The 71,180-nt window shown below is 44.4% G+C and overlaps 3 protein-coding genes, 1 long non-coding RNA gene and 1 pseudogene across 9 annotated transcripts in view; 2 read left to right on the top strand and 3 right to left on the bottom strand.

Moving 5' to 3' along the window:
- The window catches only part of LOC121567137, a 20,075-nt gene extending 12,968 nt beyond the window's left edge, over positions 1–7,107 (top strand). Inside the window, exons 9-14 of one of the 2 annotated variants that reach the window (XM_041877077.2) lie at positions 785–1,069; positions 3,584–3,746; positions 4,541–4,701; positions 4,903–4,978; positions 6,449–6,482; positions 6,683–7,107. In XM_041877077.2, the coding sequence (XP_041733011.1) occupies positions 785–1,069; positions 3,584–3,746; positions 4,541–4,701; positions 4,903–4,978; positions 6,449–6,482; positions 6,683–6,844 (881 nt within the window). In that variant the 3' untranslated portion in view covers positions 6,845–7,107. Of the gene's footprint in view, positions 1–784; positions 1,070–3,583; positions 3,747–4,540; positions 4,747–4,902; positions 4,979–6,448; positions 6,483–6,682 lie in introns of both variants that reach the window. The other variant, XM_041877076.2, reaches the window with a different exon arrangement.
- A 4,380-nt stretch (positions 7,108–11,487) lies between these two features.
- On the top strand, positions 11,488–43,685 carry LOC121565939 (dynein heavy chain domain-containing protein 1). The gene is made up of 43 exons (XM_041876262.2): positions 11,488–11,989; positions 12,125–12,313; positions 12,456–12,659; positions 12,760–12,870; positions 13,152–13,308; positions 13,589–13,840; positions 14,055–14,198; positions 14,380–14,512; positions 15,152–15,387; positions 15,539–15,782; positions 16,035–16,192; positions 16,304–16,429; positions 18,278–18,554; positions 18,642–18,769; positions 19,705–19,903; positions 20,426–20,517; positions 20,839–21,067; positions 21,263–21,388; positions 21,617–21,714; positions 21,825–25,140; positions 25,258–25,387; positions 25,473–25,665; positions 26,475–26,757; positions 27,025–28,858; positions 32,544–32,782; positions 33,022–33,211; positions 33,512–33,614; positions 33,886–34,035; positions 34,288–34,479; positions 34,679–34,929; positions 36,523–36,703; positions 37,016–37,445; positions 37,658–37,768; positions 38,153–38,329; positions 38,535–38,713; positions 38,926–39,963; positions 40,194–40,365; positions 40,453–40,575; positions 41,172–41,397; positions 41,816–41,907; positions 42,198–42,347; positions 42,561–43,183; positions 43,295–43,685. Exons 1-43 carry the CDS (start codon positions 11,604–11,606, stop codon positions 43,673–43,675), a joined length of 14,253 nt encoding a protein of 4,750 aa, XP_041732196.2. The 5' UTR covers positions 11,488–11,603; the 3' UTR covers positions 43,676–43,685.
- Positions 43,686–43,728: 43 nt separating this feature from the next.
- On the bottom strand, positions 43,729–45,899 carry LOC121557549 (ribosomal RNA-processing protein 8). The gene is made up of 6 exons (XM_041871143.2): positions 45,630–45,899; positions 45,113–45,477; positions 44,835–44,964; positions 44,607–44,713; positions 44,402–44,498; positions 43,729–44,297 (listed from the first exon to the last, which is right to left on the bottom strand). Exons 1-6 carry the CDS (start codon positions 45,897–45,899, stop codon positions 44,181–44,183), a joined length of 1,086 nt encoding a protein of 361 aa, XP_041727077.2. The 3' UTR covers positions 43,729–44,180.
- Positions 45,900–47,187: 1,288 nt separating this feature from the next.
- On the bottom strand, positions 47,188–52,333 carry LOC121557558 (annotated as a pseudogene).
- A 44-nt stretch (positions 52,334–52,377) lies between these two features.
- On the bottom strand, positions 52,378–56,438 carry LOC121565967. 5 transcript variants are annotated; one of them, XR_006000753.2, is made up of 12 exons: positions 56,365–56,438; positions 56,023–56,250; positions 55,841–55,888; positions 55,636–55,749; positions 55,512–55,541; positions 54,977–55,044; positions 54,546–54,667; positions 54,254–54,365; positions 53,913–54,132; positions 52,812–53,666; positions 52,633–52,702; positions 52,378–52,530 (listed from the first exon to the last, which is right to left on the bottom strand). It is a non-coding gene; the product is annotated as an uncharacterized LOC121565967 (long non-coding RNA). The 5 variants fall into 5 exon arrangements; XR_006000757.2 differs by having other exon boundaries at positions 52,378–52,702; positions 54,977–55,047; XR_006000761.2 differs by having other exon boundaries at positions 52,378–52,702; positions 54,993–55,047.
- Positions 56,439–71,180: the final 14,742 nt, after the last annotated feature.

Genomic DNA, 71,180 nt, shown 5'->3' with positions numbered 1-71,180 from the left:
CTTGAGCAGGGGGACCTTGCGGGCGCTGCAGGAGTTCAGTCCTTCACGGCGTAGTGTGTTACCAATTGTTTTCTTGGTGACTATGGTCCCAGCCTCCTTGAGATCATTGACAAGATCCTCCCGTGTAGTTCTGGGCTGATTCCTCACCGTTCTCATGATAATTGCAACTCCACAAGGTGAGATCTTGCATGGAGCCCCAGGCCGAGGGAGATTGACAGTTCTTTTGTGTTTCTTCCATTTGCGAATAATCGCACCAACTGTTGTCACCTTCTCACCAAGCTGCTTTGGCGATGGTCTTGTAGCCCATTCCAGCCTTGTGTAGGTCTACAAACTTGCCCCTGACATCCTTGGAGAGCTCTTTGGTCTTGGCCATGGTGGAGAGTTTGGAATCTGATTAATTGATTGCTTCTGTGGACAGGTGTCTTCTATACAGGTAACAAGCTGAGATTAGGAGCACTCCCTTTAAGAGTGTGCTCCTAATCTCAGCTCGTTACCTGTATAAAAGACACCTGGGAGCCAGAAATCTTTCTGATTGAGAGGGGGTCAAATACTTATTTCCCTCATTAAAATGCAAATCAATTTATAACATTTTTGACATGTGTTTTTCTGGATTTTTTGTTGTTATTCTGTCTCTCACTGTTAAAATGAACCTACCATTAAAATTCTAGACTGATCATTTCTTTGTCAGTGGGCAAACGTACAAAATCAGCAGGGGATCAAATACTTTTTTCCCTCACTGTATCCAACCCCCACACACTGTCACTCTCTCCCTCCCTCCCCTCAGAGTCCCCTGTGATGCGTGTTTTTGTTGCGAGGCAGAGGGGATCTCCTCTGTGGCTGGCTGTGTGTGAGTACAGAGGGGACAGGCTCGGAGCACACCTCTCTTGGGTTCTACCTGACAACACCACAGGCCACATCTCCTTCCGGTCTGGGTATGAAGGAGTGAGAGTGCTAATCAACCTCACCTATGAGTTCCCACTGGCCCGCCACGAGGGACAAAACCTGATCTGCCTCATTCAAAATCACCATGGACTAAAGGAGAGGAGGACAGTCCATGTCCCCAGATACTGTAAGTGTAATAGGGAATAGATAGAGACAGAGATTATCCCCTTTTTTATATATATAAAGCACCTAGCACCACAAAATATTGTACTTGCTTGTTATACTACATATACATTCTGTACACTCTTAGAAAAAAGGGTTCCAAAAGGGTTCTTCAGCTGTCCCCATAGGAGATGCCTTTTTGGTTCCAGGTAGAACTCTTTTTGGTTTCTCTGGAAAGGGTTGTTCATGGAGCCCAAAAGGGTTTTGTGGTATCGAGAACTATGCTGAGATGCTGTGAGAACAAGAATTCCGCTGACACTGTACTTTGATTACAAAGGTTTATTTATATCAAAGGGTTCCAGCGTCAATTTACAGATATCTGCCGATATCTGGAGAATAACCGGACCCCAATCTGTAATATGTTATTCTGTCCTCCTTTGTTTTAACCGTGGTATTTATATCCTATGCCCTATGTAACATAATATGGGTGTTTTCCCCTACAGACCAATCCCAGGAGGCCACCTAACAGACTTCCTCAGCTTTAGGGTGCCCCTATAGAACTACTTCCCAGATGCTCCCTTTAAGCTGAGTCAACATCCTCTAAAACCACTTGAAACCATTAGCAAAGTCATAAATTCCTCAGAGACCACAGTTTCTACCTGGAACTAAAAGGGTTCTACCTGGAACCAATAAGGGTTCTTCAAAGGCTTCTCCTATGGGGACAGCAAATGCATCTTTTAGGTTCTAGATAGCACCTTTTTTCTAAGAGTATACATTTCTGTCATGACATTCATAGAGGTATATTACTTGCCAGGCATGCCAAGCTCCAACCTCCCGTTCAACATTTAACTACAACTACAGTGAGGGAAAAAAGTATTTGATCCCCTGCTGTACGGTTGCCTACTGACAAAGACATGATCAGTCTATAATTTTAATGGTATGTTTATTTGAACAGTGAGAGACAGAATAGCAACAAAATAATCCAGAAAAACGCATGTAAAAAATGTTATAAATTGATTTGCATTTTAATGAGGGAAATAAGTATTTGACCCCTCTGCAAAACATTACTTAGTACTTGGTGGCAAAACCCTTGTTGGCAATCACAGAGGTCAGATGTTTCTTGTAGTTGGCCACCAGGTTTCCACACATCTCAAGAGGGATTTTGTTCCACTCCTCTTTGCAGATCTTCTCCAAGTCATTAAGGTTTCGAGGCTGACGTTTGGCAACTCGAACCTTCAGCTCACTCCACAGAGTTTCTATGGGATTAAGGTCTGGAGACTGGCTAGGCCACTCCAGGACCTTAATGTGCTTCTTATTGAGCCACTCTTTTGTTGCCTTGGCCGTGTGTTTTGGGTCATTATCATGCTGGAATACCCAACCACGACCCATTTTCAATGCCCTGGCTGAGGGAAGGAGGTTCTCACCCAAGATTTAACGGTACATGGCCCCGTCCATCATCCCTTTGATACGGTGAAGAAGTCCTGTCCCCTTAGCAGAAAAACACCCCCAAAGCATAATGTTTCCACCTCCATGTTTGACGGTGGGGATGGTGTTCTTGGGGTCATAGGCAGCATTCCTCCTCCTCCAAACACGGCGAGTTGAGTTGATACCAAAGAGCTTGATTTTGGGTTCATCTGACCACAACACTTTCACCCAGTTCTCCTCTGAATCATTCAGATGTTTATTGGCAAACTTCAGACGGGCCTGTATATGTGCTTTCTTGAGCAGGGGGACCTTGCGGGCGCTGCAGGATTTCAGTCCTTCACGGCGTAGTGTGTTACCAATTGTTTTCTTGGTGACTATGGTCCCAACTGCCTTGAGATCATTGCCAAGATCCTCCCGTGTAGTTCTGGGCTGATTCCTCACCGTTCTCAATGTCATTGCAACTCCACGAGGTGAGATCTTGCATGGAGCCCCAGGCCGAGGGAGATTGACAGTTCTTTTGTGTTTCTTCCATTTGCGAATAATCGCACCAACTGTTGTCACCTTCTCACCAAGCTGCTTGGCGATGGTCTTGTAGCCCATTCCAGCCTTGTGTAGGTCTACAATCTTGTCCCTGACATCCTTGGAGAGCTCTTTGGTCTTGGCCATGGTGGAGAGTTTGGAATCTGATTGATTGATTGCTTCTGTGGACAGGTGTCTTTTATACAGGTAACAAACTGAGATTATGACCACTCCCTTTAAGAGTGTGCTCCTAATCTCAGCTCGTTACCTGTATAAAAGACACCTGGGTGCCAGAAATCTTTCTGATTGAGAGGGGGTCAAATACTTATTTCCCTCATTAAAATGCAAATCAATTTGTAAAATTTTTGACATGTGCTTTTCTGGATTTTGTTGTTGTTATTCTGTCTCTCACTGTTCAAATAAACCTACCATTAAAATTATAGACTGATCATTTCTTTGTCAGTGGGCAAACGAACAAAATCAGCAGGGGATCAAATACTTTTTTTCCCTCACCGTACCTGTCTGTTGACTGTATGTATCTAGGGAGTGGTTTGTTTTTTGCCCCCTGTTGACCACTTCTCCTTCCCCTTCTTAGACATCTCATCTGTCAGAGTACTGAACCAAACCACTCCCCTGTACAAACCTTATGGAGATGAGTTTGTTATCCACCGAATGTCCCTAAAGGAGAATTTCCACAACCAGAGGATCCTGCTCAAAGTCTATGGCAGTGTGCCAACATACAGCCTTACCTGTCACAGGTAATAGCCTCTTTGCTAGACTCTCTTTTTTACTGTATTCCTTCCCTTCAGCTTCTGAACTGTAGAGGCTGAGTGAGAGAGCTAAAGTAGGATGGAAGACAGAGTAGGGCAGGGCCCTGTCTGTGGTAATATTATCACTACACGGGCGGTAATTTCTACGAACATTGTTCTCGTCCAGATGGAAGTTCTCATTTGTATTGTTTTATGAGAGCTTTTAACTAGACAATCAAATAAGTGCAGTGTCTTAAAGCTGCCATCATGCCTTATTAAGATACTATCAGGACTTCTGTGCTGTGGGGCCTGGGGAAGGTTGTCCTGACTGGCAGGCCATGCGGTCGGTGGCACTAAAGAACCCTTTTATCAGGGACAATGAGTGACTCATAAAGCAGTATATCCTCAGAGGTCCTGACACTCTCCTGCCCTCCCACACACAGGCTCACATAAATTGTGTTAGGAGTTATTCTGTCAAGCTATTCTGGGTAAAGCTGTGTTCATATCTGCTAAGCTGGATGATACAGTTACTTAGTTATACACCTAAGTAGATATATGAAATACAATGTCTCATTAGATTTTTACCACTCAATGTCAACTATAGCAGTGGTTTTGTATGACTTTTTTGTCTGTTTTCCACATCTTTTGGAATGCACCAAAAAGTGTTATGATAGCAGTTTCCCCCCTCACTTGCTTATCTTATTCTCTCTTCATGACTGTCTTCTTTGCCACTTAGCTGAAAAACAAATCAGACAAACGTGTGTACTATGTAATGACCTTCTGTGTCCTGCTGTGTGTTCAAGAAATGACGGTACATTGGTCCAGATGGATGGCCGGGCTCTGTTGTTCCAATCAGAGGTCACAAAGCGGGAGGCGGGCCTCTACACCTGCCACGCCTCTTTCTACCACCATCAGGCCTCGGTCCTCATTCAAGTGGAGGTCACCAGTGAAGATCAACAGCTCAGTGAGTGTACACTCACCTTATCATGCATCAGTGAAACAACAATATGTAAGATATTTCAGTGCTTTCTAGTGAACATCCAAAAATGATTGGCATATTAAAATGTACATATTATTTGCATTTACTTCCATTTACAACAGGTGCTCCATTCCATTTACTTCCATTTTGTGTTACCTGATGTCTTTCTCCTGTGTGTTTGTGCAGTGATAGTCTTCATCGTCTGCTTCTCCTCGGCTGCAGCCATCACGATCCTCCTCATCGTCACTCTGTGTGTTTTCTGGTGAGTCGATCAGAGCGAAGGCGTCCTCCTGTAGTTGACAGACAGACAGACAAACAGCAACTCAGCAGGTGACATGGTTACAGGTAGCACGCCGGCAACCAGCAGGTTGGCAGGTGACAAACAGGAAACCAGGTCTGTGCATCTGATGGTTACTACAGCTTAGCATGACCAAAGTATCACAGAGCTATTCACAAACAGGATGCTCTGTGGCTGGAGCAGACAGGTACATCTGCCACCACAGCTCTGCCACACCACTCACACAGTCTGATTCTCTCTGTCTCTGTGGTAAAGACAACACATTTAACGTTATCATAGGGCAACTATAGAGCTTTACTCTGAGTGACTACTCTGGAAGTAAGAAAAGCTATTCAAAAGCTTCACAGCTGGAGAATTCAGATTGTAAATCAATCCCAGTTGCAATGCTTGGAATGAGAAAAATGCATAAAGCAGTCATCTCTTGTTGCTGTCATTGGATCTGATCAGATAATCAGACAGGTGTCTCACTACCATAGTGTTTGGATACACTTTGTGATCCCAAAATTCTCTAAAAGCATCTGATCCACAAATCCATGAAAACTCTCACACAGGGCTCTGGTCAAAAGTAGTGCACTGTGTAGGGATTAGGGTGCCATTTGGGACGCAGACTAAGTTCCTCTTTGTCAGGACTCGTGTGAGAAGGGATGGTAAATATATAGACACAGACACACTCACTGCACTTCAGTGTTAGTTCAGAGGCTGATTCATTGTGTCTTTGGTCAGTACATTTGATCAAGGTGCCATTGGTTCGATGAGCATCACTGTCCCATTATCCCTGGTTCCTGTGGGAAGGTCCCGTCAGGCTAATTTGGGAAGGTCAGTCAGTTGGACAGCATACACAGAGAAAACATGACGCCCCAGGAGAATAGCTATTCCGGGATTTACGTCACCCCCGGTCGCCAGCACTAGGAACACTTTTTGAAAGGAGCAGGTCTTCATTGGCCTGGTTGGTGTCATGGGGATCATGAAGGATAAGGGGAGCTACTGCTTCTGACATCAGAGAGATCAATGATGATGTCTGGGGTCACCATCATTCTGCTTATATATTCCTGTCGCATAATGCATTCACAGTTCACACACTCAGTGGCTCTGTGGAAGTCTGTTCACTCATACAACAGCGCCTCCAAGGGGTACAGTTTGGCAATGCAGGTAATAATAATAATAATAATATGCCATTTAGCAGACGCTTTTATCCAAAGCGACTTACAGTCATGCGTGCATAAATTTTTTTGTGTATGGGTGGTCCCGGGGATCGAACCCACTACCTTGGCGTTACAAGCGCCGTGCTCTACCAGCTGAGCTACAGAGGCCATACAACTTTCTTAGTGAGGATGATACCCAACTCTATAAAAAAATCAAAAGAATTAGACAATATTTGAAATGCTGTCTGCCACTGTAACACAAATGACAATTAACTGTTCATTTGTTTTGCAGCAAAATAAATGGAGGAGACCGCCCAGCATCTAAGGTTGGTATCAGTCTTTCTTACAATTTTTCTCTAGCTGTTGACCTCTCAAAAAAACATTATGCATGCTTTGAATTATTGAGAATGGTCCTCTTGCCTTCATTAATCTATTCTTATAGCTTCTATCCATAGGTCTTTATTCAACATTCAATGTGCTTTATACCCCTTTCTCCTATCTTCTCTGGTCACTGAACTCCTGTAAGAAGCGGGAGTCACTGGCACCCTTGACCTCTCTGACCCAGGAACTGTGCTCTCCAGAGCTGAGGAAGGGGAAGGCAGCAGTGACAGTACCAGGAGGAGGAGGCCAGGAGTACAACCAGCTGCTCAGCTACTCTATTGTCATTGATGCCAGATCCACTGTGTAAACAACAGGGTGTGTCCCCTACTGGCACCCTATTCCCAATACAGAGCACTACTTAGAGCACTACTTGTGCACTGTATAGGGAATAGGGTGCCATTTGTGACTGATTTATTTTATTTGCCAGTTTAAAAAACACATACTCACAGTACATGCATTTAAAAAACTTGACAGGGATATCAGAGACTTATTTCCATTGTGGTCCCTAAATTCCATGGTGCAAAAACATTACAACATTACATAGATGCAGATACATTACATAGATACAGATACATTACATAGATACAGACTCATTACATACAGTTGAAGTTGGAAGTTTACATACACTTAGGTTGGAGTCATTAAAACTCGTTTTTCAACCACTCCACACATTTTTTGTTAACAAACTATAGTTTTGGCAAGTCGGTTAGGACATCTACTTTGTGCATGACACAAGTCAGTTTTCCAACAATTGTTTACAGACAGATTATTTCACTTATAATTCACTGTATCACAATTCCAGTGGGTCAGAGGTTTACATACACTAAATTGACTGTGCCTTTAAACAGCTTGGAAAATTCCAGAAAATGATGTCATGGCTTTAGAAGCTTCTGATAGGCTAATTGACATAATTTGAGTCATTTGTCTCCCGAGTGGCGCAGTGGTCTAAGGCAGTGCTAGCTGTGCCACTAGAGATCCTGGTTCGAATCCAGGGTCTGTCGTAGCCGGCCGCGACCGGGAGACCCATGGGGCGGCGCACAATTGGTGTAGGGGAGGGAATGGCCAGCGGGGATGTAGAGCATGGTGTTTGCAACGCCAGGGTTGTGGGTTCGATTCCCACGGGGGGCCAGTATAAAAAATATTTGTAAAAAATAATGTATGCACTCACTAACTTTAAGTCGCTCTGGATAAGAGCATCTGCTAAATGACTAAAATGTAAATGTAATTGGAGGTGTACCTGTGGATGTATTTCAAGGCCTACCTTCAAACTCAGTGCCTCTTTGCTTGACATCATGGGAAAATCAAAAGAAGTCAGCCAAGACCTCAGAAAGAAAATTGTAGACCTCCACAAGTCTGGTTCATCCTTGGGAGCAATTTCCAAACGCCTGAAGGTACCACGTTCATGTGTACAAACAATAGTACGCAAGTATAAACACCATGGGACCACGCAGCCGTCATATCGCTCAGAGATGAATGTACTTTGGTGTGAAAAGTGCAAATCAATCCCGGAACAACATCAAAGAACCTTGTGAAGATGCTGGAGGAAACAGGTACAAAAGTATCTATATCCACAGTAAAACGAGTCCTATATCGACATAACCTGAATGGCCGCTCAGCAAGGAAGAAGCCACTGCTCCAAAACCGCCATAAAAAAGCCAGACTACGGTTTGCAACTGCACATGGGGACAAAGATCGTACTTTTTGGAGAAATGTCCTCTGGTCTGATGAAACAAAAATAGAACTGTTTGGCCATAATGACCATTGTTATGTTTGGAGGAAAAATGGGGTGCCTTGCAAGCCCAAGAACACCATCTCAACTGTAAAGCACGGGGGTGGCAGCGTCATGCTGTGGGGGTGCTTTGCTGCAGGAGGGACTGGTGCACTTCACAAATAGATGGCATCATGAGGAAGGAAAATGAAGTGGATATATTGAAGCAACATCTCAAGACATCAGTCAGGAAGTTAAAACTTGGTCGCAAATGGGTCTTCTGAATGGACAATGACCCCAAGCATACTTCCAAAGTTGTGGCAAAATGGCTTAAGGACAACAAAGTCAAGGTATTGGAGTGGCCATCACAAAGCCTTGACCTCAATCCTATAGAAAATGTGTGGGCAGAACTGAATAAGCGTGTGCGAGCAAGGAGGCCTACAAACCTGTTTCAGTTACCCCAGCTCTGTCAGGAGGAATGGGCCAAAATTCACCCAACCTATTGTGGGAAGCTTGTGAAAGGCTACCCAAAACGTTTGACCCAAGTTAAACAATTTAAAGGCAATGCTACCAAATACTAATTGAGTGTATGTAAACTTCTGACCCACTGGGAATGTGATGAAAGAAATAAAAGCTGAAATAAATAATTCTCTCTACTATTATTCTGACATTTCACATTCTTAAAATAAAGTGATGATCCTAACTGACCTAAGACAGGGAATTTTTACTAGGATTAAATGTCAGGAATTGTGAAAAACTGAGTTTAAATGTATTTGGCTAAGGTGTATGTAAACATCCGACTTCAACTGTAGATACAGATTATTTTTTTCAATTGCTCAATCATTAGCCAGCTTTTGACTTTAGACGCAACCACAAGCTTATATCCTGTGTATCACTGTTACGTGGTTCATGATGCAGCTTCTCCTAATGCCAGGTCATTCGAATGCATTATTTTGTGCATTTTTCAGGATTTATGTTTTGTTTATTGGTGTATTATTATGTATTTCATGCATTGGTGTTTTCAATAATTGTAATTTGTTGTAAAGAAATGTATTGTGAAACTGCTAGTAATTATGTTGAGCGTAGCTTCTGTTTGTTTTACTGTTTTGTCTTATGCTAAACGTTGAAAGGTTATTCATTTTGGTTATCTAATGTTGTAAAATCCAGAGCATTATCATTAAAGTTACTGTAAATGTGTATCTTGTTGTTAAACCTGCCTTGTTTTACAGGTTTAAGACTAAATTAATTGACACACACACACAAGTGTGTGCACATACAGACACACACAGTCTTGTATAACTAAACTTGTGGGGTCACACAATTCAGTCCCACTCAAAGTCCTATTTTCCCTAACCCCTAACCCTAAACCTAACCCTAACCTTAACCCCAAAACCTATCCTAGCTCCTAAACCTAAACCTAATTCTAACCCTAACACTAATTCTAACCTTAACCCTAAAACCCCTAGAAATAGCGTTTGACCATGTGGGGACTAACAAAATGTCCCCAGTTGGTCAAATGTTTGTTTGTTTACTATTCTTGTGGGGACTTCTGGTCTGCACAAGTATAGTTAAACACGTCCACACACACACACACACACATACACATACACACACACACACACACACACACACACACACACACACACACACACACACACACACACACACACACACACACACACACACACACACACACACACACACACACACACACACACACACACACACACACACACACACACACACACCATTAGAATGAGGTTCTTCGCACTAACCCTGATGGTGTCTGGCAAATAAGACACTCCTAATAGAGCTCACCTCATCACTTGCAGAAGAGCAGTAATATTCTCACCCGAGAGAATAAAGTAAATCAGGTTGGATCTGCATAATTTCAACACAGACTGCACCTTGCTGTAATGAGTTTCATCTAGTAAGAAATTAGTGTATTTTTTTCTTAACCAATACTGGGGCAATTAACTCAATTCCCCCATGGTTACACTACTCTGGTTCTGAATAATGCATTTTAAATTCTGGTATAGGGTTAGTCCATGTTAAATTGTGTAGATTAAAATGTGTACGTCCTTATTATAGTGACTGCCAGGTTATGTATGTTAACATCAGTTATCACTTGCACAATTACCAAATCCAGTGCAAAGTCTGCACAAACTTGGATTATGAAAATATCTCTCTCTCTCTCTCTCTCTCTCTCTCTCTCTCTCTCTCTCTCTCTCTCTCTCTCTCTCTCTCTCTCTCTCTCTCAATTTCAATTCAATCTATCTTGTGCGCTCTCTCTCTCTCAATTTCAATTCAATTTAAGGGCTTTATTGGCATGGAAACATATGTTAACATTGCCAAAGCAAGTGAAGTAGATAGTAAACAAAAGTGAAATAAACAATAAAAATTAACAGTAAACATTACACTCAGAAGTTCCGAAAGAATAAAGACATTTCAAATGTCATATTATGTATATTTACAGTGTTGTAAGAATGTGCAAATAGTTAAAGTACAAATGGGAAAATAAATAAACATAACTATGGTTTGTATTTACAATGGTGTTTGTTCTTCACTGGTCTGTCTCTCTCTCAACCCCAAAGTAAGACGTGGACCTTGACATCTTATTATGAGCATTTATTCATGCATGGACAAAAACAACATTTCACACTCCTGGCAGTTTCTCCAATGATTTAGTATCCTCTAGCGCACCCTTGTGGAACATACGAGATCCCACAATATGGGCCATAAAAATGGACAAAGCGTCCCATGTAACTATAGGAACGAGACCTGCTGATATTTTGCAGTGGACCAATTTCACGATACAGGTGAGAAAATTTGAAAAGTTAGATAGCTAATAAAGCTAGTTAGCCCTTTTCCCATCTAAATGTACACTTCTATATTCCTGCAAGCTATATTAGCTAGCTAGCTACCGAGCTAGCTCCCTTCCAACTTTTTTCCATATAAGATCAACTTTTACACGCAGTGATTTTTTGCATTTGAGTCATTGCTAACGGTAACGCTAGCTAACTGACAGGTAGCAAAGCTGTCAGAGGTATTTCCTGTTTTTGTCTCTTCTCTAATATCTTCTCTTGTCTAAAAAAAGTTCAGCTGTCAAAGATAATGGAGGCCACGACTAAGTTTCTAGCCTTAACTATATTTTTTCTGTCAATGTCGTCTTCATCTGCTAAATCTGGCATTCCTTTAAAAGAGCGGTTGTGCTCTTTGCCCCATTTATGGCAGGAATTCTTGGGAGTTTTCTTTTCAGAGATGGGCTCAACAGAGAAATATGAAGATGATCTCAGCAAATAGTGGCTAAAGCTTGGAGTTTTGTGGCAGAACTAATTATACAAAATAACCTACAATTATGCCTGTTCCAAAAAGAGATAGTCAACACAGGACCCGTGCAAGGGGCATAGCAAGGCCAAGGGATGGTTCCCTGGATCACAAAGGGAGGAAAAAGGACCCTATCCCAGCAGCCAATGTGGCCTCTGTTCTCTCACTACCACCACTATCACCAGCCTTCATGTATGAGCCCCAGCCAGGTCGAGCCCTCAGCACTGGAAACCTCTCCCCTGCTCCCACTCCTCTGTCCATGGTGGAGCTCCCTCGCCTCGTGGCAGAGGTGGGTCCTGAGCTGGCCATGGGGGAGTCACTGTGGATGGAGGGACCTCGTCTGATTGCTTCAGCGCTGGGGACTGATATCCCTGTCAAAGTTACTCAGGTGTCATTCGAGGAATCTGCACTAGACAGGTAGGTTAAGCAGTGAGCATGTATGTTTGCTGCTTCATTTCACTCTTGTGTTCAAATGTGACATTGGTCTTTCAAAAAAATAAAAAGCACATTCAGATAGAACATTTACTATTGTGGTGTCCATTGTTGATTCAGCTTTACAGGTCATGGAGACGTGTCCCGGGTAAAGACTGCTGATCAAGACAAAGAGACAGAAGCAGGAAAAGATGACAAGCACAGAGAGCCTCTGACTGGCACAGAGGTGGTGGAAATCTTTGCAAAGAAAAGACATCTGGGAAAGCTTCAGTTTTTCCACTTGCAAGCTGTGAACAATGGCCCATTCAGGTAGTGAACACCATAGCCAGGCCCATAATGTTATCACATTTTTAAAAATGTAATAACAGTGGCTTTGCCAGTCTTCTGTAGCATTCACACAATTTTGCAGATACAATTTGTTAATTGGATGCGTTTTCTATTTTTTTTGTAGACCGTATGACCTTCGTGTGGTCCCTCCCAATAGAGCAGGCACTGAGCACTTCATCTTCTCCCCCACCTCTGTGCTGCATGTGCAGGATGGATGCAGTGCTGGGCTCCTTTCTCTGGCAGAGTGGCATCGGGAGGCCGTACTGTGGAGAGCCTTGCAGGATATCCAATTTTTCAGGAACTATTTACTTCGTAAGGCATTCATCAGGTAGGCTAAGATTGCATCCCAATTGGCACCATACACAGTGCACTATTTTTGCTGTTATTGCAGCAAATTATTATACTATTATTGCTGTTGTGTGTCGCAGATGGCATAGAAGCGTGTGTAAGATCACTCTGCAGAGGAAGTGTGAAGTACTGCAGGGTCTGCTACTCATGGCTGTACCCCAGTTCAGAGACGCTCTCTTTCAATTCTCCAGGTATTCTGCATCACATTATGGGTGCATCCCAAATGACATCCTATTCCCTATGTCGTGCACTACTTTGGACCAGGGCCCATATGGCTCTGGTCAAAATAAGTGCACTATATAGGAATAGGGTGCCATCTGAGATGCAGACATGCTTTGTACATCAACAAAGTACAAGGGGCCTTATTGTTCATTTTGGTCCATGATTAACATTGGAATTGTTTTTTATAAGTGTTTATTTATTTATGTGGAAATGCACACAATGTTAAATAATATTTTGTTACTGTTTTCAGACTGATTGAAGAACTAAAAGGGGTTCACTGGTTGCCACAGGATGAATGCAAGACCTACACCCTTCTGGACTTCCAGAGTGCCCTCATGAAAAAGAACCAGGAGTGCTGTAGGCTTCTTGAGATATTCTTGCAGTATCGTGCTCTCATCCTCAACATGGTTTGTAACTCTACTATTCTTACCCTTAGACAGAGGAACGCAAATTGACTGCTAGGCCTGACACATCCAAGAGCTTGGCCTGTTGGCCTCCATCCCTCTCTCTAATGTGTGTTTGTGTGTGGATATCAGAGGGGTTGGGTACAGCAGAAGACACATTTCCATCTCGTATGGATTAATAAAGACCTTCTTCTTCTTCTTCTTCTTCTTCTTCTTCTTCTTCTTCTTCTTCTTCTTCTTCTTCTTCTTCTTCTTCTTCTTCTTCTTCTTCTTCTTCTTCCAGGTCCAGGAGGACAGCTATGGGTCTCACCAGGAGCTGCAGTTACGTGTTGAACACTCCCAGCTCAACCAGCGCAGCCAGCCCCTGTACCTCCAGCTGGCTCATCTGAGGGACCTGAGGAAGGAGCTGGGCCGGGCAGAGTATGTCATGCAGCAGCTGGGAAATATGGCCGCGCTGGCCGATCAGATGATCGTGCAGGGTCTCGTCACAATCACCCACCGAGAGGTCACTTCTTTCCTCAACAACGTCATGAAGGTGAAGAGAAAGAAGAGAGAGCATGAAATAACACAATATCTGCATCCCAAATGGCACCATATTCCCTATATAGTGCACAATTTTTGACCAGGGCCCAAAGTCTAAGTAGTGGACTATGGAGGGAATATGGTGCCATTTGTGACTCACATCATCATGTTAATGAAAGGTTTGCTGGTAATGGTATGGATATTTTTGATTCCATGATTCTCGATAGAGAGAGCAGCCACAGCAGGGGAGTCTGTTCCAAGCAGAGCTGATATTCGGAGCAGACGGTCAGCCGACTCTGTTCCCACCCATGCACTTGTTCCAGGAGGTGCTGCGAGGGGCACTGCTGTCAGTTGCAAACTCTGCCCTTCAGGTGAGATCATGCAATTAACCACACACTGAAGGATGGACTCTGGTCAAAAGTGGTGCACTATATAGGGTGCCATTTGGGATGCAGACATTCAATTAGGTCAAGGTTGTGATTAACTCCGCACAGAATTCCCAGTTGTGTGTCCCAGCGAGTCTTACATACTAATGTGGTTTTGCTCTTGTAGGTATTTGACACTTGTAGTTACTCTCTTGATGCCAAGGACAGTGTGTCTACCAGCACCTCCCTCACCAGTGCTGCTCAGGAGCTAAGCCCTGACCTAAGCATGGCCTGTACCAGTGGAACTAATTGTATCACAGGTAATGCTGGACAGGAGATTAGCTATCTTCCCAGATGTACCATAGTCCATAATTTGATAAAATATGTTGTTCATCCCATAACAGGGCTTACCCAGGAAAAATGTCTAATTCATGGTAAACAGGAGTTGAAGCACTGAAAAATAAAACAGGCAGAGATATACCTTTTCTTACGCTCATGTATTTTTTTTTTATATATATATATTTATTTTTTTTTTTTTTTGTGTTTTTTTTTTATTTATTTTTTCGGGGGGATGGATCAGCTTAATATTGCAGATAGATTGTATCTTCTATCAATGTAATTGTCTGCATCACTTCCAATCCCCCATGTTTTTTTTATTTTTTATATATATATTCCCCTTTATTACTTTTCAACCCCACCATCCTTTCCCTACTTGGAGTAAATTAGTGAACAACAACGCCCAGGCCTCTACTTCCGGTCTATACTTACTATCTACACCTTATGGACAGAGTTAATTTTACAATAATTCTATATCTATATCTATATATATATATATATTTTTTTATTTTTTTATTTTTTTTTGCTCCTGAACTTCTTCTACTCTCAACCTCTCCGATCATTTTCATGATGTCCATCCGGTTTGCTTCTTACGCTCATGTTTGTATGTTCATTGTTCTCAGCTTTTGGGGAGAAGAACAGTGAGCCGACTGGTGTCAGCAGCTTCTCCTCCAAGCGGGAGCCTCATTGTGTTCTATCAGCTCCCAGGCTGGTGCTGCCCAAGCTGACCCCTCTGATGGTCCAGGGCCAGAGGCTGAGAGGGCAGTACTACCCCCTGTCCAGGAAACAGCTGGAATGGCAGCTCAGCCTCAATGCTGGAGCTAAGGAGGTCCAGAGAGAGCAAGCCAGGATCACACAGGTCATTCCCTTTTTTTGTAAACTATTATTTCTTCATAATACATCCATCTGAATGGATCCCTGAAAAGCTCTACAACGATGCACTCACTATCCTTTCATCATGTTTGGTTTCTGAGTAATGGAATGTTTGTTGATTCTCCCTTGACCCACAGGAGGCTGGGCTTGAGATCCAGCAGCTGTGTGAGGGACACTCCTGGTTGGTTGACATCCATCTGTTCACCAGCCAATGGAGTCCAGCTTCTCTGGAGACCATGAGGGGCATGCCTGCCTTACACTACGAGGAGCACATTCAGAAGGTGCGCTTCTGGACTGACAGGGTGCGTTCAGTGCCCCCCTCTCTCACCACCTTCAACAAGCTGCTCATCGTTAACTGCTCCCACATCCAGGAGAAGATAGGTGTGTGGCTGTGTGTGGCTGTGTGTGGGTATGTGTGGGTGTGCTTGTGTTTTTTTGATTGCATGTGCTGCGTGACTTTAGGTCAACTTAGTTACTGCATGTGTGTGATGTGTGTGATGTGTGTGACAGTGTATCACTGGGGACCTTTTGTAGTCTTGTTATCTGATTGTGTGGCCCTGCACATCGGCCCTGGTCAAAAGTAGTGCCCTATATAGAAGAATCATGAATGTGTGGTTTTGTTTCCCCATGCAGGGCCTCTGTTGAACTCCATAGAGGAGGATGTGTTGACTCTGTTGATTGAGGAGCTGAAGCTGCGCTCAGAGAACTTGATATTAGAACTGAAGAGAGCTGTGGAAGGTCTTAGGGTGGAACCCACAGACTTCAACGACTTCACCCACTATGCCAGCATGGTATTACCTACACATGCACCTTTCTGTAGTTATTGCTGTGTATAGTCATGTAATCATTTCCTTGAATCAATACTGTATATTTTATCGACCCCATTGGATTTCTTCCCTCAGGTGAAACGCTGTGCGAAAATGTCTGATGACATGCAACAACAACTGGAGTATCTACACTCGCTCCAGGAAACCGTTCGCACCAACTACAGACAGATGACACCAGATGAGCTGTTATTGGAGGAACAGGTTTTAAACACATAGCTTTTGATTTGTCTGAATCATTTCCTTGTACCTATTTTAAGTAATCATAAGAAGAGCTACAGTGGCTTGCGAAAGTATTCACCCCCTTGGCATTTTTCTTATTTTGTTGCCTTACAACCTTGAATTAAAATTGATTTTTGGGGGGTTTGTATCATTTGATTTACACAACATGCCTACCACTTTGAAGATACAAAATATTTTTTGGTGTGAAACAAACAAGAAATAAGACAAAAAAAACAGAAAACTTGAGCGTGCATAACTATTCATCCCCCCAAAGTCAATACTTTGTAGAGCCACTTTTTGCAGCAATTTCATCTGCAAGTCTCTTGGGGTATGTCTCTATAAGCTTGGCACATCTAGCCACTGGGATTTTTGCCCATTCTTCAAGGCAAAACAGCTCCAGCTCCTTCAAGTTGGATGGGTTCCGCTGGTGTACAGCAATCTTTAAGTCATACCACAGATTCTCAATTGGATTGAGGTCTGGGCTTTGACTAGGCCATTCCAAGACATTTAAATGTTTCCCCTTAAACCACTCAAGTGTTGCTTTAGCAGTATGCTTAGGGTCATTGTCCTGCCAGTATGAAAAATGTATGCACTCACTAACTGTAAGTCGCTCTGGATAAGAGTGTCTGCTAAATGACTAAACATTTTAAAATGTAAATGGAAGGTGAACCTCCGTCCCAATCTCTGGAAGACTGAAACAGGTTTCCCTCAATAATTTCCCTGTATTTAGCACCATCCATCATTCCTTCAATTCTGACCAGTTTCCCAGTCCCTGCCGATGAAAAACATCCCCACAGCATGATGCTGCCACCACCATGCTTCACTGTGGGGATGGTGTTCTCGGGGTGATGAGAGGTGTTGGGTTTGCGCTAGACATTTTCCTTGATGGCCAAAAAGCTCAATTTTAGTCTCATCTGACCAGAGTACCTTCTTCCATGTGTTTGGGGAGTCTCCCACATGCCTTTTGGCGAACACCAAACGTGTTTGCTTATTTTTGTCTTTAAGCAATGGCTTTTTTCTGGCCACTCTTACGTAAAGCCCAGCTCTGTGGAGTGTACGGCTTAAAGTGGTCCTATGGACAGATACTTCAATCTCCGCTGTGGAGCTTTGCTGCTCCTTCAGGGTTATCTTTGGTCTCTTTGTTGCCTCTCTGATTAATGTCCTCCTTGCCTGGTCCATGAGTTTTGGTGGGCGGCCCTCTCTGGGCAGGTTTGTTGTGGTGCCATATTCTTTCAATTTTTAAATAATGGATTTAATGGTGCTCCGTGGGATGTTCAAAGTTTCTGATATTGTTTTATAACCCAACCCTGAGCTGTACTTCTCCACAACTTTGTCCCTGACCTGTTTGGAGAGATCGTTGGTCTTCATGGTTGCAAACTCTGGGGCCTTTCAGAACAGGTGTGTATATATACTGAGATCATGTGAGAGATCATGTGACACTTAGATTGCACACAGGTGGACCTTATTTAACTAATTATGTGACTTATGAAGGTAATTGGTTGCACCAGATCTTATTTAGGGGCTTCATAGCAAAGGGGGTGAATACATATGCACGCACCACTTTGTTATTTATTTTTTTGAATTTTTTTAAACAAGTTATTTTTTAAATTCACTTCACCAATTTGGACTATTTTGTGTATGTCCATTACATGAAAGCCATTTAAATTACAGGTTGTAATGCAACAAAATAGGAAAAACGCCAAGGGGGATGAATACTTTTGCAAGGCACTGTACCTACAGATATTGTTTGTTTTTAATTCTTTATTCACATACATATCGCAGTGCATTTCCAAATGTTGTGTGTTTATCCCCCCCTCCCCCCGTATTTAGATGCTGGACCTGTGGGACATTTTTGTTCCTCTCCTGAAGCAGGGAGCAGAGACAGTGTGCCAGCGTCTTCCCTCTATGGCTGACACCCTGGACAACACCTTCTCCTCCCTGGCCCACGACCTGGACGAGATGGTGACCAAAGCCACCTCTGGACCATATCTGGACCCCACTCAGAATGCTGCACAAATGCTCAACAAGCTCAAGATCATGTGCAGACAGGTGAATGCTGTCTCTGCTCACCTGACAGAGCTCAGCAGGACCAGTAAAAGTCTCAGAGGTGAGATTAGAGAGAGACTGAGGAAGGGTGCCTGCCCTGTGGTTACATTGCTCCTTCCTCACTCTCTTATCTGTGTCCCCTCTGTAGGAAACCCTCTGGATTTGACTTTTGTAACAGCAGCCAGGCAGAAGATGGAAGCTCGCAAAGGACTGTGGGAGCTGATGACTGTTTCCGCTGCCCAGATCCAAGAGTGGAGGCTGCTGCTCTTCAGCAAGGTTTCTGTCTGGTTGCTCTATTCTCTATTCTAATAGCCTCTCTGTTGATTAACAACTGGAAATTCTAATCAAAAGGAAGAGAGACTGTAGATTCTTCAAACAACTTTATTATAAGATTTGCAAATTTGGAGCAGTTAACAATCCACTCAACAGTGCAGAGTTAAGGGCCCAACAAACAAGAGTTGGGTCTCAGCTTTTATAACCTTTGTCTACGTGGCAGTTTAGCAGATGTGTGAGAGCCTGGTGGGCACACAAACAAGTGATAACGCCAGTTTTGTTACTATCTAGCTGCTGCTGCTCAAGCTAGCCTCTGTTCTCTTCATATCTCCTTCATATCTCCACACGGCTGTGTGATACGAAAAGAACAGGATGGACTCAAAAACTGTGGTCACTCTCAGAGGCTCTTTGTCTTTGGTCGCATGACCAAGTTACACAGAGACAAGAGGAAAAATACTAGCTTCTTCTTACATGACAGAAACAGAAGTGTGGAAATATACAGGTTTAAGGCTTATACAGCGCATGTGCATAACCGAGTTTGTCATTTTTCCCACCATACAACATAATAATAATAATAATAATAATAATAATAATAATAATAATAATAATAATATTACGTGACAACAGGAACCTAGTATGCTTATTGAATCTGATATGGGAAGGACTCATATTTTCATCTACTGTTAATTTGATATTAATAATAATAATATGCCATTTAGCAGACGCTTTTATCCAAAGCGACTTACAGTCATGTGTGCATAAAGTTTTACGTATGGGTGGTCCCGGGGATCGAACACACTACCCTGTCTACTTGCAAGAATTGTGATACGTGTTTGTTTTTTCCTACTAAACTTAGCTGAATGCACTGAGTGTAATTCGATCTGAATAAGAGCGTCTGTAAATGACAAAAATGTAAAAATATAAATGTTTGGTGTCAGTTTGTTGTGTCGAGAGCCCAGGAGAAGGTGGATGAGTGGCTGCAGCAGGCAGTATCCCTGGCCAGGACCATCCCTTCCCAAGATGCTGTGCTACAGGAGACCCTGGGGATCCTTGAGCGTTTCAACCAGCAGCTCCCTGTGCTGGCAAAACTCAGCAGCCCCACACTCAAACACAAACACTGGAGGAACATCTTCAAAGGTTAGACCAGTGCTTCCGTAATAGTGTGGCGTAGTAACAAATCCCCACCTCGGGACCCATGCGACCTCCGCAGTTTTAAAGCTTGTACTTTGTGCATTCTACTATTACAACTTTCAAGAGTAAGTTGAAAGCCCGACTGAGTTCCTGAATTTGACAGTGAGCAGTGGGTGCTAATGAGAGAACTGGGAGGTGTCCCAAATGGCACCCTATTCCCAATATACACTGAGTGTACAAAACATTAACAACACCTTCCTAATATTGAGTTGTACCTGAATTCACCTGGTCAGTCTGTCTTTCCATGACATAGACTGACCAGGTTAATTCAGGTGCAACTCAATATTAGGAAGGTGTTGTTAATGTTTTGTGCACTCAGTGTAGCGCACTACTTTTGACCAGAGCCCTAAAAACTGGTGCCATTTGAGACACAGCCATGACTGGTTAATTGAATAGCAATCATCTTCCTAACTTGATTTACGTGAGTCCATGATTTACATAACACACTCCTGTCTCCTCTTCTTCTAGGTATGGGGTTACTTTATGCACCAGAGTGGAACCTCACTGTAGCTGACCTGATGTCCAAGAAGCTGAGAGAGCACCAGAATAAGATCAGCAAGGTGAGAACAGAACATCCCCCTTCAACACATTAGCCCTGGTCAAAAGAAGGGCACTATATAGGGCAGGGTTGCCCAACCCTGTTCCTGGAGAGCTAACCTCCTGTAGGTTTTCACTCCAACCCCAGGAGTTACTAACCTGATTCATCTTATCAACCTGCTAATTATTAGAATCAGGTGTGCTAGATTAGGGTTGGAGCAAAAACCTACAGGACGGTAGCTCTCCAGGAACAGGGTTGGGCAGTCCTGATATAGGGAATAGGGTGCCATTTGGGATGCAGTCTTACTCAGGGTAACTTAACTCTCTGTGTGGGACTTTGCCAGATTTGCCAGGAGGCGAAGGCAGAGGCGGACATGGAACAGGCCTTCAGGAAGCTTCAGAGACGATGGGAAGCGGCACTGTTCCGACTGGCCAAGTTCATTGTTACTGTGTGGCAGGAAGATAAACCACAACTTGGTGCCACACGGAGAAAGAAGCCCACTAATGGCCTGGTCTCAAACTACCAAACCCCCAAACAGCACTCTCGTGACAGTGGCACCTTCACCATCATTGGTGAGATTGAACGGGGAGAAAGGAGTGTTTTCTGTGTTAATAATCAAATAATCATCAGAAGTAACATTACTGACACCACCTTTTTATATTATATTTTCTAATGTAAATCACCTTTGGTTCAGATATGTTTAACATGTTGTCATTGTTTCTGTTAAAAGTAGTAAGTAAAATTGTAGTGATTGATTGATTTCTTAGGTCTGGAGACACTCCTGGCTCAGACAGAGGACAGTGTGATGACTCTGTCCAACATGCTGCTCTCTCCTCACGTTGCTGAGTTCAGGCCGGAGGTGGAACACTGGGTGCAGCTGTTGCAAGAACTAGGTAATGTAAACATCCCAAAATGGCACTCTATCCCCTATAAAGTGCAGTACTTTTGACCAGACCCCTAGTGATCAAAAAGCTTGGGTGGATAGATATTTCTTTACATAAATATGACTGTTTTCAAGACCATACTGTTTTTAACAATGTCCTCCTATTGTGACATCTTTATAGTACTTTTTTTACTAACTGTGATTTACTTCCATATTTTCCTCTATTTGCAATATGTAGAGGAACTGCTTGATTTCTTTGAAAGGTACCAGCAGAAGTGGGTCTTCCTTAGCAAAATGTTCTACGAGACAACTGTCAGTGTTCAGAAGGCAGAACTGGTGAGTTCAGGGTCTCTTATGCCTCTGCCACAACTGCCACATTTATAGATTGTTTTGGAGGGTGATGCAGGATAACTGAATGATAATGTTGTCTTTTTCTTTGACCACAGTTGGACAAGTTCCGTCCTGTGGATAAGACCTTCAAGGAGATTATCCAAACTACACTAAGTGACCCCCACGTGCTGAACATAGTGCGGCTCAGGAAGACAACAGAGTTGACTTGCTGCTTCCATGGACACTGCCTCCGTGTTCTCCTTGTAGAGGGTCTGTCCACCATGGAGGGTATCTCCAACCAGCTGCTGTACCTCCTGGGCTCACCCCGCGGGGAGTTCCCTCGCCTCTGCTTCCTGAGCGATGGGGAGGTGATCAAACTCCTCTCTCTCCACCCCACGCCCTCCGCTCTGCTCCCTCTGGTGCGTAAGTGTTTCCGAGGGGTGCGCTGGCTGGAGGTGGACAGCAAAACTGACATGCCCCCTGATGTGACAGATCTGAGTAGTGGCTTGGATCTCTCTGACACCCAGATGTGTGTACATGGGGTGTATGGGAGTGCCAGGGAGCATGTGCCCTTCCTCTGCCCTCTGGAGCCCAACCTCAACCCCCTGGTGTGGCTGTGTCTCCTGGAGCTGCAGCTCCAACAGGCCATGATGCAGCTCATGAAGCAGTGTGCTGTGGCACGACAACAGGTCGAGCTGTTGGAACTGGACCCGGAACGGGAGAAGAAAGTTGGGGACTCCCCGTCACCTGACCCATTTCGCTACACCAGCCCATCAAACTCCCTCAGAAAGGAGGAGGGTAAAGAAGCAAAAAGCATGAACGATTTGTCTTCTATGTGGAGTATACTCTCTGAGTACCCACTGCAATGCCTACTAGTGGCTGAAGAGGCTTTATGGTGCAGTGAAGTTCGGAGGGCTTACCAGGCCTCAGCTCCGGTCAAGTGGCCCCGCATCAAGGCACAAAATGCTTCCAAACTCCAGAGCTTGTGCCAAGCCATACAAGACGGTATCACGGGTGATATTGACAAATCAATGACCACCCATCGCATGGTGACAGTGCTGCATGCTCTGGTTTTACTCACCATGAATCACTCTCAACAGTTATCTAGGCTCATGGAGGTAAAGTGTGACCTCGAGTCGTCTTTTGAGTGGCAGAGTTTGATGAAGTACCATCTGATTACAGACACTCAGACTGAGTCAACAACACAAGAGGGCCACCATGATTTGTGCTATGTTGAAATCTTGGGCACCCAGCTGCCCTATGGTTACGAATACCTTGGCCCAGAGCACTGGATATTAGTGAACACACCCTCCACGGATAGAGCAATACTGGGGATCCTCCTGGCTCTGACCAGCTACAGGTGTGGCTTTGTGAGCGGACCTTGCATGTCTGGAAAGAGGAAGACTGTGGTTCAGTTAGGAAGAGCACTGGGACGTCAGGTCATCTCCTTACAGTGTTGTGTCAATACAAGTCCCTCTATCGTCCAGCAGATGCTGTTTGGGGCCCTTCAGACCGGGGCCTGGCTGGTGCTGGACTGTGTAGACCTGATGACTCAGGGAGTGCTTTCCCAACTAGGGCAGCATCTTTCAGACATTCACCAATCCCTGTCCTTCCTGCAGAGAAATACTCAGCAGAAAGGCTTTGAGACCCACACCAAGCCTTCATCCAGTTTCACCTACCCAAACGGAGATGGTACAGTTTCACCAAGAGACAGCCATGGCAACATTCAGAAAGAGTGCAAGAAGTCTAATGAACTTGAGTGCCAGATGTCTTTTTCTGGGAAAAACATATTTGCCAAACTGAGCTATGGCTGTGTAATCATTTCATCAAGAGGATACACAACAGAGGTCCCAGATAATCTGCGAGTGGCGACCAGGCCCATTTCGTTGGCCCACCCTGACTACAGGATCATCACAGAGGTCATGCTAGTCTCCCTGGGCTTCTCAGATGCTGTGTCTATAAGTCGACGGCTGATCTCCCTCTTTAGCCTAGCCAAAGACTCCCTCTGTCTCCCTGAATCTGTCAGTGGTGAGCAGACATCCTGGATGGTTCTTCTCAGAAACGTCATCGCTGCCTCTGGGACACACCTACGCAGCAACAGCCGGCTGGATGTGCATATGGAGAAAGTGTTGAGGGAGGAACCTGACGCTCCTAGGCTTCCTCTGGATGGGATACTCAAACCACCTGAGACAGTTGGAGGAGACAAAGGTCCCCAGTCTACCCACTACAAGCGTGCCAACCAGTCTGCTGCCCTCATTCAAGCTGTGTTGGAGGAGCAGGCTGTTGTCAACAGCGTTTTGTCAGTCCTACTATCTGCTATCTTTGAGCAGAAGAAAGCCTCACAGTTCCGCACCATATTTGAAGAGATCTTTCCAATGGCGCGTTCCCACCCTATTCTCCAACAGTACATTGAGGAGGAAGGGGAACAGAACCTACTGAAGAGCGCAGTTACAGAGGAGCTGCAACAAATAGGGTTCCATGCTGATACCAGAGTGCTGCGCAATGCACTCACCCTCTACCAGGCTATGAAGCTCTCCAGAGCAGTTCTTCTTGTTGGCCCTGCTGGGAGTGGAAAGACAACCTGCTACCGTGCCCTGGCCGGAGCACTGTGTAGACTGGCAGCCAGGGCAGAGGAGGCCGAGTTTGATGAGGATCTCACCAGTGAAGGAGATGGCACGGAAACTGATTACCAGTCCTCTACTTCAAACTGGAGCTCCGTTGACACCGTGGTCTTATTCCCCAATGCTTTGTCCCACGAGGAGCTTTTTGGGGGCTGCTATGAACAGCAGGGGTCCTGGTGGGATGGCGCTTTCACAAAAGTACTGAGAGACTCAGAGCGGCATGACTTCTCAGCCACCGCCACCTCTAAAAAGAAGAAGAAGGGGGGTCAAACGAGGAAGGGGAAGTGGCTGGTGATGGATGGAGAGCCACTGGGGCAGCCTGGTTGGTTGGACCCCTTCAGCACCCTCTGCAATCCTGAGGATCCCTTCCTGTGCCTCTCCTCAGGAGAGAAGGTTCGGCCATCCCACAAGGAGCTGAAACTATTGGCAGAGGTCACAGACCTGGGAGATGCAGCCCCTTCTGCAGTGACCCGCTGCAACCTGGTGTATCTCTCTGGGAAGGACCTGTGGAAGGCTGTGTGGAAGGTCGAAATGGATGCTCTCTACAGAGAGCACAGTCTGGATCAGGGGACCCTGAAGATGTGGAACCGTTTGGCTGAGGACCTTTTCTCCAGCACACTCACTTTCATTAGGCACAAGGCACTCACACCTGTCATGCAGGGTGAGGGAGATGGATCCAGTAAATTCAGTAAAGGCATCACTTATGGACTGCAAGAAGTGAATTCATTCATTAGGATTCTGCATGCCCTTCTGGAGCAGTTTGGGAAAGGACAGGGTTTAAAAGCTACACCAAGGACGACAGACAAAAGAGGTATTGTAAATAGCAGCATACTATGTTCATTAATAAACTGTACAGTGCATGTTCATAATATGAGCTCTTAGTTTAGTTTTGTAACATCTAGTTGCCTCTCTCTCCTAATGCTGTAAGAAATGAACCCAGTTGGAGCTCACCCGACATGCACAGATGCCCTGATCCCTTCCACTCAGCAAGAGATTCAAGCCAGGAACCTCTTTCTGGTGGCCTATATCTGGGGCTTTGGCGGACACCTGCATCCCAGGTCAGACACTGTTATTCAGTTTTATTTTCAGTCAAGTCTTATAATCTCACAACTGATAATACAAAATATGATTTATATATTTCAGACACTGGCCCCAGTTTGACCTGCTAGCTCGTGAGGCGCTATTTGAGAGCCGGTACAGAGTGGAGGTTCCCTCTGAGGGGACGGTCTTTGAACACTTTTTTAACCTGAGTGAGGGGATGATGGGAGACACTAGCAACCCCATCAACTGTTCCAGGAGCAAGAGCCCACAGATGGCCTACACAACTGTCCCCCAGGTTAGCCCCCCAATCTTCCAACTGTCAAAATGTGTGGTTTTACTGATTTTACTGTATTATATCCAGAAGTTGGAACCAAAATTATTTTCTCATCGTTTCGTTCTGAACAGAAGCATTTTTTCCCCCGTTACATTCCACTTCCTTTCTGTTCCTTTTTAAACCTCTAAAATATATATTTTTTTACATTTAGTTCGACATTAAATTACTTCACCAATCACTTTGGATAGAGCAGCTTGCTATGGAGCGGGCAAAAGCTATAGCTGTTAACATGCATTCAACAGACAAATATAGGGCGCGAGATGCGACTGAAATTTTGCGGGTGAGGAGAGAGCGAGGGAGGGTGGAGGAGGAGGCTTGCTTTGAAGCGCTGGGCATCTTGTTGTTATGACATGCATTATCTGAATTAGGCCCACAGAATTATGCTTACGGAGGACCGGCTTTCTATGAAGGAACTTTTAATGTTTTTGAACTTCAGAGAGTTGGTTTAGCGTTGGACCAAAAACTAGCTAGCTAGCTAACAAGCTTGTGTGAGCAGAGCAGCACTAGAATTAAAATAAAATAAAATGTAAAATAGTTTTCGGTTCTGTTCCCTGAACCGGTTCCAACCCCTGATTGTATTTATATCACACTGTCTATTTTGAAATACATCAATGCTGTCCTTTGTTACTTTTATTTCTTTCTTTTTTTTAGGTATTCTTTCTTAAAACTGCATTGTTGGTTAAGGGCTTGTAAGTAAGCATTTCACCTGTTGTATTTGGCGCATGTGACAAATAAAATGTTATTTGATTTGATTTGATTTATTCACACAGTATGAGAAATATGCCTACCTGCTGGACCTGATGTTGGAGGCCCACCAGCCAGCGATGCTGGTGGGAGAGGCAGGCTCAGGGAAGACCATGCTGTGTCATTCTCTGTTAAGTCAGGACAGGCCACACATCCGCCTGCCTGCCAGCCCACGCCTGAGATCCACTGACCTGCGCAACGTGCTGGAGAGCATGGGCTGCCAGAAGACCCGGCTAGGAACAATGGGTACTATGCTCAAACAGCCTGGACTGCTCCTGTTTGTGGATGACCTCCATGAAGCTCCCTGTGGTGAGTTAGTAGGAACCCTGCGTTTGTGAATTAGTATTTGTTAAATGTTTAATTTTTTATAATGAATCTAATTTAAAGATAAATCTAGTGTGCATCGCAAATGGCACCATATTCCCTATATAGTGCGCTACTTTTGCTACTTTTCAACCGGTGCCCATAATTTCTAATGATTTTTGAAGATTCATTTTTGTGAATATTTGTCATTATGAATGTAATTCAAAGATAAATCTAATGATAACCCAAACTCTGCTCGTCTCTTTACTGTAGATGCTTTTCGAAAGACGTCCATGGCTCTGGAGACACTGCGGCAGTGTATTTCTCGGGGCGGCGTTCTAACTTCAGATGGTTATCATTTCAAGCTGTTTAGTTCCGGAGCTATCAGCTACTTGGGTACCTGCCGCACATCAGGAGTGGGCAACCAATCAGATTGCAATCAGATCTCCTCCCGCCTCTCACGTCACTTCTCCATCTTGGTGCTGCCTAGTTTGTCTGTAGATGTTTTATTCTCCATCCACTCTCCACGGCTACAGAACTGGCTCAAAGAGTTCCCATGTATGCCCAGGTACACGGATATGGCACGATGTATCATCACTGCAACCTTAGACCTGTATTATGCCGTGTGTGAGGAGTTCCAACCCAACGTCCACAGGCCACACTTCCTCTTCTCCATGCATGACCTGCAGAAGGTGTTTCAGGGAATATGCTTATGGGCACCGCGTAACTCTAACAGACAACCACTCCAGAAGAAGGTTAGCCTCAGGGTTGTTCACTCTTCCTCTGCCCTTCCTAGCTTTGCGCCAGCCACACTGGGCCCTGCAGCCAACATGCTCAACATAGCTCGTCTTTGGATGCACGAGTGTCTGCGCACATTCGGTGACCGGCTGTGCTCAGAGGACGAGGGCCAAGCTCTGGTATCACTGATGGCCAAGGTGTCAGAGAGACACTACAGCAGCAGGATGAGAGTTAAACCCCAGACTGCCAGAGCAGAGGACACCCCAGGTGCTGCATCAACTAGGCCTAGCACATATACACCCCCTCCTACACCAACAGACTACCAGAAGTCAAGCCATCAGCGACCATCCACTCCAAAGCATCCTGCCAAGTCCCCTTTGCCCATGAAGGCCGAAACAATCACAGAACAGGAGGAGCAAGCAGAGTTTTCTGACAGGGTGAGCAGCTCAGACTCCAGCTCATGGGGCAGTAGTGAGGATGATTTATTTGGTGAGATCTACCCCAAGAAACAAGAAAATGTCAAGAAAAAGCATGTGAAGAAACCCCTCAAGGAAGATATGTCTTTCTTTCAACTGACACAGCTCACATCAAGCTCACATCAAGCCCTGAACCCCTCTCCTCCAAAAGGACCTAAACCAGTCAATCAGTCAGACTGGAAGAGGAGCCATAAACTGTGTGAACAGACCCCACAGACTGAGCCTAGCCCAGCCAGGTCCCTTGTGCCTTTACAACTGCTGCAGGACATGGAGACTGCTATTCAACATGTGGTCTTTAGTGTAGAGCTATTGGAGCCACTCCCCTCCATGTCTCAGCAGCACAATTTCAAACGCAACTCTGCCTACCTGGAAAGAGACCTGGGGTTACTAGTTCAGCAGCTGGCTTTCACAGTCAAAAGCAAAGAGGAGGAGGAAGAAGAGGAGTTTGATGATAACTACAGTAGCACCTCTTGTTACACTGTGCACAGGCAGAGGGTATGTCAGCTGGTGCACGTTCTCAGGGCTCTGCTCATACCTGGCGGGCATGGGGCTCTGTTTGGGGCCGTGAGAGGCACAGGCCGAAAGACCACAGTGCGTTTAGCTGCCTATCTCACTGGCTATCAGCTGATGGAGGTGCATCCTGGGAATGAGAGTCAGTTGCGCGAGATGTTGCGGGAGGCAGGTGGCCAGGCAGGCGTGCACGGTGGCAATGTGGTGATACTTGTCCACGAGGAGACCAGTCAGGCCGCCAGAGATGAACTGTTAGTGGTGATGGCTGACGGGACCTTCCCAGGGCTCTACTCTGACGAGGAGCTGAAGAATCTGGTGCTGAGAATCAACGCTGTCGTCAAGAACTCACGCAATCGCCTACGAGATGACCAGGCCCTTGAGAAGTAAGAAAATAGGTGTTTCTACAAATTACTTACTATACACTAACTGTAAATCACTCTGGATAAGAGTGTTTGCTAATTGATTAAAATGTAGGGATGTAAGGATTCACCGATACGCATCGCTCCCCGGTTCAAATATTTAAGATGCGAGTGCATCGGTCTCCGGGAGCCCAAACCAATCCAAAGGAAGCATGCGTCGGTAAGAAAAACTGATTCAAACGTTACGAATCGCAGGTTCACTAATGTTTTTGTGCTCCGATAATTTTTTTCTGCCTTATTCCGAAAATACCTCTGATCTGTTGTGACTGAATTGATGTGTCCTCTCCTTCAGCCTAACACACTTTTATGCATGAAACTGCGTATGACAGGGATCATCAACTAGATTCAGCCCCGGGCTGATTTTTTGTTGAGGGGATGGTCAGGGGGCCGGAACATAATTACAAATAATTTGTAGACTGCAAATTGAGCACAAGAAGCCCAAACAGATATAATATTTGACTAAAACATAATAATTTCAAACTTTGCTTACATTTGTACACAATCACATACACTGAGTATATCAAACATTAAGAACATCGGCTCTTTCCATGAAGCCAGGTTAAAGGTATGATCCCTTATTGATGTCACTTGTTAAATCCACTTCAATCAGTGTAGATGAAGGGGAGGAGACAGGTTAAAGAAGGATTTTTAAGCCTTGAGAAAATTGAGACATGGATTGTGATTGTGTGCCAATCAGAGGGTGAATGGGCAAGACAAAAGATTTGAGTGCCTTTGAACGGGGTATGGTAGTAGGTGCCAGGAGCACCGGTTTGTGTCAAGAACTGCAACGCTGCTGGGTTTTTCATGCTCAACAGTTTCCCGTATGTATCAAGAATGGTCCACCACCCAAAGGACATCCAGCCAACTGGAGTCAACACGGGCCAGCATCCCTGTGGAACGCTTTCAACACCTTGTAGAGTCCATGCCCAACGAATTGCAACTCAGTATTAGGAAAGTGTTCCTAATGTTTTGTCCACTCAGAGTATATCTCTGTATTATGCTTGGGAATACTTTGTAACAGATTTCCAAAATGAAAGTCACATGGAGCTGATTTGCTGGTGTTTTTACAGTCTTTTATGTCGAACAATAATGTTGGGGGGCAAATAAAATCGAATTCAGCCTGCGGGCCTCCAGTTGGGGAACCCTGGCGTATGACATTGATCGACTGTACAAGTCAGATAACTGCTGTGCGCACAGTGCGGGAAACGCTGATGTTTGTAAAATGGCTTTTGCAATATTAAATCATAGGCTTTATTAATTAATTAAGGGGCAATCAATGTAATTTGCTGGGTCATTGTTACCAAATGTGTAGGCTACCGGAGTGAACACAACTCACATTTTGCTGATTGCACATAACTGCTGATTGGGGCTTTTCGCTTGCCAGGTTCACTATACAAAATATTTCTGCTTTAAACAGTCATTTTTACATGAACATGGTAAAGGTGTAATTTTATAACAAGGACAGTAGTAATTTTTGCAAGCGGCACTGGCCGAAACAGTAGAAGAGAGCAGCTCTCCTCTGTAAAGTTCCAAACGGTCAAAACCATGAGCTTTTGAGACGGGGGTGAAATCCAAAGCTGTGTTATATTAATTGGCTATGTATGTCATAGTTAATTCCTAAAGATAAATATTGACATATTACTAGCTCAAAACATTTTAATCTGCTATATGACAAGTGGGTGACGAGGATTTCAGATAAAAAGTGGGGGGACAAGAACATAAATTGCCCCCCCCTAATCTGATAGTGGTACATGCTCAGTCTGCCCTATGGCTCAGCTCACACGCTACATCACTACATCACACACACACACACACACACACACACACACACACTAACCTTGTGGGGACACAATTGATTCCTAGTTTCCCTAACCCCTAAACCTAACCTTAACCCTAACCCTAACCCTAAACCTTTAACCCTAATTCTAAGCTTAACATTAATTCTAACCCTAAACTCCCTAGAAATAGCCTTTTTCCTTGTGGGGAAAATGGTTGTTTGTTTACTATTCTTGTAGGGACTTCTGGTCCCCACAAGTATAGTTAAACATGCGCACACACACACACACACACACACAGGGCCCTTTAGCTCAGAGAAGTCAGCTCAGACAGATCCAGCTCAGCTCCCGAGCTCCATCAGTATAAAATATTAATTTAGAATGGAAAATGAATGTTCATGCAACAATTGTTAGTATATTGAATCATATCAAATAAAATAACATTTTATTTGCCACATGCGCCGAACAGGTGTAGTAGACCTTACAGTGAAATGCTTACTTACAAACCCTTAACCAACAATGCAGTTTTAAGAAAAATAAGTGTTAACTAAAAAATAGATAAGTAAAAAATTAAAATAATTAAAGAGCAGCAGTAAAATAAAATAACAGTAGGGAGGCTATATACAGGGGGTACCGGTACAGAGTCAATGTGCGGGGGCAAAGTTTAGTCGAGGTAATTGATGTAATATGTACATGTGGGTAGAGTTAAAGTGACTATGCATAAATAATAAACAGAGTAGTAGCAGCGTAAAAGAGGGTGAGGTGGGGTGGACAATGCAAATAGTACGGGTAGCCATGATTAGCTGTTCAGGAGTGTTATGGCTTGGGGGTAGAAGCTGTTAAGAAGCCTTTTGGACCTAGACTTGGCGATCTGGTACCGCTTGCCGTGCGGTAGCAGAGAGAACAGTCTATGACTAGGGTGGCACCGTCTGGTTTAAAGGTCCTGGATGGCGCACTACCCTCTGTAGTGCCTTGCGGTCGGAGGCCGAGCAGTTGCCATACCATGCAGTGATGCAACCAGTCAGGATGCTCTCGATGGTGTAGCTGTATAACTTTTTGAGGATCTGAGGACCCATGCCAAATCGTTTCAGTCTCCTGAGGGGGAATAGGCTTTGTCGTGCCCTCTTCACGACTGTCTTGGTGTGTTTGGACCATGATAGTTTGTTGGTGATGTGGACACCAAGGAACTTGAAGCTCTCAACCTGTTCCACTACAGCCCCGTCGATGAGAATGGGGGCATGCTCAGTCCTCTTTTTTTTCCCCTGTAGTCCACAATCATCTCCTTTGTCTTGATCACGTTGAGGGAGAGGTTGTTGTCCTGGCACCACACGGCCAGGTCTCTGACCTCCTCCCTATAGGCTGTCTCATCGTTGTCGGTGATCAGGCCTACCACTATTGTGTCGTCGGCAAACTTAATGATGGTGTTGGAGTCGTGCCTGGCCATGCAGTCTAGGGTGAACAGGGAGTACAGGAGGGGACTGAGCACGCACCCCTGAGGGGACCCCGTGTTGAGGATCAGCGTGGCAGATGTGTTGTTACCTACCCTTACCACCTGGGGGCGGCCCGTCAGGAAGTCCAGGGTCCAGTTGCAGAGGGAGGTGTTTATTCCCAGGCTCCTTAGTCCCATCATATCGAATCGAACAGAATCGCACCGATTTGTACCACTAATCAAATCGAATCGCTCCAAATAGTTTCAAACTAAAAGTATCGTTCCTGTATCGTATCGGAGCCCATGTATCTAGATGCGTATCGAATCGTGCTTGTAAGGAAAGATGCACATATCTACTAAAATTTGAAAAATGTAAATGTGTAATATGAGATTCCCTTTCTTAAATATCATTATTTGAAATACCATTCTGTGCCTTTTGATGCAGGTATTTCAGACAGACCCAGAGGAATGTGCATGTGTTCCTGCTGCTGCCCTTCTCCCCAGACACAAGTGAGATGCATCCTGAGAACGCCTCAGTAACCCTGGCAGTGGCACACATGACCAAGGCTCTCAGCCTCTGCTGCTGTGTGGAGGTATACCAGCCTTGGTCCACCCAGTCCCTTGTTGAGGCAGCCTCTCGTCGCCTCAGAGAGAACCTGCAGATACCCGACACAGAAAGCAAAGGTTGGTTCATCATGAGTTTGTCCCAAATGTCATCCTATTACCTATATAGTGCATTACTTTTGACCAGGGCTCATAGGGCTCTGGTCAAAAATAGTGCACTATGTAGGGAATAGGATGCCATTTGAGACTGAACCATGATGTCTTTCCAAGTACATAACATTTACATAATGTCTCTGTTAATTGTATACATTTCTTATTAATTTGTATTATCTAATGTTGCTATTATGTATCTTCTGTAGTGGACAGAGATGGCTTAGTGGCCAGTATTTCTGAGGCCATGGCAGGGATCCACCAGTCTGCCTGTAAATACGCCTCCATCCTCCACCCGGACCTCCAGCCTTTCAGCCCCCAGACCTTTTTGGAGCTGATCGCTCACTTCTTCCACCTCTGCAGCCACCTGTGTGAACAGGGCCGGGGCCAGGCTAACAGGTGAGGAGGACTTATGGCTTGTGTCCCAAATGGCACCCTATTCCCTACATACTGCACAACTTTTGACCAGAGCCCATAGGGCGCTGGACATATTAGTGCACTATATATGGAATAGGGTGCAATTCAGTACACAACCAGGGACTTCCTTTGTATCTGTTAAGCATCAGACACAAGTTCCTGGAAAATTGGTTTGTCTAAGAATGTAAAGCCAGTAACAGTAATGTTTAGTACTATTTTGTGTTGTAGAAAACTAACTGTCAAAATGTGTCAAACTTACATGTATCCATCTTGCTACCTCAGAGTGTCAACAATCTTGGCCCGTGTGAAAGACATGACAGACACAGCTGAGCAGCACAGCCAGGAAGTTGTCAGATTGAAGAGGAAGATTGCAGAAACAGAACAGGTAACCAACTGGAATAACCAACTTAACATGTCTGGCTCTAAGGAGAGCACTCAGTTATGCAATGCTTATCTTCAGTGTTCAACATGATCTGTGCTGTAACTTTGGAAATCACCATGTCTGCGTCCCAAATGGCATCCTTATACCTATATAGTGCACTACTTTTGACCAGAGCCCTATGGACCGGGTCAAAAGTAGTGCACTACATAGGGAATAGGGTGCCATTTGGGAGATATCCCATATTAATGAGTTTGCCTGTCTGTGTGTGTTCCAGTGCCTGTACCCGCTGCAGCGTGTGACAGACACAGAGCGAACACTGTGTGAGCGAGCCCGGCAGCACTGTCTACTGGAGGAGAACAGACTATCTCACCTGGAGGAACAGACTCATCAGGCCCAACAGCAGGCAGAGCACGCCTTCAAGGAGGTCCCACTCATAGATAATAACATCAGCATCTCTATCTCTATGGTCCCAGTCACACTCACCTCTCTGCAATCATCACACTTATCACATTAGCACACTATGCCTGCCTATTCCCTGTATAGTGCATTACTTTTGACCAGGGCCCACAGGGCTCTGGTCAAAAGTAGTGGACTATTTAGGGAAAAGCGGAACATTTTGATGTTTGTCTTATTATGTTCCTAATGCTGTATGTTATGTTTCCTTGGACTTACCTAGGTGAGTCCTCTGTACCAGACTGCACTCGATGCTCTTCAGTCTCTGAGCACATCTGGCCTGGTTGAAGTGCGACGCTACAGATTCCCCCCAGACGGAGTGATCATCGTTATGGACGCCATATGCCTGTTATTCAACCGCCCACGCAACTGGGAGAGCAGCAAACAGCTGCTGGGACAGTCCAACTTCTTCCAGGTCAGGGGTCAAACTGGATGTGGCATAATTTTCTATTGGTAGAATATATGAGAAGAATTAAGAAAGTTACGACCTTACCTATCCTTTTTTTTTAAGGGATACTCTTTGTAATATGCACAGCGAGTTTGCAGTGACATACATCAAAGTTCAAGGATTATCTCCTATCATGAGGTAATCCGTCTTGTCTGTTTTTTCTTAGGAGTTGGAGTTCTTTGACTGCTCCATGTTGAGCGACGACCTGTTCCGTCAGTTGGGCCAGATAGTGCAGCAGCGAGCATTCCTACCGGAGTCTGTGCGAGGCGTGAGCCGGGCGTGTGAGTCCCTGTGCCGCTGGGTGAGGGCAGTGTACCAGTACGCCTGTGTCCAGCGCCACATGGCCCCCCAGGAGGCCCGGAAGAAACAGCTGGAAGTGCGCATGGCGGAGAGCCGTGCCCGGCTGCGTGTGGCCAGGTGTGATGTCCTGTTGTAATGTGGTTGAAGGACAGTAGGGGGAGTGTGTGTGTGTGTGTGTGTGTGATATACAGTGCCTTCAGAAATTATTCAGACCCCTTGACTTTTTCCACATTTTGTTACGTTACTGCCTTATTCTAAAATGAATAAAAAAAATTAAAAAAAAGAAGAGCCTTGGTCAGGGAGGTGACCAAGAACCCGATGGTCAGTCTCACAGAGCTTTAGACTTCCTCTGTGGAGATGGGAGAACCTTCCAGAAGGACAACCATCTCTGCAGCCCTCCACCAATCAGGCCTTTATGGTAGAGTGGCCAGATGTAAGCCACTCCTCAGTAAAAGGCACATGACAGCCTGCTTGGAGCTTGCCAAAGGGCACCTAAAGACTCTCAGACCATGAGAAACAAGATGATCTGGTCTGATGAAACAAAGATTGAACCCTTTGGCCTGAATGCCAAGCTTCACGTCTGGAGGAAACCTGGCACCATCCCTACGGTGAAGCATGGTGGTGGTGGCAGCATCATGCTGTGGTGGCAGCATCATGTTGTGGGGATGTTTTTCAGCGGCAGGGACTGAGAGACTAGTCAGGATCGAGGCAAAGATGAACAGAGCAAAGTACAGAGAGATCCTTGATGAAAACCTGCCCCAGAGTGCTCAAGACCTCAGACTGGGGTGACCGTTCACCTTCCAACAGGACAACGACCCTAAGTACACAGCCAAGACAACGCAGGAGTGGCTTCGGGACAAGGCTCTGAGTGTCCTTGAGTGGCCCTGCCAGAGCCCGGACTTGAACCCGATCAAACATCTCTGGAGAGACCTGAAAATAGCTGTGCAGCAATGCTCCCCATCCAACCTGACAGGGCTTGAGAGGATCTGCAGAGAAGAATGGGAGAACCTCCCCAAATACAGGTGTGCCAAGCTTGTAGCGTCATACCCAAGAAGACACAAGGCTGTAATTGCTGCCAAAGGTACTTCGACAAAGAATTGAGTAAAGGGGCTGAATGACATTTCATGTATTTATTTTTTATACATTTGCAAAAAAAATTGAAAACCTGTTTTTGCTTTGTCATTATTGGGTATTGTGTGTAGATTGGTGAGGAAAAAAACTATTTAATCAATTTTAGATGCCGGTTAAGACAAGAGGATTCAAATATACCATAACTCTTTGTGCATTCGGAATGACTGAGTGAGTGGTAGCAGCACAGAACGTTCGCCATCAAAGTGAAAAATAAGCACAATCGTAGTGAATTTCAGCTAAGTACTCAGCAAACACGTCATAACTGTTTTACTGTCACTCTATTCATTTAGACGTTTTTAAAATGATCTACAGCCACTTTATTACTGGATTTCCCATTCACTGGTCATGTTTTCAATGCTAATCCTGTAGAATCCAGAAATGGCGCTGGTCCCATGAATTTGTTTATTTTCTAACACTTCCGTATGGAATTATTACGTTGTCTTAACCTTCCCATCTTCAACCAAGATATAGGACCAGAAGTAAGTCGGAAAGGTTGAAGATTGTAAGCATTTGAGCAGGTGGCCCTGAATAAATGCTCTTGTGAATAAATAACTAACGTGTATTGCGATACTACACCAGGCTGCAGGAGGAGGAGGCCCGGGAGCAGCTGGAGGACATGGAGAGACAGCAGCAGTTCCTCAGAATGGACCTGGAGGAGCTGACCGCCCAGCTGCGTAAGGCTGAGACCCTGGAGAGAGAGGCTGCTGCTGCAGTACAGCAGGTCCAGTGTCACATCACTGACTGGACTGCTGCAGCAAAGGTAAGTAACACTTGTACTAAAAACACACCGTAACACTCATACTAATACATACCAATGGTTATGTCCCAAATGGAACCCTATTCCCTATATAGTGCACTACTTGCACTTGGACTATGGGTCCTGGTCAAAAGTAGTGCACTATATTGGGAATAGAGTTCAATTTCTAAACACTTACTGCTATATTTACCTACAGTAAATAATTTACATTTTAATCAATCATCAATTAATTGATGTTTTAACAATAATGCTATTTTTTATTTATTCTAGAGAGTAAAGAACCATAACATGCTCCACTTCTCCTCTCTTCTGTAGGAGACAGAGATGAATAACCAGACCATATCAGGGGACGCTCTGCTCCTGGCTGCCACCATCACCTACCTGGGTCCATTTGTGCCAGACGTACGGATGGTGCTATTGGGGAAGTGGAGGGAGCTGTGTCTGTCTGGACACATTAACATCAACCCTGAGGACCCTAGGACCTCTCTACTCCCTAACTCTGCCTCCGTGGCCCCTGGGCCACCTGGAGCCCCGCTCCATGTCCCCATCCCTATGGGAGCAGAGCTGCAGATGGCCCTGGCTAGGGCTGTAGGGGTGGACCAACGCCTGGTGCTCGGGGTGCCTCCCAGGCTGGTGCTCAAGCTGCTGCTGTGGGGATACAGAGGCCCCTGGGCTCAACACTGGCCCCTGCTGGCAGACGCTCAGCAACATGAGGAGATGAGTGCCCAGGCCATGCTGCTGACAGGTGAGCAACTAGGAGTAGGGTGAAGTTGCCCCTAGTGGCTGATCATGAGTAAGTTTTGTGTTTTCCCTACTAATGGTTAACGTTAGGATTGAGGGAGAGGAAGCTGATCCTAGATCTTTACCTATGGGAAACTTCACAGTTAAAGTCAAACAAAAACTGATTTGTATATTGTGTTTGAGAAACGTTGATTGTGTATGTTGCTTCCCCATCAGGCCAGCTTCCAGGGGACGACACCACAGCTCAGAGGGAGGGAGAGTATGAGCTTGTGGTCAGTGCTGATGACCCAGACCTGCTGGACAAAGTCAGGCAGGGTGCAGAGAAAGGTGATCTAATGGAGTTAGTACATATTGTGCTGGAGGTACATTTTGATGTCTGAGACTGATACTGGTTTCTTTCCTTGAGGGGCTTTACTCTTTGTCCCTCACTCACATCATATTGTGAGCCTGGTGGTCCCAGATGTGGTCCAGTATGGCTCAGTTGGTAGAGCATGGTGCTTGCACCGCCAAGGTTGTGGGTTCAATTCCTGTGGCCAACCATATGTAAAATATATGCAAGCATGACTCATTTGCTTTGGATAAAATGGCATATATTAGCTGTTTGTGCTCTTGCAAACTACATTGCTGTCATTGTCAACCCAAACATGACATGAGTGAAGTTTTGGCATTATGGCACAAACAGACTAAGGCTATCATATTGTTTCCGTGCAGGATTGAGGGTGTTGGTGACCCACGTGGAGCGAGCAGTCCCCAGCCCAGAGTTCCTGGAGGTGTTGGTGCGGCCGGCAGGGAGCCGTTCTCCTGGTCTGAGACGACCTGTTCAGACGGCCCATCCAGAGTTTTGCCTGTTCCTCAGCACCCCACTACCAGTCAGACTCATACTCAATGGTAGGAAATATATATAATACCAGGACATACTTAATTTATTTCTGCTCATGAAAGTAGTAGTAGTCTGAGCCAGAACGGCCTATAGGGCAGGAGCCTATCTCCTGTTTCTATAGCGTGAGGCAGCTTGATGTACAAGTACACCCCCTGGACAGGACCCAATGAAAGTACTAGGTTACTACATTAATTCTCCATTGTGTCCCCACAGAGATTCACCCGTCTATCCTGTCTGAGGTGCGTGTCATTGACCTCTCTCTGAGCTCCACTGAGGTGCAGGAGCTCATGTTGACAGAGTTGGTGCAGTCCGAGTGTCTGGAGCTGTGGGTTCAGCAGTGTCTCGTCAACACCGACAAGAAGGCACTGCAGGACAAACTGTGCCAGGAAGAGGTGACCCAATAAGAATGCCACCTCTATTTCTCTGGCTTTAAAATATTGTATATTACTCTGTGTTATACTGTATGTTTGCATCCCAAATGGCACCCTATTCACTAGATAGTGCACTACTTTTAACCAGAGCCCTGTGCACTACATAAGGAATAGGGTGCAATTTTGGATTCACAATATGGGTTTATAGCGAAGGATTTATTCCATCTCCCCAGGTCTCTCTAATGGAGTACATCCTCCAGTCCTTCACCCCTCTGCTGCAGGACCCCGAGTTCCTCCCCCGGGTGTCGGCCTGTCAGACAGCCTGCCAGAAGCTGCAGGCTGAGATTATGGAGCTGAGCCTGGAGCTGGAGCGCCACAAGCCCCTCCTGGCTGACTTCCACAGAGTGGCAGGGCTGGCCACAGCCCTCTACCAGGCCTTGCAGGAGGTGGCACGCCTCTCCCCCTTCTACTTGTTCCCCCTGAGGAACTTCCTGTTCGCTGTGAGGGGGACGTTAGTCCTGAAGGGCCGGCCAGATGTTACCTTTAGTGGAGAGGTAGTGACAGCGGCGGTCATGGCAGAGATCACACATAGGATGGTATCTCACCTGTTAGCCCAGTACCGGCCCTGCCTGTTCCAGAGCCATGCGACCCTGCTGAGGCTCCTGGTGTCTGTGGCTCTGTTCCTGCACAACGAGGGCTGCTCAGAGGTGGAGCGGTTGGCTTTCCTCAGGGGCCTAGGAGAGATGGACCTCCCAGTAGATGCTTCCACACCAGCCTCACCTCCACCATCTACCTCTCCATCTCAGCATCATGTGCTCCTCGGCTGGATGCCTCCTCACACCCACACAGAGGTCCTCCGGCTGCAAAACATCCCAGCCTTCAAAGGGCTGCTCTCATCCCTGGCCACCTCTCCCAGCCAGTGGCAGGAGTACCTGCGCTTCCCCTCTTCCACAGTGGTGGGGCCTGTCCCCTGTCACTCTCACTCCCACCTGTCCACGCTGCAGAGGGCTCTCCTCTGGAAGACCATGCTGCCCCACTCGCTGGCTGCTGTGGCTGAGGACCTGGCTGCCTGTCACCTGGGCCAGCCCGTGCAGTCAGCGGTGACTGGGGCCCCTCACACCGGCTCCCCAGAGGCCCTCTCCCGCTTCCTGAACAAACACGATGGGCCAGTCATAGTCACACTCCCAGGCCCAAGCAGAGATGGATGGGCTAGCATCCAACCACTTCACTGGCTAAAACAAGTGTCCCAGTACCAAGCAGACAAAAGAGAGGTAATGCTTATGTCTTACATACACACAAACATACCTTCCCACTGGGCACACACTGGTTGAATCAACGTTGTTTCCATGTAATTTCAATGGAATTACGTTGAATCAACGTGGAATAGACATTGAATTGAGGTCTGTGCCCAGTGTGTTTTGTGTTCAATTTAAATCATATTGCCATTATATCCAACATTCCAGTTTTGTGTAATAATCTTCTAAATGACTGTTGATTTCAGGTGAAAGTCATATCATTTGGAGCTAAATGCCAGAAGGAGGCCATCCTCTCAGCACTGAAGATAGCTGTCCACGATGGCCATTGGCTGGTCTTTAACAACTGTCATCTGTTGGAGCAATGGGATGAGGAAGTGATGTGTCAACTCAATCAGTTGATATCCTGTGCAGCCAAAGGTGTGAATCACAATAATAACCAATCTCATCCACCCTGTGTAATCTCAAAAGATGTAAACTCATATCTAATCCTATTAAAATTCTCAGGGCACCAAACAGATGTGGAGACAGAGGGCCTCATTCCAGTTGGGCTGTGTGCAGGTAGTCGGGTCCACTCACGCTTCAGACTGTGGTTTATCACACGAGGATTCACCCCACTCTCCATCCCAGGTACTCATATTTCCACCACTCAATATAACATACTATCACAGACACCCTCTTTTTCTATGACTGTTAAGTGTTAGGATGCATCCCAAATGGCACCCTATTCAAAATATATTGTGAACTACCTTTGACCAGAGCTCTATGGGCGCCTGGTCAAAGATGAATGACTCTATTCAATCGGTATCGCAGAAGTTCTGTGCAAAAGCCTAATTGAAATTTAAAGGCAATGTTCCCGCTTTGGCGGAGATTGCATTCACGGTAAACGCTGCATATGGCGGGTCAATCGGAAATTAACCTTACATTTCTATCACACTGGGCGCCTGTGGGGCAATTGTTGTGGGGGTTAAGTGCCTTGCTCAAGGTCACAACGGCAGGCAATGGCATCTAGGATTTCATACCAGCAACCCTCCGGATGCCAGCTCACTTCCCGCCAGATTTTTCCATCAGACCCGGGATTCAAACTGCCAACTCTCCGGTTGCTGGCTCCCCTCTAACCATTACTTGGGGGGGGGGTGCTATTTGGGATGCATGCCCAAGACATAAATACTATATGGACTCTATATGGTGCCATTTGGAACTAATTCTCCTCTCCCCCCTGGCAGCGTCGATGAGAGTGTGTGCTCTACGTCTGGTCTGTGACTCTCCCTGGGATGTGAAGGAGGAGCTGTGCTCTTCTCTGCGTCAGGTTGTGTCTGTCACTCTGTCTGCCCCATCCTCTGGTGTCACAGCCTGCACCATGGAACCAATGCTACGCGCTGCCATCCTGCACTCTGTCCTGCTGCAACGACAGGCATACAAATACCTAGGCCAGGGAAACATCTATCACTGGTGAGAAAGCTATATATTGGCTATCAGGATGACAGATGATACAAGGCCCTGCGACAGGCTAGTGTCCTGTCCAGGGGGTGTACCTGTACATCACAGGAGGCTGGTGAGGCTCATAATAATGGCCCGGAACAGAACTATTGGAATGTCATCAAACACCTGGAAACCATGTATTTGATACCATTCCACTGATTCCTCTCCAGTCATTACCAAGAGCCGGTTCTCCCCAATTAAGGTCCCACCAATCTCATGTGCTGTACATCAAGCTGCCTCATGCTACAGAAACAGCTCCTGCCCAATGGGCCATTCTGGCTCTGACAAGGCTTACTTACTATCATAATAGATTATGATGAATAGTACATATTATTATTACCATTATACAACATTGGTTATATGCATGTTTTTATTTTTTTGTCTCAAGGACTCAGGAGGACCTGCTGGCGCTGGTGGATGCTCAGGTCCGCATCGCCAAAGTCTGTGGCGACCCAACTGGGGCGCTGGAGTACATAGCAGGTAACACTGCTTTCTCTACTTAGACCTTATGTAACAGCTGAGGTGTCCCTGGTAACTAATTTAATGAACAACCATTCCATAAATTGAAATAGAATTGTCAATGGTAAACCTATTGTTAATATTCTGTGAAAATATGAGTACATAATTTGTCTTGGGATGCGTCCCAAATAGCACCCTATTCCCTACATAGTGTACTACTTTTGACCAGGGCCCTGGTCAAAAGTAGTGCACTAAATAGAGAATAGGGACAAAGCCTTGATTTTGACCTTTGTGCTCTGGGATGTTGGTAGCCAACCTGGTGTATGGAGGCCATGTGGCAGACCTGGCAGACCTGGAGGCAGTGGAGAGTGTGTCTAGGGCCTGTCTCAGAGCAGCACCTCCTCTCTGGGGTAGTGGGCCTCACACTCTCTCAGATATCATCCACATACCTGGCCGCTTTGGTACTGAAACACTTCACTATTAACCAGCTACAATGCCATAACAGACCCTACCTACATCACTAACAAAAATATATATGTACTACATAAAAGACTAATTCATATCCTATGAATTTGAAGCACATTACCCTACTTACATGTTCAGCAGTCATAGGAATCTGTTCTTCTGAGTAAATGAGGAACATTTCTTTTGACTGTCTTTTGCAATCTCTGCAGACTTATCAGGCCTGCTGCAAAGTCTGGAGCAACGTGTTCAGGCTTTGGCCAACACCAGCGACCCCTTGGTGTTGGGCTTTAGTGCTGGTTTGGCAGGAGAGCTGGTGAAGGTTCACAGCCGCACCCTGAACACTCTGCTTCAAGACTCCCAGAAACCCTTTGGCAGGGTCAGGAGCACCAACGAGCTGACCCACCCTGCTCTGCTGCCCGACTTCAACCAGGCCCGGGACCGGCTACTGGCCCTGAAGGAAAGTCTGGGACGCATGGATGACATCAGGGTTGTGAGTGTAGGAGCTCCATCCCTGGGACCCCTACGCAACTTCCTCCAGGCAGAGTGGGACGGACTGGTTGATGTGGTTTCCTCCCTGCACTCTGAGCTCAACCAGCCCATGCGAAACAGCAAGCCTACAGTCTCCTCTCTACTGAACGTCTCAAGCCTGTTCCGCCTAGAAAGGAGAGCAGAGCTGCTCAAGGCGTACCTATGTGATGAGGCCACAAGTGGTCCTTCCAATGCCTACCGCCTGTCTGCCTTCTCCAACGCCAGGGGCTTTCTGGGCGCGTTAATCAGGGAGGCTGCCCATGCCAAGCAGAGGGACATCAGCAACGTCTCTCTGCATTTCCAAGTACAGTAATCTCTAAACTGCCTCCCAAAGCTACCAGTTCCACTCGTTCTTATTACACCTACTAAAAATTACATTCCATGTATTAATTACTGTTTTACCTTGTCTCGCTAGGTGCTGAGTGCTGCAACATCCCCAGCCTCTCTTCCCCTGAGCGGTGTGTATCTGTGTGGACTAGAACTGAGAGGGGCACTGTGGGATACGCGGCTAGGAGCCCTGCAGGACACGCTATCTCCTCAGCCTTGCATACTCCCCCTCCTCTGGGTCAGAGCACGGGTGAGGAACACAGACACTGTCCGAGCCCCAGACAGCCCCCCCTGCAACACCTCCTCCCTGCCCCTCTACCACTGTCCCCTCTATCTGGACGGAGAGCATGGGGACCGTAGATACTGGGAACTGGCTGAGAATAACATTATTGCCCGTGTCCCTCTAGTGGCCAAGCTAGATCCTGTGCTATGTACACTGAGAAGAGTGAGGCTTGTGAGTACCCTGTGAGACTAGACAATGCAATGCTGCGATTATACTGAAGCACTTATTTCTAGACAGACTCAAGGTTTTTACAACAGACTTTATATGAGAAATCTTATAAGAATAATTCCTCTTGCTTTATGAATCTGAAATTATTGTGCATGATAAGACTTATAATGCAATACATTTCTTTTTTGATTTAATAAAAAATATACCAATGTTGTCAACAACTTTTGAACATGTTTTGTCTTTGAAACAGACATTTGAAAGCCCACAAGGTTTGGGGGTCAAAACCACCAGCTCACCATATTTACAATAACAACCAGCAGAAGAGCCCTTTTATGTTACTGTCCATCCTGCTTGCCTCCTCACTGACTTCTCTCCTGTGGTATGTCCCAAACGGCACCCTATTCCCTATATAGTGCACTACTTTTGACCAGAGCCCAATGGGCCCTGTTCAAAAGTAGTGCAGTATAAAGGGAATAGAGTGCCATTTGGAACTGTTTCTCCCATGTTCTCTTCACTGTTGCCCTCATCGTTTCTTGTACACACAAGGCCTCAGCTCCAGTCCTCCTGCCTTCTTTATCCTCTCTGGAGCTTCTGCAATCTTCTCAAACTCAAAGGAGTAAAAGTGGCTATTCTCTGTGTCCTAAGGAGGGAGCAAAATGAATAGGGTAGGGTATTGTAACAATGCATTACTTAAAACATGCATCATTACATAGCCATCACTGTTTACTATGATTACTGCCTTACCTTTGTGACCAACTTGAATCCCAGGCTGGACAAAGCACCCATGAAGTTCCGCACATTCTCAAATCTACTTGCCACCTCTGTAATTTTCAGGATACCCCTGCAAAAAAAGCCCCAAAGTGTTGATGATGATGACATATAAATGGGAACACCTTCTACTCCAACATATTGACATACTGTAGCTGTTTTTCTGCATAATATCTCTTACCCCATCACCAGCACACGGTTAGCCTCAACTAGGAAATCCCCAAGGTTGGTCCCCATAAGAGAGAGACAGAATACAGCTATGTCCACAGTGCCATCCTTGAGAGGTACCTGCAGAATGGTGGGACAACAATAGCCATCATACATCATTATTACATGAAAAACACAGACTGCATAGTAAACAGGCATGGATGACAGAACAGATTCAGCATCAAGGTAAAGTTGGACTCACATTAGCCATGTCACAGACAGTTACACTGTCACAGATAGGTGCCAAGTCAAAACTGTGCACTTTGTTCTTCACGCTAACAGCAATTTTGCAGTCGCCACAGCCGAAATCTGCCACCACCAGAGAGGCAGGCCTAGAATCAACACAAATGGTCTTACAAAGAAAGCCACACACTGGATCCCCCACCCCAGAACCAAGTCAAGAAAAATACAAAAACTATGCAAACAGACTTATTGCAAATACTGCAAGTATGTTAGAGTCAGAGGCATAACACAACTCACTTGTGGCGTATGTAGGAGATGATGGCGTCAACAGGATTAGCTGGCCAGCGCTGGACCTGTGCCGTGAAGCCCCTGTGGTAGATGCCAAAGGCCTGGGGGTCCTGTCTGAACATGCGTTTAGCCTCCCCACTAGACGTGGTGTACAGAACCTCGTTAATATAACGGAACCGCGCTGACTCCAAGCGCTGCTCCATGCGGGACCTCAGAGCAGCCGAGCGGTCGGCAGGAGCCTCTTTCACCTCCTCTGTGGTGCGTGTCTCCTCCTTCTGCTCTGTAGGTTGCTTTTTATTTTCCGGGCTCTGGCCCGGAGCATTCTCCTGAGCTTCTCTCTCCTGCGGTCCTGCTCTTTGCTCTCCTTCTGTTTCCTTCTCTTACTTCCATGCAGCTCTGGCTGCTGCTCCTCCCTAACCACCTCCTCTTCCGTCTTTAACTCTTTACCTGGGGGTTTAGAGTTACCTAGTGGGACAGCTTTTACTTGACTGCCCCCCTTTGAAAAGTTATTGTTTTGGACTGTTACTGTGCCTGGAGTGGAAGCAGTCTCAGTGAAGGTCATCTCTTTTCCCTCTGGGACCTTTTTCCTTTTCTGTGTTTTACGCTCACCCTCTTTCTGCTGTTTGTTTTTCTTTGTCTGGTGTTGTTGTGTCTGGTCAACCGCTGTTTTCCTGTTCACATCAGAAGCTACTTTTGGTCCATCTTCTGTGTCCTTTTGCACAGTGGTCTCTGGGGGTGTGGAATTCTCTCCATTTTTAATTTTGAACTTGTTTTTACATTTCTTCTTGTTCTTCATCTTGTTTTTCCATTGCTTTCGGTTTAATCTTTCAATCTCAGCGTCTGCTGCAGCTTTTCCTTCATCCTTGATAGATTTGGAATCTTGTTTACTACATTTACTACCTCCCTGAATGGACTCTATTCTTTGCCTTTTTGAACCCTAGAAAATAGAGAAAGAACACCTCAAACATCTTTTCAACTCAAGACAATCCTGTTTACTCAATTGACAGTTGTGCTTGTGAAACAACTCACCTGCTTTTATTGGCTTCCTAACTACAGGCACTGTAGCCTCCTCGGCACCCAGATCCCCACTGTCCTTCTCTGTCTCTTCTCCTGAAGCGGCTACTTTCTTGCGTCCTCTTTTGCTTCTTTTCTTCTTCCTCTTGGTGTGTGGTGTCAGTATGGCCTCTGTTTCGCTGTCACTGCCTGCTTCCCGAGGGGCACCATTGCTCTTGCTCCAGTTTGGTACTGACCCCAGTGTTTGGAGGGTTCGTAACAAACTCTTCTTCCCAACACTTTTTGGCTGTTTGGAAAAGCAGAATGACAGTGTCAAACTGAATACCAGTGTAAACCAAAATGTAACCCTCTATTTAAATATGTGGTCACTGGCAGAGTGAGTTATGCTTGGCTTGCTAGCTACAAAGGTATATTTAATTATAAAGAAGATTGAGATTGCATCTCACCGCGATATTGGTGTTGTCAGACAGTTTGAAACTGCTGATAACCGTCTTGGTCAGAACTTTGGCTTCTGGGTCATCGTTCCACTCATCCTCCTCAGCGAACAACATGCTTGACCAGCACTGTAACTGTAATGCATTGAGTGAGCAAGTAAACAACAACTTACGTGTATTAGAATAAATGTTGTATATAACAGGTCTCTAGACTAGTGTGATGATTTTCAGTACTGGCAGTAGATTCCAGAAAAGCTGACAACGCTAACCTGCTTAGATTGAACAAGCTAACTAGCTAGCGTTATATCAGACTACGTTATTTGGCAGCCATATGTCAAAACTGCTAGCAACATTCATTGCGATGCAGAGACAACTTCACTCACCTGTCAGATGACTTATCAACACGAGATGTTACTGGATTTAATTGAATCGATCAAATGTGTAGGTTTAGAACGTAATCGGTGGATATTGCCAATTGTGTTAAGCCACGTTTGGCTCGCGCATGGACGGACCAAAACAGGGGAATGTTAATGACGCAAGTCTCTGCGCAAAGGATGATGGGATATGAGTCTTATCTGGTTTGTATGACTACAAATGGAGCACACAAAATACATTTTAAAAAATCATGAAGCAATGGAAGTTACGAAATGAACCTTGATTACATAAGAGGCAGAGTTGTACAAAATAAAGGGCCCGTGGTTGTTCTCTAATGTGCTGATCTGACAACACTGTTGGGTGACATATTGACAAACTGTATGTGATTCTGTAACTGTCTTAGAACCAGTAGAGAACGGTTGCAGAGGCCCTCCACTGGCAAAATGTACTCTCAAGACAAAAACGTTGATTGGTATGAAACTAAAAAAGAAATATACCACTAAAAGACAACATAGCATAAAACATCTGCAGTAGTAGACATTTGATATGACTACGATAATTCAATATCTGCACCTAGTCCATTATTGATGTATGTTTAACTAATAATAATAACAATAATAATAATATTATATGCCATTTAGCAGACACTTTTATCCAAAGTGTCTTACAGTCATGCATACATACTATTTACGCATGGGTGGTCCCAGGAATCAAACCCACTACCCTGGTGTTACTAGCGCCATGTTTTACCAACTGAGCTACAAAGGACCATGTTTGACCCTGAACTCTCAGATTTCCGTGTTGTAAAACATTGTTCAGAACATCGCCTGTGCAGTTTATTATAACAGACAGGCTTTTAACCCTTGAGTGGAGATTCTTCTGTCCTGGTCAGTCCAATAACTGAGTCCTTCTTCCCCTGAGGATAAGTGTCCAATGTCCTCCTCTCTCACGGTGCTTTGCTTTGTTGCCGTTCCTGTTTTCTCTGTAGGTAGCGAGCACGGGCATTGCTCACAGAGCTTTCATCGTTCCGTTTCTCCAGTTTCTTGAACGCGTCTTCAGCAGACCCCACTGGAAATTAAACCAAACACACAGAATGACTTCTATTAGATTGTCAAGCAGACAAAACAAGCATACGGATCACCTGGGGGCCTGGCTTGAACAGAAAATGCACTATAGTAACTTAGCTTGTCCAATAGGAATACTCATTACGTTTTCCATTTAAAAAACCTTTGCCCCCATTAGAGGATTTTGAATGAGACCTGTACTGTATATAATAAAGGAGTAGCTACAGAAACATCAAATGTTATACAATTATTTTTATACCAGTAAATTCATACTCATCACCAGAGTCCATCACCCACCTGTTTGTCTTTTAGCTGCTTCCTTGGTCACCCACTTGGCCACCTCCTCGTCCGTCACCTCTTCTCTGGCCACGCTGCTCAGCTCATACACATCCACCTCATGGAGCTTAGGAAGCAGGTTCTTCACCCAGTCATAGCGGATGGGGCACACCGTCCGGATGTAGATCCGCGAGGTGACCAGCAAATCATGGAAGATCACCCAGTCCAGCTGGGCCTCCTGGTCAAAGAGCTATGGGGGAGGGGGAGTCAGGTTAACACACAGGAGCAATTGGGACTGATATGCATTAAGGGGGTTTATGGATTGTTCTGAATTGATCAGAATATAGTCCTGGAAGTCTTTACCGTTGATGATGGATGAATGTGAACCATGGATCCGTGCCCATCCATCGTGCAAAACACCTTTCCAACTGACCTGAGAGAAAACCACAACATTTGAGTTATCTTTCCTGACTTTTTAACATTACTGGGATAAAAGCTGTACCTTCTTACCACGTTGGTGAAGTAACCAGTGCATAGACATCTCCTGAACAGCTCACTCTTATTGCCTGCACACTTCTCCATAGGGAAATCTCTCTTCTGGAAACAACGCACATACCCTGATTATAAATCTGTACATACATGCTCAGAGCTTCACATCATTGTTTTAGCTACACCAAAACTAATAAGACATGTAAACAAACAACAAACTGACCTTTTGTAGTCTTAGGAGGATGTCTCTGAGCTGGGTCTCCACGCTGAAGGCTGACTTTAGCGCCCTCCAGTGTATATAGTTGTCTTTACACCACGCTGAAGGGGCATCACTACAGTTGGCAGCAAAACAAGCTCACGTTAGATGGAGACCCATGAACATGAATGCAGCTTATTAAATACATTAAGAGGAGTTAATATTGTAGACCTGGCCTTGCACTTCTCAAACACACTGAGCAGCATGGTGAAGTCATTACAGCTGCCTGCCTGCACTCCCAACTGCCTGTGCTTCTTATCTGCCTCCTTCTGCTTCTCTGGATGGCCTGCAGAGAGAGCAATGCCAAATATTTAGATTAGAACCATGATGCATACATATGTATTTCTGACATAACCACATCTTCATTGATTAAATCGAGGCCTCAGGCCACTATTGTCCACCTGGTCTGATGAAAATGCTCTCCAAAGACAGCATGGCAGCTACAGGCAGCAGGAGGTCCTCACAGCCCAGGGAGGCAGCCTGGAGCAGGGCCCGAGTCAGCCCTGGGGACAGGGGGAACTCTACCATCAGCTCACCCAGCCGGGTCACTTTACCTTTCCTACAGACAGGGGAGGGGGTTATTGATTAGAGATAACAAGTGCTATTAAAGATTGAGTCATGATTGTCATGAAGAACTGCCAGTACTGTATGTGGTAGGTTCCCTCTGTTATAGATGGTGAAAACAGCAGAGTTGTATCCCTATGTGGTTGTAGATGTATCTGGTGGAGATTAGTATAAAGAATGAGAGATGTACACGGATATACAGTATGTCTACATCTCTCACCTGTCGATGGCATCACATTGGTAAAGCTGTTTCAATGCTTCTAGGATGAACCTCTCCTCTGGACGGTCCAGGTAAGGGAACCTTAGAGAGACACACCAAGCAACCATGGCCTCAAATTACTTGTTGGATTGTATTCTATTATCAACAGTCTCGAAAACGGACACTGGTTTCTCTGAGCACTTGAGAAAGAGGAGCTGTACCTACCTGATGACATCATGAACTCCCAGGCACTTGAGTGTGAGGATGACAGCGGTGAGACTGGTCCTCTGGATCTCTGGAACTGTGTACTCCGGCATGCACTTCTCCCAGAACTCCTGACTGTAGATCCGGAAGCACTTCCCGGCGGAGGTTCTCCCTGCCCGGCCTGCTCTCTGCAGGGCCTCGCTCCCACACCACCACACAACATCACATTCCTGTTCATTAGGCACGGAACGAAGCGGACTGAAACGGGGACTTCCGGGACTTACTTTGAAATTGGAACCACTTCGAGGATGTCCATGCCAACCCTTGAGTTGTGGTTGAGTTGCTTCACAAACCCACTGTCAACAATATACTTGCAGTGAACAAATGAGTTATGAAATTTGAGGCTTTGCCATTCTGTGATGGATAGAAACAGCTCTATGTTTCTTTGATAAGCCTTATGGTGACTCACTTTATTCCATTGATGGTGAGGGACGTTGCTGCAATGTTGGTGGCCACACATTTCCTTATACCTGGTGGGGGAGGCTGGAAGATCTGCTTCTGCTGATCTGTGAGAAGGACACATCATTCACATTATTTAAAAATGTGTTTAAATGAGTCATGACTTTATACTTTTGATTTAGCAAGCCAATGACATGCTAAACTGTGCCCACTTGGGTGTGAAAGGGAACTCAATGTGTTTTTCTATATGTGAATGTCACAGTGAGGGGTACTCGGACAGTGCCCCAAACCTTACCAGTGGGCATAGATCCGTACAGGGGCCCCTCCACTTTATGGTCCTGCACATCGTAACGGTAGTCTATGGATTCAGCCTTCTCATACAACATGTCACAGGCCTTCTCAATCTCAAACTGCCCTGTTATAAACAGTTATATTGAAAAATATTTACCTGTAATCAGTACATTCATATTCTGGAGATTATGTGTAGATTATTATTAGGTTTACCTGTTAAAAACACAAGGATATCCCCAGCCATCTCACTGGTGTGCACATCCAATGCCACCTTGACAACCTGTCACAGACAAGAGGTTTGTTCATACTCAGTTTCCCCCCATATGTTTCCATACATTTTAGTAGAGACAATATACATTGAGCAAAAAATAATAATAAAATAAACAACTTTGCCTTTTGTGAACTAACACTCACACTTGACTTTTTTATTTTTTCTACCAGCAATGACTTCTCCGATAGCTACTTTATTGAATTTTTTTTTACTTACTATGACTAAGATATGTGGTTGTCCAACCTAGCTATCTTAAGATAAATGCACTAACTGTAAGCCACTCTGGATAAGAGCGTCTGCTAAATGACTAAAATGTAAATGTATAGCAAGGAGTATACAGTATTAAATGGTGTTGATGGCAGAGTTTAAATTAGCTAAATCCTGGGGTGATACAATCACTGAATTTATTCATTATCATACATCATACTAACAATAGGCCTACATCAGTAAAAGCAAGCTTACTCCCTACCTCTTTAACGTAAACAGAGCTCTCTGTATCTTTTGGTCCTATGGCACAGCCAAACTTGGAGGTGACAGGGAAGGTTCTTCCAGGGATGGTGAAGACAGGACAGCCTCCCAGGAACACAGAGAGCTTGTCTGTCTCCAGGGTGGCTGACATTACCACCACCTTCAGGGGGACAGAGCGACCCTTAGAGGCCTTATCTGGACTGGAGAGGGTCTGCTTCAACAGACCCAGCAAAATGTCCTGCAGTGAAGCACATATTACACAACTGTTTAATGCTACAATCTGGGATTAGATTTTTCAGCCCCACCACTTGTTTTGAAATACAACTGAGGGATGGAGCTGGCCATATAATCAGATTACTGTATTGAAGTAGTTGGCTCTACTACTGACAGTGTTAAGGCTCCTCTCATGGGCTTCATCCAAAATGACCACACTGTACTGAGACAGAACAGGGTCTGCCAGGATCTCTCTCAGCAGACAGACGTCTGTCATGTACTTCACCACCGTGTCCTGACAACCCACAAACACAAAATCTCCTTTCAGAGACACACACTTGCTGATATACACTACAATCTAATTCTCTTTACATTTCAGTGACAATACGTAGACCTATAGAACACTTTCAATGTGCCTAACACATAAGCAGACTACTAGGTAGGTGTCTTGGAGCTCTCTCACCTGTGTCGTGCAGTCATCGAAGCGCACTTGGTTTCCGTCCAGACTAGCCTTGATTTCAAGGCTAGACGTCTATGTTTGGTTCAGATTTTGTCCATCTGGACCCGCTTTGATTTTGCCCAAACACAGAAGTTTATAAATTACATATTTTCAACTTTCATTCAAAACCAAAAATTAGCCTGATTACAGACATATTTTCAACGTCTGTAAAATACGTATTTTTTTACGTCCGGAAAATAGGCATTTTCAACTTCTTGGAAAATTTGTATTTTAAACACACAGAAAATATTATTTTTTTTGGGTCTTGCCTATGGCGGCAGAACGGCAAGGACCGGCCCTGGATTAGAGATGTTCAGAACCATGGGCAGCATCTTGGTAGCTCCTCTGCACCTGCATTGGAAGCATGGGGAACTCCCTAGTCTCAAGCACTACAAATCAGTCAAACATAAATAAATCAACAAAACAAGAGTAACTGTGTCCCAAATTATTTACATGTGAAGGATGACAGGTCCACACAATGGTGTTCTGCAGAACACTCTCAGCACTCCTATTTGCCTCCTCACTAGGGAGAATAGACATGGGACTTATTGATTACACATGTATCCAGAGAATGGGACCTATTCCAAAGCAAAGTAAACACTTTACTTCGCTCACACGATAAGTAAACTTACTTCTGTTACAGAGCGTTGAGCAGCCGGTTCCTTTACAGACATCTGTATCACAATGGAAGTCTACCTGGGGGGGGATAAAGTGTTATTAGTTGGCAGACATAAGTGTCCATCCACAATATGTTCATTATTTTCACTGTAAACAGGAGCATTCAAGCCTCTGTGCCCAGAAAGTGGTGATGAATACCGCCCAGTTACTGAAAAGTATCTAATAATTTTCACACAATGCAATTTGAGTTGTATATGATTTAACAGCCCCCCAGACTTTGTAAACCCATGGAATTTCACAAAGGAGAATAGCCTGACCACGAACCACTTGTGATGTGACGGATACTTGACACCCTTACCACTGCCAGACACAGTTCTGTGGCTGTCACCCCTGTATGGATACCTGACAGTGGTAACAAGAAGTCCTGAACACAGTGGTTTACCATTGAGAAATAGGTCAATAGGGATTGATCGTCTGTGAACAATTGCAATTGGCTTGTAGTTGTTGGTTTTGGAAAGAGAAATGTATGTACATATAAGAGGAGTCTGAGGAGAGAACACAACCAAGAGTCAAATTGCTCACAATATATAGCAATTGGCTGAACCTATTAAATCGTTTTAATGTGTGTGCACTGGAAAGAGACATTTTATGTTTTTGTATTAAAACATGACAAATAAAAACCCTTGAACACACAATACAACTAAATGTTGAACTGATGTGCTTGCATCAACAAACTCACAGCACCTTTGGCAAACCTCATCTCAGCCCGTAGAATTCCCTCACTCTTCAGTGCTGGTAGTGGGTAATCCTCCTCTACTTTCTCTTTTTGGGTCTCCATGCCGAGTTCTGACATACTGGTCAATGCATAGCTGCAGTGGAAGGAAGAAATCACACTCTAACATGCAGGTGTAACCCCATTATATCTTCCACACTATAAATGACAATCTGGATCACTGTAATTCTTAACTAAAGCGAGTATCTCGAAATATAGATCCTTGTTTATGATGCAAAAGTTGATCTCCTTCAACGTTCACCCAATAGATAATTTTCCAAATAGAAAATGTCAAAAAATAAGCAAAATCAAAAAGCTAATAGACCATCTAAATGGTACACACCTCTGTGATTGAGCGCCACAGTAGGTGAATGGAAAGTTAACAGAGTGGTCAGTCCTGGTTTTGGGCTTGCAATTCTGGCTGTGGCTGGAGGGGATCTGGACTGTGTCCATGTTCAGAGGGTGGGACATGGCATTCTGGAAGATGATGATGAGAAGCCCTTCCTTGTCTCAGTGCCCAAGATAACTTCTCGATGGTGGATTGTCAACCTTGCTGATTTCCTCTAAAGGTATGTTTACAGACTGTTGATAACTGATATAATCTCACACTATAATGCCGCTGAGTACATTCTTTCCACAATGCAACATTTGTATTATATAACATTAAGGCAAAGATTTTGTTACCTTTCAGGATGCCATTTGGCATTTTAAAGATGAGAGGCACTCTCTTGGTGATCTCAACTTGGCCCTCATCTACCATAGCCTTGATGACCACTGTCAAACTGTCAATATCTCCCTGGCACATTGGAATAAAAGTGAGGTTAACGTCAGCCTTTATGTGTTATGTATGCACGCCTGACTCTAAGTCGCTTTGGATAAAAGCATCTGCTAAATGGCATATTATTATTATTATATTATTATGTGCTACAGCAAAAAAAAGAAAGATATTTAATATTAGCGGAAATAGTTAGCCTACTTGTCTTTTGACGAGACAGCCATAGTAGGGAACAGAAAAGACAAGGAAACGGTCTGTTTCTCCCATGAGATAGTGGCACTGAAGAACGATATCTATTGCCCTGTAGTTTCCACCATATTCATCTGTGTGAATTTGAATACACATGACATTAGCAATTAGCCAAAACCACACATACTGTATAACCAACAATATTGCCATTTCATTGATCAGGATTGAACATTTAAGTTACTTACCTTGGACATAAATGTTGAACGGAAAATTGATGAATTGCTCTTTAGGGATGTAATCTATGTCCAAGGTAAGTAACTTAAATGTAAACTGTAAACTGCAGATCTACTTCATACCTTTCAGACCGTCAGTGCGGTTGAATGTATGGATTATATCCCTCTCGCTCTACGCAGGTTAGAGTAATAATAACAAATAATAATTACATCAACAGAAGAGTACCTCTTCATCTCTGATGGTCTGCAAACAGTGGACATTGGGCCTGGGTGACCATCTGCTGGTGGGGTGACAGAGCTGGGGGTTATTAGTGTTAATTGCCTTGATTAGAGCCTTTCTGATTCACATTGGATAATACACTGACGCATGAAAGAATCACAAACCATTTAAAAATGATTTCACTTTATTTCATATTTGTTTCACTTTTAAGACAATGTCATGTACTTTATCTACAAAAAAATAAAACCCAAACAAAAGTGAGACCAAGGAGTTGAGACCCGGTATCCTCTTCATCCCTGTCTACAGTTTGTTGAGTTGGTCTGCGCTGTTGTAGATAAGGTTTTCATATTCTGTGTGTGTGTGTGTGTGTGTGTGTGTGTGTGAGTGAGTGAGTGAGTGAGTGAGTGAGTGAGTGAGTGAGTGAGTGACTGAGTGACTGAGTGAGTGTGTGTGAGAGGTCTTAATGTAAGATAAGTTACAATGATTATGATTATGCAGTATGTTGTGAGAAAAAAAGCAACTTACTCTCTTTGGGTTTCTTTCTCCAAAAGCTTCCTGCAATGAGAAGGAGACAAGGCTTTAATAAAAAATGCTAGAGTGCATATTGATTTCTTTCAGAGATTACTGTAAAGCATAGTATGTAGGACACCTCTTTGGTGGTTGTCCATTTGAGATCTGCCCTCCTGGTTGGTCTCTGCTTCGTTTGCTCTTTGGCGGTTGTGCAGCTGAGCTCTGGCTTGCTGGCTGATCTCGGCTTGGTTTGCTGTCAGAGTTCACGACAAGTCAATGTAATTCATATAAGGATCATTGCAAGCTGATATTGTAAATTGCTCATTACAAAGCTCTGACTTTACCATAGTAATGCCGTCCAAGACTTGATTGGCACAATCTGCTCATGAGTTCTGGGGAAGGAAAGTCCATAAAGTTCAGTTACTTCTGAATTCAACATGCATACCAAGCGGGGATGAAAATATTGGTATCATTGAACAAGGGACAATGGTTATAGAATGTCTACTGTATGTTACATATAGCTCACCTCTATGAAGCCCCTGTCTTCTTTTCTCACTTGATTCTCTCACTTTATTTTGGTATCTAGCTGGTTCGTGCTGGTTTCTTGGTGCTTCATGTTGAATTCTGGATGGATCATACTGAAATGTGGTTGGATCATGCAGAATTCTGGTCGGATCATGCTGAATTGTGGTTGGATCATGGAGAATTCTGGTCGGATCATACTGCATTCTGGTTGGATCGTGCTCATTTTTTTCTGTTGAAAGGAGGGAAGAGAACAGTTCAAACTAGGTCCATGTAGAAAATAAAACTTTACAATTCCATTCCAGTCCATTGAATGAAAATGGTAAATATAGAAGCATAAACGTACCGTGGATCGGTCCCTCATTGCCGGCTCCTAAAGTAAGACAAAACCATATGTGAGCATCAGTCTGTAAATGCAACATGACATTGTACTGTGGTCTTGTTTAGTAATTATAGAGTGATGTTGTAATGTTGCATAATCTTAACCACATGGACATCATAAGACACTGTGTGCGCGCGTGCGTGTGTGGGCGCACATGCTGTTGTAGCCTACGTGTACACATGTTTTTTATTATTTTTATATTATACAGAGTTCTACATTAATTTCATGTTTTAATCAGATTTGAAAGGGGTGCTCAAATGCAATAGTGGTAATACATTCTCTTTCGCAAATAAATGAAAATTAACATTAGGATTAGAACAAGAGCATAGAGTCCCAACCTGCATAGAAATGGGTGTTGATATAGTCTGGTGTTCTTTCACTAGAAACTCCTAAAACAAGAAAAGGCACTTCTACAAGATTATTACTTTTTCAGGCATTATGTCTTTATTGAAAGTACAAGTACATCACATTTCACAAACATTTTAGGCTATTTTGAAATGTTCCACAACTGCATCCATGCAGTTCCTCTTTCTACAGCGCATACTGGGTGGCATTAAGACATGCCTATAGGCCTGTTTAAAGTGTGCAATGTGCATATTTTCAGTAGGATATGTAGCTACATAACTGACATGGAAGCAGCTTGCAAAGTTGCACAATCAACATCATAACATTTACATCAGAAAGAAAGGATGCTGCTTAATGCTCATAGGAAGATTCGTATTAGCCCAAATAACTGTTGATGTACTCGGTGTAGCATACTATATAGTGTGCAGTATGCCATGCTAGCTGCTTCATCCATATCATTCCAAAGCAGAAGTAAGACTGAGTGAGTCAGATAGAGGAACATGGAGGTGCTCACGTGTCCATTTCACCCAGCAGAAACAGCCACTCAGGAGCACTATGAGGATGGCTACACCATCGACGCTGAAAAACAACACGATGTGTGAACCTAGACAAGTAAAGAGGAGGTTTTATTTACATGTATCTTACAGGAAACATTAAGCGAGAGGGCTGCTGAGTCTAAACCGACCAGAAATGGGTTGGCCTTTACAGAAAGTGACCGTGGAAGGAAAAACCGACCACATGCTGTGTATACAGAGTGCATCGCTGCAGTTTGCATATACAGTATGAAACTTGCACCAATTATTTTGACTCATTACTGGTGACTTGAAAGGGTCCTATACTTTCGGATACAACAGTATAAGAGATTATTGTTCTAATGTAACAATAAAGTGACTTTCTCTTGATACAAATATTCTGTTGACAGGGCCTCCCGAGTGGTGCAGCGTTCTAAGGCACTGCATCGCAGTGCTAGAGGCGTCACTACAGACCCGGGTTCGATCCCGGGCTGTGTCGCAGCCGGCCGTGACCGGGAGACCCATGAGGCGGTGCACAATTGGCCCAGCATCGTTGGGTTACGGGAGGGTTTAGCCGGCTGGGATGTCCTTGTCCCATCGCGCTCTAGCAACTCCTTGTGGAGGGCCGGGCGCATGCACGCTGACTTCGGTTGCCAGCTGTACTTTGTTTCCTACGACACATTGGTGCAGCTGGCTTCCGGGTTATGTGAGCAGTGAGTCAAGAAGCAGTGTGGCTTGGTGGGGTCATGTTTCGGAGGACGCATGGCACTCGAACTTCGCCTCTCCCGAGTCCGTACGGGAGTTGCAGCGATGGGACAAGACTAACTACCAATTGGGGAGAAATAAATAAATATTATTCTGTTGAGGTTGCAAGTAGGAATCAAACCTACAACTCAGGTGTTGTTACAAGCACCGTTCTCCAACCAACTGAGCCATTGGAACAAAATACTACTGTAGATACTAGCATTGTGTTACCTTCTTCAAGTTCCTCAACTTCCACTCAATGGCACTGGTCATGACTCTGCAGCTCACAGCAGTAGGAGCCCAGGTCTGAGGCTTGAAGGGCATCGATTAGGATGGAGAAGTTCCCCAGACCTCCCTGATTGGGGAAAGCCTTCACTCTGCCCTGCCTGGGGTCCAGAAAGTCCACCTGATAATAATACATTAATATTTTATTTATAAATTAATACATATTATTTGAATAGCGCTTTTCATTACATGCAGAAATGACAAAATAAGGTTAAAAAATGCTTTAAAAAGGCTAAAATCTCAAAACAAATTAGAAGGCTAGTATTGTACATGATACGCAGACAACTGAAGGAGGCATCAACCTTCCCAGAGGACGTGATGTTGACCAGGCTGGCACCAGAACCAGAGCCCTGGTTCCACACCACCCAGCCATGGCCAGGGCTGATGCCCAGGGAGGTGGACCCAAAGCTGCATGACAGGAGCACCGCAGAGCCCAGTGGAGCATTGAGGGTGGATGTGTTACAGGAGTCATGGCAATGTTTGTTACCTAGAGGAGGAGTGTTGGGTTTGGACGGTTATCAGGCTCATAGACAAAACGTTGCAATGTTATGGTTAAAATACACAGCCATTTTATGGTAAATTCTCAGCAGCATACATTTTTCTAATGTAAGCTAAAAATAGGATTTTAAAGATTACACCATTATTTTCCTAATGCACAACACATTCACATGACAGGAAGCTTCTCTTAAATTTCTACTCTCCTATTCTACATTTATTCTTTCATAGCTCTACATAAAATGCTGTATCTATATTTTCATTCTCTTAAGCACTTACCCGTTGAAGCAAAAGAGGTATAACATAATACCATCCAAAAAAAAACAGCCTTCAGTTTTGACCAAGAACATTTTCTGTATTTTAATGTATGGCAGTGAGTGGTACCAGAAACTTAAGTGAAAGTATCCAGCACATATATCCAGTAGCTACTCTATGAGCAAGTTAAAGGGCAAACCTCTACAACTAAGTTCAGACACAGAGACAATCGATTAGGTCACTTCCTGTGTGAGCAGCTGTGCCTGTTTGTCACGATCGTCGTTAGATGATGCGGACCAAGGCGCAGCGTGATAAGCGTACATACTTTATTAGTGTACACACAACACGAACCAAAACAATAAACAAACGATACGTGAAGTCCTAGGTTAATAACACAAACCTTACGGAACAAGATCCCACAATAAACATGTGCCAACAGGCTGCCTAAGTATGGTCCCCAATCAGAGACAACAAGCTACAGCTGTCTCTGATTGGGAACCACCCTGGCCAACATAGAAACTAAACGATCTAGAACACAACATAGAAAACTATAACATAGAAACCTACACACCCTGGCTCAACATATAAGAGTCCCCAGAGCCAGGGCGTGACACTGTTTCTATTTTTCCCCTTTCTTTTTATACATACCTGAAAACATTTAATATATTGTTACATTTTAACTTGTTCTTGATTCATTTGATATATTATAACATGGTTAACAATGTTATTACATGTTATTCACATGTTATAACAATCTCAAGTACTTGGATTATGTGCATGTATACAGCAGGTCTTGTTTTTTCTCTCTCTCTCTGGGATTATGAACAACTATGAGGCATATTCATGCGGTAAAATTACCTGATTTATGTGCATGACACATAAAGTTACTATAGGTGCATAAATGCTTATTTAACTTATTTTACTTAACCCAATACTATTTGTAACTGCAGCCATTGAAATAGAGTTTTGAGCAGTAGCACAGATGAGGTGAGATGAGGCGAGCAATCTTACTCAGACGACCACAGTAGCTTCCTGTTGAAGGGGGCCTTCAGTTGCAAGCGATATACAGAGGTATACCTTCAGTGCTCGGTTGTCTCCACCAAGTCTGTCCCCAAACAATTTGATTTGCTGGTTTTATGCATTAAACTTTCAAATAGCTCTTTGTTGACTGTTGCTGGGTGTTATCGTACACCATCAGCACCGGCCTGTACCCTACCTGCCCTAAACTCTCTCCTGGCCCCTTACACTAAGTCTGAATTTGTCCTGCCAGGTGACCTAAACTGGGACATGCTTAAACCACCTGACCAAGTCCTAAAGCAATGGGACTCCCTAAATCTTTCTCAGATTATTACCAATCCCACAAAGTATGACTCCAAACACCCAGAAAAGGCTACTCTCCTTGATGTTATCCTCACAAATAATCCTGATAGGTATCAATCTGGTGTTTTCTGTAATGACCTTAGTGATCACTGTTTTACAGCCTGTGTTCGTAATGGCTACTCAGTGAAATGACCTGTCCTGATTTGTCATAGACGCTTGCTAAAAAACTTGACCTGGACTCTGTAAATTGGTATAGAATCAGCTTGATCCCCTCTGTCAAAGACGCTTGGACCTTCTTTTTTGATATTATCAGTGGTATTGTTAACAAACACGCCCCCATAAAGAAAATGAGAATTAAAAACAGGTTCAACAGAGTTACAGTATTCATTTTCTTAGTCAACCTTGTGTTCTTGTACATAGCCCTGTTTCTTTGTGTTCTTGAACGTAGCCCTGTCTTTCATTTTTGTTCATTGATTTCACCTGTGTTTGTTACTCACCTGGTCTCATTAGCTCCTTATTTAGTTCAGTTCATTCTGTTTGTGCCTTGTGGACTGGAACAGAATTTTTCTCTACTAAGCCTTTTCCTAGCTTGTTTGTGAGAACCAGTTATAGCGTTCAGTCCTAGTTTTTTATTCTCCTGCCTGTTTGCCTACCTGTGTATGACCATTGACTGCCTGTGACCACAATTCCTGCCTTTTGCGAAGGCAAAATAAACACCTGCCACGCTCTGCGTGTGAATCTACACCTTTTTCTCCCTGAGTATTCATTACAGTTACTCCACCTCAAGAATTCCATTTGGCGAAAGGCTCGGCACACGCTTACTCAGGCTGACTGGCTCTCGTTCAGGCAAATTAGAAATAAGTGCACTCAGGCTATCCGGAAGGCTAAAGCTAGTTATTTTAAGGAGCAGTTCTCTCTCTGTGTGTCTACCCACAAGAAGTTCTGGAAAACGGTTAAAGACCTGGAGAATAAACCCTCCTCACAGCTGCCCATGTCCCTTAATGTCCCACATGGCTGAGCTCTTTAATCACCACTTCATTAAGTCAGGATTCCTATTTGACTCAGTCATGCCTCCTTGCCCATCCAACAATTCCTTATCTCCCAGTCCTTCTAATGCGACTAGCCCCGACGCTCCACCCTCTTTTTTCCCCCGCTACAAAGTTTCTCCCTGCAGGCGGTCACGGAGTCCGAGATGCTGAAGGAGCTCCTTAAACTTGACACCAAAAAACCATCTGAGTCTCTCCTCTCTGGGAAGGTTCCCATTGCTTTGAAGGCAGCCACGGTTCGTCCTTTATTTAAAGGGGGAGATCAAGCTGATCCTAACTGTTATAGGCCCATTTCTATTTTGCCCTGTTTGTCAAAAGTGTTGGAAAAACTTGTCAATATTCAGCTGATTGGCTTTCTTGATGTCCATAGTATTCTCTCTGGTATGCAATCTGGTTTCCGCTCAGGTTATGGATGTGTCACTGCAACCTTAAAGGTCCTAAATTATGTCACCATTGCCCTTGATTCTAAGCAATGTTGTGCTGCTATTTTTATTGACTTGGCCAAGGCTTTTGATATGGTAGACCATTCCATCCTTGTCGGCCGGCTAAGGAGTATTGGTGTCTCTGAGGGGTCTTTGGCCTGGTTTGCTAACTACCTCTCTCAAAGAGTGCAGTGTATAAAGTAAGAACATCTGCTATCTCAGCCACTGCCTGTCACCAAGGGAGTACCCCAAGGCTCGATCCTAGGCCCCACGCTCTTCTCAATTTACATCAACAATATAGCTCAGGCAGTAGGAAGCTCTCTCATCCATTTATATGCAGATGATACAGTTTTATACTCAGCTGGCCCCTCCCTGGATTTTGTGTTAAACGCTATACAACAAAGCTTTCTTAATGTCCAACAAGCTTTCTCTGCCCTTAACCTTGTTCTGAACACCTCCAACACAAAGGTCATGTGGTTTGGTAAAAGAATGCCCCTCTCCCCACTGGTGTGATTACTACCTCTGAGGATTTAGAGCTTGAGGTAGTCACCTCATACAAGTACTTGGGAATATGGCTAGACAGTACACTGTCCTTCTCTCAGCACATATCAAAGCTGCAGGCTAAGGTTAAATCTAGACTAGGTTTCCTCTATCGTAATCGCTCCTCTTTTACCCCAGCTGCCAAACTAACTCTGATTCAGATGACCATCCTACCCATGCTAGATTACGGAGACGTAATTTATAGATTGGCAGGTAAGGGTGCTCTCGAGCGGCTAGATGTTCTTTACTATTCGGCCATCAGATTTGCCATCAATGCTCCTTATAGGACACATCACTGCACTCTATACTCCTCTGTAAACTGGTCATCTCTGTATACCCGTCGCAAGACCCACTTACTTAAAAAACCCTCTTAGACCTCACTCCCCCCTATCTGAGATACCTACTGCAGCCCTCATCCTCCACATACAACACCCGTTCTGCCAGTAACATTCTGTTAAAGGTCCCCAAAGCACACACATCCCTGGGTTGCTCCTCTTTCCAGTTCGCTGCAGCTAGCGACTGGAACGAGCTGCAAAAAACACTCAAACTGGACAGTTTTATCTACATCTCTTCATTCAAAGGCTCAATCATGGACACTCTTACTGACAGTTGTGGCTGCTTCATGTGATGTATTGTTGTCTCTACCTTCTTTCCCTTTGTGCTGTTGTCTGTGCCCAATAATGTTTGTACCATGTCTTGTGCTGCTACCATGTTGTACTGCTGCCATGTTGTGTTGCTACCATGTTGTTTTCATGTTGGGTTGCTCCCTTGCTGTGTTGTCATGTGTTGCTGCCATGCTATGTTGTTGTCTTTGGTCTCTCTTTATGTAGTGTTGTGTTGTCTCTCTTGTTGTGATGTGTGTTTGGTCCTATATTTATTTATTCATTTATTTATTTATTTATATATATATATATATATATATATATATATATATATATACACTGCTCAAAAAAATAAAGGGAACACTTAAACAACACAATATAACTCCAAGTCAATCACACTTCTGTGAAATCAAACTGTCCACTTAGGAAGCAACACTGATTGACAATACATTTCACATGCTGTTGTGCAAATGGAATAGACAACAGGTGGAAATTATAGGCAATTAGCAAGACACCCCCAATAAAGAAGTGGTTCTGCAGGTGGTGACCACAGACCACTTCTCAGTTCCTATGCTTCCTGGCTGATGTTTTGGTCACTTTTGAATGCTGGCGGTGCTTTCACTCTAGTGGTAGCATGAGATGGAGTCTACAACCCACATAAGTGGCTCAGGTAGTGCAGCTCATCCAGGATGGCACATCAATGCGAGCTGTGGCAAGAAGGTTTGCTGTGTCTGTCAGCGTAGTGTCCAGAGCATGGAGGCGCTACCAGGAGACAGGCCAGTACATCAGGAGACATGGAGGAGGCCGTAGGAGGGCAACAACCCAGCAGCAGGACCGCTACCTCCGCCTTTGTGCAAGGAGGAGCAGGAGGAGCACTGCCAGAGCCCTGCAAAATGACCTCCAGCAGGCCACAAATGTGCATGTGTCTGCTCAAACGGTCAGAAACAGACTCCATGAGGGTGGTATGAGGGCCCGCGTCCACAGGTGGGGGTTGTGCTTACAGCCCAACACCGTGCAGGACGTTTGGCATTTGCCAGAGAACACCAAGATTGGCAAATTCGCCACTGGTGCCCTGTGCTCTTCACAGATGAAAGCAGGTTCACACTGAGCACATGTGACAGACGTGACAGAGTCTGGAGACGCCGTGGAGAACGTTCTGCTGCCTGCAACATCCTCCAGCATGACCGGTTTGGCGGTGGGTCAGTCATGGTGTAGGGTGGCATTTCTTTTGGGGGCCGCACAGCCCTCCATGTGCTCGCCAGAGGTAGCCTGACTGCCATTAGGTACCAAGATGAGATCCTCAGACCCCTTGTGAGACCATATGCTGGTGCGGTTGGCCCTGGGTTCCTCCTAATGCAAGACAATGCTAGACCTCATGTGGCTGGAATTTCCAAACGCCTGAAGGTACCACGTTCATCTGTACAAACAATAGTATGCAAGTATAAACACCATGGGACCACGCAGCCATCATACCGCTCAGGAAGGAGACGCGTTCTGTCTCCTAGTGATGAACGTACTTTGGTGCGAAAAGTGCAAATCAATCCCAGAACAACAGCAAAGGACCTTGTGAAGATGCTGGAGGAAACAGGTACAAAAGTTTATCCACAGTAAAAGGAGTCCTATATCGACATAACCTGAAAGGCCGCTCAGCAAGGAAGAAGCCACTGCTCCAAAACCGCCATATAAAAGCCAGACAATGGTTTGCAACTGCACATGGGGACAAAGATCGTACTTTTTGGAGAAATGTCCTCTGGTCTGATGAAACAAAAATAGAACTGTTTGGCCATAATGACCATCATTATGTTTGGAGGAAAAAGGGGGTAGCTTACAAGCCCAAGAACACCATCCCAACCGTGAAGCACGGGGGTGGCAGCATCAGGCTGTGGGGGTGCATTGCTGCAGGAGGGACTGGTGCACTTCACAAAATAGATGGCATCATGAGGAAGGAAAATGATGTGGATATATTGAAGCAACATGTTAAGACATCAGTCAGGAAGTTAAAGCTTGGTCGCAAATGGGTCTTCCAAATGGACAATGACCCCAAGCATACTTCCAAAGTTGTGGCAAAATGGCTTAAGGACAACAAAGTCAAGGTATTGGAGTGGCCATCACAAAGCCCTGACCTCAATCCTATAGAAACTTTGTGGGCAGAACTGAAAAAGCGTATGCGAGCAAGGAGGCCTACAAACCTGACTCAGTTACACCGGCTCTGTCAGGAGGAATGGGCCAAAATTCACCCAACTTATTGTGGGTAGCTTGTGGAAGGCTACCCGAAAAGTTTGACCCAAGTTAAACAATTTAAAGGCAATGCTACCAAATACTAATTAAGTGTATGTAACCTTCTGACCCACTGGGAATGTGATGAAATAAATAAATGCTGAAGTAAATCAATCTCTCTACTATTATTCTGACATTTCACATTCTTAAAATAAAGTGGTGATCCTAGCTGACCTAAGACAGGGAATTTTTACTAGGACTAAATGTCAGGAATTGTGAAAACTGAGTTTAAATGTATTTGGCTAAGGTGTATGTAAACATCCCACTTCAACTGTATGTATGTATGTATGTATATATATATATATATATATATAATTTTTAATCCCAGCCCCTGTCCCAGCAGGAAGCCTTTTGCCTTTTTGTAGGCCGCCATTGTAAGTAAGAATTTGTTCTTAACTGACCTGCCTATTTAAATAAAGGTAATAAAAGAAATAAAAAGGTAAACCACACTCTAACTAGGCCTCTGTCTGTTGGATGGATGTTACAGGAGTGGGTCGCAGTTCTGGAGCGACCCACTAGGTGTCATCCTCCGACAACCATAGGCACCTCCTCACTTACAGTCGGGACTAATTATCTGCCTAATGGTGTCACCTGTTGCTATCTGATTCATCTGTGTATTTATGCCCTCACTTACCTGTGTTCCCTTGCTCAGTTTTCTCTGCTAGTTCCTTGATGTCAAGCAGCACGTATCAGTGTCGGATCACGTGACGGAGTTACAGGTACTCGAGAAGTGTTCTCCACTGTGTTTTTCCAGTCAGAGTTACTATTTCATATTGTTTGTTGTCAGCCTGTTTTTTGGAGACCTATGTGCTCCTCATTTGTTTTCGTGTATAGTCCGTTGTTTTGTATCCTGGCTTTTGGACCACCAGTAAAGATCCTTGTTTCACCATCCTTGCCTACTGCCTACTGTCTATCCTGCACCGCACCTGGGTCACACCTCACACCAACCCGTACAATGGATGCAGTGTGGGGTGGGGGTGGGTTGACAGTCAAGAGTGAGACACAAGCATATGTAGATTAACATTTGGGTCAAAGCATTTTTTTGTTGTAGCCCTCATGTTAACATGTCTTTTGACAAGAAAGTAGAGGTTGTAATGAACACACCTCCAATATGAATCCCTGTGTGCTACACAATGTTGACTAAAAAAGGTATACAAAATAAATGTATACAAATTAATATTGTAAAGACTGATCATGGAAATAAGAGGCAGAAATTATACTAAGATCAACCATGAGATTATATTTATTATAATATATTTATTTGTTATTATTTGGGTCGTTGGGAGATTCTCAATTGGTAAAATGTCCATCCTCTCCTCGATTCCTCCGTTCTCCTCCTGCATGAACCAGAATCTGATAAGTGGTTGAGTGGTTGAGGAGAGAGTCAATTCGTTAGTAGACGAATGGAGGAGTCTGCTCACCTCCTCGATTACCTACTTCGGCAGAGGACGCACAAGAGTATCCTCCCGGCGTCTAGCACGGAAGTGTTTTAAAATCCGCCACATCCCCTTTGAATCAGCTGTTTTCTCAAAGGAGAAAAGCATGCACACATTTTTAAACGATATGCTACCTATCCTTTCATCTATAATATGTCTTGCATACAACTAGTTCAATTGGTTTTCACACTTTACACATTTCTTTTGGGATTCAATCCCTCTAAACGTCATTTGCCTGATGACGCATGAGTGGAGAAGGAGAGTCATTTCATACAAGCGCATTTGTTTCCTCTCCTGCCTCCACTCCTCGATTACATTTGACCTTTTTCAAAAGCAGGCAAGGAGAGGACAGAGGAGAGGATGCGAGGAGTCAAGCAAAACCAATTGAGATTCTCTCTTTGTCACTATAGTTTTTGTAACTAACATATGTGTTGTCACAAAATACATTCACCATGACTACTCAAGAACTTACTTCCTTTATAACAATGGAAAGACACATTTTAGCATGTAAATCTTGGTGGGGCAAACTCCCCCAAATGTTGTATGCATGCCAGCAAAGCCACCACACAACACAACACTAAACAATACATGAATTGCACTATAACGGTGACAAACGGTGCCCACAAACTGTTAGGGCCTACATAAAGCTATCCCCACAGCAGAGTGCCAACAGCAGTCCCAACACCTTACCACTGCTACACCTAGCTATCAGCGGAGCCTTATCTGGCAGCGAAACAGTTCATTCAGCCTCATTTACTGCCTTTAAAAAAAAACATGGCTGACTTGCTTAAACAAATGTGATTTCTACTGACAATTGAGATGTACAAACTATGGCATAAGGGTACGATGAGCGGATAAGAGGCAATCCGTAATTTTGATTAAGACAATGAGCGAGCTAGGACGGACTTAGTCAATATAACTATTTGTTCAGCACTTTTGAAATGTACAGCGAAAGAATTCAGAACATGGCCAATTCTTACAGTATTCTCCCTGTACAACAAGTCAGAATCATAGGATAAATAAAGGGGGCATATAAGCAGACAATGAAAGCTCTTACAATATTCGATGATGACATTTCTCTAAAACAGGCTATAGGCTAAATGTGCACCACCAAGTCAGAACAGTAGGCTAAGTTATTAGGGGAAAAGGGAGCAAATTATTAGGGTGAGGCACATGGGCTACTAACAGCTTACTAAACAACATACACTTAGTATTGCTTTCTTATAGCTACAGTATACATATTTCCCTGGCATATTACATAATTTATGCATCAGCATACAATACATTTTTGGATTCACCTTGTGCTGTGCTTACTTGAACAGGAAGGTGGCGCGGCGGTCCTTCGTGGGAAATTTTTTCATCAAAGTCTGGCATTCTCTGCATTTATGGTGCTTTCAAGACAACTGGGAACTCTGAAAAAAACAAGGTTGAATCATGACGTCAGTGATCTTACATTTACATTTTATTCATTTAGCAGACGCTCTTATCCAGAGCGACTTACAGGAGCAATTAGGGTTAAGTGCCTTGCTCAAGGGCACAGACAGATTTTTCACCTAGTTGGCTCGGGGATTAGAACCAGCGACCTTTCGGTTACTGGCACAACGCTCTTAACCACTAAGCTACCTGCCGCCCCAAACTGAGACTTGGTACAGAGTGATTAGGGGTTGCAGTGTCTAAGCTTCTGCCTCGGCCGCCATCATCCTGTCTTTCTGCTTCATCAGACATTTCCTTGAGCTGGCGTAGGCTCCCAGATCCCCATAGCGTGACTGGTAGGCCTTGGCCACGTCGGCAAACTGCTGCAAAAATCTTCAGGTCGTAGCTCTAGAAAGAGGCCAGAGTTCCCGAGTTGGATGACCATTCAAAACGTATTTTCCCAGGCGGAGCTCCTTTTTTTCAGAGTTCCCAGTTGTCTTGAACTCACGGAAGTCTGAGATTTCCCAGTTCCGAGTTTCCAGTTGTTTCGAATGCGGCCGAAGTCATATTGGATTGAAAGCATGGCCAATGTTGAATGTTTATCTTTTAAAGCTTGGAAAAGAGACCCTTAAACCCAGACTTGGATCACACACCCACTCCACTGAATAGCAGGCTAGTGATTGCTTTGCAATGCTTGCAGTTAGCCACTGATTCCTTCCAAACCACTCATTATTGAATTTACGATTTCCAACTTGTTGTGTAATGTTTATGTCCAATGGCCGATGAGCACCGATACGTTTTATCTATAATTTAACTTCATAATTTCTCTTCATATGACAAAGATTGAAAAGGATTTGCCAGTAGATTGTTGACTTAATTCAAGATTTTGAAAGTATGATGTTGACATGATCAGTCCAATTAAAGCTACTGTACATATAACGTAATTTGATGTCATTTTATTTGTCGCAATGACCTTGAGCCTTCTTGGATGGGCAATTCTAATGTAACTCTATGGCAGCAACCAAGGGGCTTGAATTTTCGATCTCTACCCTTAGATTTGGCAGTGACCCCATGAGTGACAGAACACTGAGCCAATCACAGCACAACTAGAGAACATTACCAACCGCTCCGACCCGTATTTTCCTCTGGCTGCCCCACCACCACAGAGAGCACTGAGCTAGGCTGAAACATCTGCATTTTAGAGCTGCCGTACTCAAGAAAGCAAAAAAGAGACCAAGTTTGTATGCGGCTTATTAACTCAATTATTATATTATTATTTTTCTACACTGTTTGCAAACTGGTATGTGACACGTATTAATGCCAAAATAACATGTAAAACAGGCAACAAAAAAAGATTATAGACAAGGGAGAGAGAGCAGTTACAGGAAACAGATCAAAAGATCAATTCATGTTTAAAATGATACCTACAAAAATTGAACTGAAAATACACGCCTACTGTTTCCACTTCGCGCTAAATGCATTATACAGTATATAATGTATTTGTATTGTAATGATACATTGTATGTAATGTAATGTACTGCATGTTGTGCACTTTCACACAACCCAAGGGTTTACATGACAACAAGGCAAGAGCCACCACCCACCACTACCACCACTATCTGTCTGTTTGTCTGTCTGACAGTGATGTTGTGATGTCATCACCTCTAGGAAATCTAGCAGTCAGCACTCCAGAATAACGTTATTCATGTGCAGTGTATGGAAGAGCATATATGAGAAGTTGTCAAAAAGTTTGATAGGTTACAAGCAAGTTACGATAAGACTGATCAGTTTATTTTTCCCAGACCTGACATGTTCCACTAGAAACATGATTCGAGGACACATTTTGCTGACTGGTATGTATTATGTGTTATGCTTTTGAGCATTAGGCATTAACTCATTCAATTAATGTAAAGAGTGATAAAAAGTCTGTATCGTAGCTTCAGACCTGACATCTCGTTGCGTTACAGTGATATGCACAGTAGCAGGCTTCAACATTTTCAGAAAACCAGAAAAGTATTTTCAGAACGATGATGAACTATTTGGGCAAACTACTGTTCAGTCCAAAGATGGGTAAGTCACTATGGCATCATCTGTTATCTGTTATGTCAAATTAATTTGTGTTCATGTCATATAGACCTACAATACTGTATTACATCTAGATTATTTTCTCTGTATCCATATTCTCTTATGTAATTCAACAGGGTATTGGTTACATCCCCAAATTCTAGACCCCAAAAAGTATTCAGTTGTGGTCTGGAAAAATGCACTGAAGTCAGTATCTTAGGTGAACTATGCAACTCTTGCTAATCCAAATTTCAGAAGTAGGTTCAGTTATTCTAGTAAATTTCAGTGTCTGTTTTTGTTAATCATATGCTGAATCCAAGTCGACTTGTTTTGTAGCCAATGCAGGTGAAGGACTCCGACCCATCTTGGCAGTAACCAACAGTTTGACTTGGGAGAAGGAGCAGTACATTGTATGTATTCTAAGACAGTAGATTTAATTTGCCATTCACAATAAGTGAAAAGGTCACTCATGAAAGTGTCATGACTTTTTATGACATTTGTCCTTGATTTGTACATGATGACACAGTATATTGGCTTGGCTGTATGACAAATGGTTATAGTAGTACAAGACAACTAAGAAGCTGTGTTGTATTTCATTTGTGTGTTAATTGTATGGCAGTAAATCAGATAAGAGTAGAAGCAGAATCGTCGTCTAGTCCAGTGTTTCCCAACTCTGGTCCTCAAGTACCCCCAACAGTGCATATTTTTTGTTGTGGCCCCGGACAAGCGCAACTGATTCTACTTGTCAACTAATCATCAAGCCCTTGACAAGTTGAATCAGGTGTTTTTGTCCAGTGCTACAACAAAAATGTGTGCTGTTGGGGGTACTCAAGGACCGGAGTTGGGAAACACTGCTCTAGTCAATGGTCTCTCAGCAAAGCCACAGCTTCTTCCTCTGTAGGCATCAGACGCTCCTAACCTCTGCCTTTCACATTACTTCACTCTCTCATCATGAAGAATGGGCCCCACTCTTCCCTTAACACTTTTCCAATGTAACTGATTATGTTCTGCTACAGTAAGATTG

This window comes from Coregonus clupeaformis, unplaced genomic scaffold, assembly GCF_020615455.1.
Source record: "Coregonus clupeaformis isolate EN_2021a unplaced genomic scaffold, ASM2061545v1 scaf0035, whole genome shotgun sequence".
Taxonomy (NCBI): Eukaryota; Metazoa; Chordata; class Actinopteri; order Salmoniformes; family Salmonidae; genus Coregonus; species Coregonus clupeaformis.
This window is presented reverse-complemented; position numbering and strand designations above follow the sequence as displayed.

What these genes read in the sequence shown, in the direction of transcription:
- LOC121565939 (XM_041876262.2), top strand. Translation starts at nt 11,604, where the DNA reads ATGCCTGTTCCAAAAAGAGATAGTCAACACAGGACCCGTGCAAGGGGC. An exon ending in CTTCGTAAGGCATTCATCAG is followed by an intron (nt 12,660 to 12,759) that starts GTAGGCTAAGAT and finishes TGTGTGTCGCAG; the next exon opens with ATGGCATAGAAGCGTGTGTA. An exon ending in CCTACACAACTGTCCCCCAG is followed by an intron (nt 25,666 to 26,474) that starts GTTAGCCCCCCA and finishes TTATTCACACAG; the next exon opens with TATGAGAAATATGCCTACCT.
- LOC121557549 (XM_041871143.2), bottom strand. Translation starts at nt 45,899, where the DNA reads ATGAAGAACAAGAAGAAATGTAAAAACAAGTTCAAAATTAAAAATGGA. An exon ending in ATCTCCTACATACGCCACAA is followed by an intron (nt 44,965 to 45,112) that starts GTGAGTTGTGTT and finishes TGTTGATTCTAG; the next exon opens with GCCTGCCTCTCTGGTGGTGG. An exon ending in CTGTCTGTGACATGGCTAAT is followed by an intron (nt 44,714 to 44,834) that starts GTGAGTCCAACT and finishes ACCATTCTGCAG; the next exon opens with GTACCTCTCAAGGATGGCAC.